General features: G+C 50.9%; 2 protein-coding genes across 2 annotated transcripts; both read right to left on the minus strand.

Annotated features, from left to right (window-relative positions):
- Positions 1 to 21,703: 21,703 nt before the first annotated feature.
- SRXN1 (sulfiredoxin 1) lies at positions 21,704 to 29,043 on the minus strand. The gene is made up of 2 exons (XM_025400495.1): positions 28,675 to 29,043; positions 21,704 to 23,992 (listed from the first exon to the last, which is right to left on the minus strand). The coding sequence occupies exons 1-2, from the start codon at positions 28,882 to 28,884 to the stop codon at positions 23,789 to 23,791; spliced, it is 414 nt and encodes a 137-aa protein (XP_025256280.1). The 5' UTR covers positions 28,885 to 29,043; the 3' UTR covers positions 21,704 to 23,788.
- An 11,776-nt stretch (positions 29,044 to 40,819) lies between these two features.
- Positions 40,820 to 52,657, minus strand: SCRT2 (scratch family transcriptional repressor 2). Its single transcript, XM_025400494.1, has 2 exons — positions 52,525 to 52,657; positions 40,820 to 41,610 (listed from the first exon to the last, which is right to left on the minus strand). Exons 1-2 carry the CDS (start codon positions 52,655 to 52,657, stop codon positions 40,820 to 40,822), a joined length of 924 nt encoding a protein of 307 aa, XP_025256279.1.
- Between the last annotated feature and the right edge of the window lie 11,139 nt (positions 52,658 to 63,796).

Genomic DNA, 63,796 nt, shown 5'->3' on the forward strand with positions numbered 1-63,796 from the left:
GTCAGGGTAGTAGCGATAGAGATGGTGAGAAGTGGTCAGATTCTGGATCTGTTGTGAGGAGATGGAACCCATGGTTTATCAAAGGGCTGGCAATATCTATCAAGGTTGCAAATGCACTTGCCTTTGATTTAGCGTATCTGCTTCAGGGATTTTGTCCTACATTTGTACTTGCACATGTGTGCAATGACCCATCTACAAGAATGTTTACTGCAGTGTGAAGGGGGAACTGAAGAGGCTGGACACAGCCAAGTATAGGTGAAGATGTGGAGACAGCGATGGGGGTGTGTCGACTGGAGCTGCCATCTGGAGAGCGATCTGTCCAGTTAAATCTGTATATTGGGTGCATAAATTATAGCCACCAATTATTTGACATTCCTCCCATCTAGATGTAGGTCTATGTATCTGCTCTCTGAATCTGGGCTGGCCTGTGACTGCTTTGACAAACAACTGTGGTGGAAGTGATGATGTGTCAGTTTCCAGGCCTAGGCTTTAAAAGATTGGCAGCTTCTACTTCCTCTTTCTTGGAACAATTACTTGAGGGGAAGCCAGCTGCCATGAAAGAACTCCAACCACCCCAAGACTGCCATTCTGTGAGGAAGTCCGGCCAACAATGGAAAGAAGTCCTCTAGGATGAGACACCATGTGATGGAGAGGGAGGCCAGGAACATCAAGACTGTAGACATGAGTGAAGATGCCATCTTGAAAGGGAACCTCCAGCCATAGCTGTTTTGGTTGATACCCACATGGTTCACAGAGGTGCCACCCAGCTGAGCCCTTTCTAAATTTCACCCTTTCACAAAGTAATGAATAAAATGAAGTGGTTGCTTTAAGCCTCTCAGTTGAGGGTAGTTTATTGTAGTGCAAAAGATAACCAGAATAGATATACCCTATGACCCAGCAATTATACGCCTGGCTGTATGTCCAGACAAAATTCTCATATCAGCCCATATAAGACATGGCCATATTGTTGTGGCAACAGAGAGTTAGAGGCCACCCAGGTGTCCATTACTGGGGTGGTAGAGAGGAATACATGGTAGGTGCAAAGAGCTCTAGACAGCAATCAGAAGTCACAGGTGAAGCCACACATACAAGTCTGTTATGTTCTACATGAAGACTTATACACCACAGAATGCACAAAGAACCCATCAGAATCTGTGGAGGTGCAGAAAATATGAAGAGTAAATGGGATAAACAGGAATAACGAGAGAGAGAAAACAAAACAAAGGAGGGCACACAGGGGTCAGTTATGATAATCTGCCATGAATTGAGGTTTTATTAAACTCGAGTCTCTACATTTAAAGTCTAAAAAGTAATAACAAAGACCAACAAAATAAATGTGTGTAAATAGGGGGTTGGTTAAACAAATTGTAGCACATCCGCATGATGGAGTACTAGAAAGCTATAAAAAAGAGTGGGGGAGCTTGCTATGTACTAACATGTAAGAGTCCCAAAGTATGTCAAAAAGGCTATAAAAAGGGTATTGAAGAGGATGTAGAATAGGCTTCCATTTGGGGGGAGATAACAGTGTATGTGGTTGTGGATATGTTTGTAGACAAATGGTATATCTGTGGAAGGATGCTCCTGGGGAAAAGAGCCAGATGTCAGGGGAGAGGAGTGGATGGCACTTCAGAAGAGCAGGCACCCAAGAGCTGTGTTCAGAGAAGGAATTGCCACTAACCCTGGGACCACCTCTCCAGGCCAGGATCATGCCAGGTGTGGGGACTCAGAGGGGGCAGAAAGCCTCTGCTGCTTCCAAAATGCCCAGGGTCCTGACTGTGTCCATGATGCAACCTCAGCCAACAAGTTCGTTGGGCACTGCCCACTGCTCTGCACTTGTCGGCTGCCATCCTCACCTTCATTGCCACTCACCATCACTGCTCTCCTTCATTCTGCCTGAAACACTCCTCCCCACTGCCCATCTCCCTCTGTTACTTAATACACAAATGAGTCCAGAGAATAGCAGAATAAAACCCCAGGTACTCACTGCTCAGTTTAAGGAATAAAACTTTTCTGTTTTTGTTTGTTTGTTTGTTTTGAGACAAAGTCTCGCTCTGTCACCCAGGCTGGAGTGGTACAATCTCAGCTCGCTGCAACCTCCGCCTCCCAGGTTCAAGTGATTCTTCTGCCTCAGCCTCCTGAGTAGCTGGGATTGCAGGCACTCATCACCATGCCCGGCTAATTTTTGTATTTTTAGTAGAGACGGGGTTTCCCCAAGTTGGCCAGGCTGGTCTCGAACTCCTGACCTTGTAATCCACTTGCCTCGGCCTCTCAAAGTGCTGAGATTACAGGCGTGAGCCACCGCACCCGGCCTAAAACTTTTCAAATAGAATTGAGAGTGAATGGTTTTAAATATGTCCACAAATTCTTGGACACTTCTCCCTTCAAAAAGTAGAGTTACATTCTCCTCACCTTTGAGTATGGGCTGAGCTTAGCATCTCATGTCTAATGAAGAGGATGTGGTGAATGAGGATGGGTCACAAAAGGGATACAACTTCTACTTAATTGTCTATCTGTCCGTCTGTCTCTCCATGCCCACTCTTGGAACCCAGCCACCATGTTGTGATAGAACCCAGGATGCATGGACGGGCCCACAAGGAGAGGAACTGAGGCCCTCTTCCCTCTTCCCAGTTCCTGATCAACAACCAGCACAAATTTGCTAACCACACAGATGAACCCCCTTTGGCTTGGCAGCAAATTCTCCAGCTCACCCTCCAACTCCCCAACCCGATAGGCCGTCAGATGACTGCAGCCCCAGCTGACAGCTGAATGTAACTTCCTGAGGACCAGAACCACTCAGCTAAACCACGCCCAGATTCCTGACCCTCAGAAACTGTGAGATATAAAAAATGACTGTTATTACTTTTAAAACATTATGTTTTGGGATGATTTCTAATGCAGGATCGATTGCTAATACAGAGGGTCTCTGGTATCCCTTCCCACCATCCCCATCCACCCTCTTTGAAGCCACAATCCTGATGTTTATTATTTCCATGAATGTTTTACCTTTTACTACATATAATAAATGCTTACCCAATACATAGGACTATATTTCATTCTTTAAAAAAAATTTTTTTTTTTTTGAGATGGAGTTTTCCTCTTGTTGCTCAGACTGGAGTGCAATGGCACAATCTCGGCTAACTGCAACCTCCACCTCCCAGGTTCAAGCATCATTCTCAAAAATGTATAGAAGTGCATATATATTGTATGGATTCTGTGTATCCTACCTCACGTGCTCTTTTCCTTCCACAGTGTGGATTGGAGTCCCATCTGCATTGAGGCAGGCAGCTGCCATTCATTGGCACTGCTGGGCAGTCTTCCCTTATATGAATATATCAATACCACGATATAGTATCTGAAGTCCATGTTGATGAACATTTGGGTGGTTTTTATTTTTTGCTATTACAAACAACAGTGCTGGTAACATCCACTTGCCCACTTGCGTTTCACAAGGCACCTTCTTGTTCTTGGAGGTCTCAGTTCTAACAATGTAACCCTACCAACCCCCCGCTCCAGCTAATGGGTTCCCTGTCCCCACATGTCCCCCCCAAGTTGACCTTTGACGGTGCTCCCTCTGTTTTTCCTGCCGGCATCTACTCTGTGTGGTCAACATTCAGTTATCTGTTACTGTCTGGAGCTAGAGGGTAAGCCCCACGAGGGCAGGCAGAGTAGTAGGTTTTTTTCCCATTCCCCTCCACCCCTGATGCTTAGCACAGGGCCTGGCACACAGCAGGTCTGCAGGAACAATTGTTGTATCAGGAATGGCTGAGAATTAGCTTCCTCTCTTTGTGCTTCAGTTTTCCCATCTGCACAGTGAAAACTTTAGATCAATTTCGTGGTGATTTTAGGTTTAGCTTCTGAGAGGTGTCTCAGTGGCCACCACAAAATGTCGGAAGACCCCAACTTTCAGCAGAGCTGGCATTCTTTCCCTTGTGTCTTGGATTGGTCTCTATGGCAGATTACGTTTAAAAAGAACAGCCACCATTTATTGAGTGCTCACTATGTGATAGGCATGCTGTCAGATGGCGGATGCACTTCCTCATTTTGGTCACTCATTAACCCACAAAAGTAGCACTGTTACTATGCTCTTTATAAAGGGGGTAAACTGAGGCAAAGAGAAGTTAAGTCACTTGTCAGAGGACTGGCAACAGAGGGAGCTGGGATTTGTAGCACAGAAGACTATCGGACCCATTCGACAACCCTGGTGCAGCCCTGCCCCATTGGTACCAAAGCTTTAAAGAAGGGGGATGGGAGGCAAAAGAGGAGGATGGTGAAGGACAAGGGTGAAGAGAAAGGTTTGGGTAAGTTTGGCAGCCACTCTTCTGAAGGGCTTTGCCAGCCACAGCATTCAGGTGTCGTTAGTCACGGGGGCTCCGTCACTTCCCCATCCCCGTTTCCCAGCGTTGATGGGTTTAGGATGTTCCACCTCCCCGCATTTGGCTCCCCTGCCCCAACCCCAGACCCCAGTGGGGTCCTGCTGTGTTCTAGCAGCCCATAGCCCTCTCCCCGTACGGAGGCATCTCCTTCCAGGTGTCCAGAGACTGAAGCCCAGAAGCTGAGGTCTGGGCTCAGCCCAGCTGCAGTGATGGGACAGAAGGGTCTTTCCAAACCACACCTTGCATTTTCCCAGAAACAGTGGAGGAGGAGAATATGATGAATTGAAGAGGACATCTGTCCCTCTGGGCTTCTGGGCCCTGGGACGGTGGGGAAGCTGGAGTATGCGATTATATCTTCTTAGCCTTGGGGGTTTAAGTCCAGGATAGGCAGGCCTCTGGGTGTGGAGGGCACCTGCTCCCTGGCAGGCAGCATTCACAGGGACTGGGAGGGGGATCCTTGGGATCTTGGGACTCCGGTGCTCTCATGGATGACTTCACAGGAAGAGGATTCCAGGACATGGGAATGGCAAGTGCAAAGGCCCTGGAGTGCGAGAGGTGCCTAGTGTGATGAAGGCACAGCCAAGAGGCAGGTGTTGCTGCAGGGGAGTAAATGAGGGGAATGCAGGAGGCAAGGAGCAGACCCTGTAGGTCTGGGGGTCATTGAAAGGAGCTGGGGTTTGTTCTGTTTTTCAATGGCACTTACTCACTGGGAGTTTAGGCAGAGGAGTGACACAATCAGATTCAGTCTTTGAGACAATCCCTCTGACTGCTGAGTAAAGAGAATGTTGAGGGGGCAGGAGTGGGAGCTGAAAGCAGAGGCCAGTAGAGCAGATGACACAGTAGGCCCGGTGGGAGATGAGCGAGGCTTGGATAGTGACGGTGGAAGTGGCTGGGTCCTGGATGTGTTTCGTAGGTAGATCCAGCATGACTTGCTGAAAGATCTAATGTTGGATATGAGAGGAGACGAGCTCAGAATGACCTCGAGGCATTTGGCCTGTTTGAATGGAGGGAAGCCTGATTAGGGAAGGCTGGCTTGGAGCAGGTTTTGGACAGGTGGCAGGTTAGGTCTGACAGCTGTTAAACGTTCTAGCAGAAGTGTCAAGGCAGCAGTTCAGGATGAGACCAAAACTGGAGATACACGTTGAGCATCATTGACATAAAACTAAAGCCATGGGATTGGATGAGAGTACTAGAAGGGAAGGAATTTAGATAGAAAGGAAGAGGCTGTGATGTAAGCACTTTCTACAAGGATAACAGTATATCCAAGTATGTAGTGGGTGACTTGTTTGAGGTTTGTTTATTTGTTTGTTTATTTATTTTACAGACAAGGTCTTGCTCTGTTGCCCAGGAGGCTGGAGTACAGTGGCGTGATCACAGCTCACTGCAGCCTGGAACTCCTGGGCTCAAGCTATCCTCCCCATCAACCTTCCTAGTAGCTGGGACTACAGGCACACACCACCATGCCCAGCTAAGTTTTACATTTTTATACAGAGACAGGGTCTCACTATGCTTCCCAGGCTGCTCTCAAACTCCTGGCCTAAAAGCGATCCTCCTGCCTTGGCCTCTCAAAGTGCTGGGATTAAGGTGTAAGCCACTGTGCCTGGCTGAGATTTATTTATCACATAGATACCTATACTATTCTAAATGTTTTTTAAGTGATAACTCATGTAATCTTCATAACTGTCCTGTGATGTAGATAGTATCAGTTTTATCGGTATTTTATGGAGATTAAGTAACAGAAGCACAGAAAGGTCAAGTAACTTACCCAGAGTCACACAGCTGGTATGATGTGGACCCAGCTTTGAATCCAGGCAGTCCAACTCCAGAATCCTTGTGCTTCACACCACCACTGTGATGCTGCCTTCACCATTACGTGTCAGTTCCACACAAGTGGATGCCCATGATGGTTGGGAGTAAGGGGAAAAGGAGTAGGGGTTGAGGAAAAAATAAAAGTGAAGTGTGTGATGACAATGAGCTATGACTTGAGAAATGGGATTAACTCAGCTGTCTGTACTTGATACAAAAGATGAAGGAGAAGGAGGAGAGGAAAGAAGAAGGAAATATTTAGCTGGACTCTCCGGGGCTTAATTATAACAACTGTCTGGCACCTAAGGTCCTTCCCTAGCTGGGCCTGCTGCTTCTCCAATCTCATTTCCCTGCCTTTCTCACAGTGCTCCAGTCTCTCCAGGCCACACCCCATCCCAGAAACCTACTTGTTCCTACTTTGAGCCTTTGCTTGTGCTGTTTCTTCCATTAAGGGTGCCTTTTCGCCAGGTGCAGTGGCTCATGCCGTAATCCCAGCGCTTCGGGAGGCCGAGGTGGGAGGATCACCTGAGGTCAGGAGTTTGAGACCAATCTGGCCAACATGGTGAAACCCTGTCTCTACTAAAAACACAGAAGTTATCCAGGTGTGGTGGCAGGTGCTTGTAATCCCAGCTACTTGGGAGGCTGAGGTGGGAGGATTGCTTGAACCTGGGAGGCAGAGGTTGCAGCGAGCCAGCCTGGGCAACAGAGCTAGACTCTGTCTCAAAAAAGAAAAAAAAGGAGTGCTCCTTTCACCATTTTAGGAACTCCTACACATCCATCAAAACCTGGCCTAAAGGCCCTCTCCTCAACGGAACCTTTTCCAGCCTTCCCCTTCTTGGGGTTCCCACAGCCCTTTACATGTCTCTATTCTGGTTGGCTCACCTGCTGCTCTCCCTTGATGGCCAGTGAGCTCCTGGAGGACAGGGATGGGTCTGGCTCATCTCTTTAACCACCATGCTGAACACAGAGCCTGGTAAATGGTGGGTGCTCTATAAGCTCATGCCCATTTATAGTCGCCTTTACTTGCCTTTATAGTTCCAGTGTCTGACTGACAGTGGGTGCTCAGTACACGTGTTTGGACAGATCAACGAGTGAATATTTGATGGAAGGGTGAATAATGACATCAAGGCTCCATTCCAATAACAGCACAATCCCAGTGCTGAGAAAACAATTCACAGCCCTGGATTCATATCATGGAATTCTGATTCCTAGGCCTCTTTGTTCCTAGAGCTATCCGATGATGCTGAAGAAGAGTCCCTGGGCATCACCTGTTCCAGCTGTGTGACCTTGGGCAAATTGTTTAACCACCTTGTGCCTCAAGATTCTCATCTGCACAAAGATGAGAAATAGCTACACCTTCCTCATGGGGTGGTTACAAGGATGAAATTTGATCCTTGATGTGCCAAGAACTTAACACAACACCTGAACATCACGGCATTAGCATGTCATTGACATTGGCATGTCAGCTATGCCAATGACTCTATTTATACCTGACTTTTCACTTTGAAATAATTTCAGACTTACAGAAAGTTTGCAATAATAGTACAAAGAATTCCCACATACCCGTCACCAAGATTCCCTAAATGTTAACATTTTGCAATCTTTCCTTTTTCATTCTCTCTGCATATATTTTTGCCCAGTGTCTGAATTGTTGGAAATAAGTTGCAGACATGTTGACTCTTTACCTCTAAGTTAACTATCCCGTGTATATTTCTAAAAACAAGAATATTCTCTTACAAAATCGCAGGATAGATACAAAAATCAGGACATTGATACAATGCTATCATCTCTCTTATAGACCTATTGAAATTTTGTCAGTTCTACTAATGTCCTTTGCAGCAAATAGATAAAAAGAATTCTACCCCCCCCCACCCACTCAGTAACCAGTCCAGGATACATGTTGTATTTAATGTTTACATCTCTTTAGTCTTCTTTTTAGTCTTATCTGGAGCAGTTTCTTTTTTTCGAGACAGAGTGTTGCTCTGTTGCCCAGGCTGGAGTGCAGTGGTGCCATCTCGGCTCACTGACAGTGATGCAACCTCTGTCTCCCAGGTTGAAGAGATTCTCCTGCCTCAATCTCCTGAGTAGCAGGGATTACAGGCACCTGCCACCACGCTCAGCTAATTTTTGTATTTTTTTAGTTTTACCACGTTGACCAGGTTGGTCTCGAATTCCTGACCTCAAGTGATCCACCCGCCTCGGCCTCCCAAAATGCTGGGATTACAGGCGTGAGCCACTGCACCTAGCCTGGAACAGTTTCTTTGGCTTTTATGACTGATTATTTGAAGAGTTTAGGCCAGTTTTTGTTTGTTTGTTTTGTGAAATGGAGTTTCACTCTTGTCACCCAGGCTGGAGTGCAATGGTGCAATCTCGGCTCACTGCAACCTCTGCCTCCCGGGTTCAAGTGATTCCCCTGCCTCAGCCTCCTGAGTAGCTGGGATTACAGGTGCCTGCCACCATGCCTGGCTAATTTTTTGTGTTTTTAGTAGAGACGGGGTTTCACCATGTTGGGCAGGCTGATCTCGAACTCCTGATCTCAGGTGATCCACCTGCCTCGGCCTCCCAAAGTGCTGGGATTACAGTTGTGAGCCACCGTGCCCGGCCTGGAACAGTTTCTTTGACTTTTATGATCGACATTATTGGAAGAGTTTAGGCCAGTGATTTTGCAGATTGTCCCTCTGTTTGGATTTTTGTGTTATTTCTTTATGCTTGGATTCAGATCAGGCACTTGTGGCAAGAACACCGTATCAGTGATGCTTTGTCCTTCAGGGTGCGTCCCATCAGGGGGCCCGTGATGCCAACTTGCCCCATTATTAGCAATGTTCACTGTGATCACTTGGTGAAGGTGGTGTCTGCCAGTTTTCCCCACTGTAAAGTTACCATTTTTCTCTTTGTAATTAACAAATACCTTATAGGAAGATACACTGATACTATGTAAATATTCTGTTTCTCTTTATATTTCCTGGCCATATATTTCCTAGCAGGATGATCTATTTTGCAATAGATGAAATTATAATTTGATAAAGGAATACACAAACATAGACCAATATTCCAACAGTATAAAAGAGTGTAAGGCAAGTCTCCCACCCACCCCAATCCTCTCCCCAAGCCATCCCTAATTTCACTGTTTCTTGTGTCCTTCCAGAAATGTTCTATGTATAGACAAGCGAATCCACTCATCTGTCTTCTTCTCGAGTTATGTGCATGCAGGAGGTAGCTAAATAGACACATGGTCTGCGTCTTGCTTTATTTCATTTAACATTTTGGAGACCACTTCACATTTGAACAAAAAGAGAGATCTCTTGCTGATTTTAGAAACTTATGTCCATCTGAGGTGCAATCCCAGGGCAGTCAATCTCTTTCAGGTTCACAAATAAGGAAGCTGAGGCTCAGAGTGGAGTAGGGACAGGTCCTAACGTCAGAGGCAAAACAGACTTGGAAACCAGCCTGGAACTCCTGAATAAGAGAGTTGACGGGTCTTACTATTGGGGAACCAGTCCTTCCAAGGGTCTTTCAAAAAAATGCCAGACCCAGGCTCATGCTCCCATTCTCAGCCTGGCTTCTTCTCACATCCTCCCCCTCCCCTGGGTCCCTTCTTAACTCTCGTTAGGGACTCCCCTCTAGCTCCCTGCTGGGCCAGGCCTTGGGAGCCCCATTGATCCTCTGACAGCCCAAGACAGATTGGTGGGGAGTGTGTATTCAGGTGCAGGCGCCAGCACATGGAGGCCAGATGAGAATGGGGTGGAGGGGGTCAGGGGCCTGCTGGGGTGGGGGGATTGAGGACTGAGGAAGGCCAGGATAGAGCATCCCACAGGCACCTGCCTCCCCTCTTTCTCCCCCACCAATTCCCGCCCTTCTTGGGGCTTCTGTTCCTCCCGCCTCCTCTTTCCAGGCGTGGGCAGGCCAGAGGGGGCTGGGGAAGGGCCTCGGAGGACTGGGGGTGTAGCAGGGATAAGTCGGGATGTGGAGTGAGCCTTGCTTGGTTTGATCTCAGCTCAGGCCCTCTTGTGAGACTCAGGCAGATGACATCTCTTGAGCTTCCGTCTCCTCAGGGCAATAAGAAGGAAATAAACTTCACACAGTGTCCAGCAGACAGTGAGGCATGCCAGTAAAGGTTTCCATGTCCCTTCATTGGCCTCTTAAGGCTCCCACCGCATGGTTCCTGTCTGATGATAGAAGTCCCCCAGCCAAGGCAGCCCCTCGGCTCTGCCTGCGGGGAAGTTTTCCCTTCACCTGCGCAGACCAGGCCGATGTGGCCTCCAGCATGGAAGAATGAGCCTAGATTGCCTGTGACGCCTCCAAAAGGCCTTAGGAGGCACAGCATTTCAAGTGCACACGCGAGTACGGTGTGATCTGCAAGGGGAACAGGGGCTGGGGGGAGACACAGGCTCTGAAGATGAGTCAGGCTGGAGCAGGGTGGAAGTGGGCTTGGAGAGATGGAGCGGGAGGGGTTGGTCAGGGAAGAGGGAGCTCAAGGGAGAAAATGTAAGCACAGAGAGTGAAATAGACAGGGACCCAGTGGCAAGTGGGCTCAGAGAGGGGCTGTGGTGCAGAGAGAACCAGACTCAGATGGGGGTTGTAGACTCAGAGAGAGGGATGGGGACAAAAGGGGAGTGGGGGCTCAGGCGAGGGGATGAAGGCAGAGATGGGAAAATTGGGAGGGAGGGGAGCATCCGTTTTGGGAGGGAAGTGTCAGTTTTGAGCACACACAGTCCTCTGCAGCTTGAGGAGGAGGAAGGCTGGGTCTGTGGAGGGTGGGGAGCGGGTGGCACCAGAACAAAGCCTGGGGGTAGCAGCCTGGGCCCTGCAGCTCCTTCGCAGCTGACAGACCCTGAGCTAATTACCATTAATGAGCAGCTGGGCCCAGTTTTTCGGGATTTGCATTCACTGTGCTAGTCAGCGCCACTGTGGATGGAAGCCAGCGCCAGCCTTCTGGGGTGGGGGTGACTCAGGGAGCCGAGGTAAGATCACTGCCTTCATGTGGGGCTGAAGAAGGTGTGGCTTTGCCTTTCCTGCAGATTAGGAGATGGCCGGGGCACAATCGTGCCTGGAGGCAGGGCACTGGCATCATCCACCTGTCCTCAGCCAGGGCTGGGGTAAGGGTCCTGGGGAAGGAACAGGTCTTATGGCCCTCACGAACCCTCAGACATTTGATTGCAAGGGCCCTTAGATTGTGCAGCAAGCTGTCCACTGTGGAGATGAGGGAATAGACCCCAGAGGGGCAATGTGCTGCTCAAACTCACACCAAGACAGCATCACTCGTTAAGTATGCCTGTGTCAGACGCGTCCAAAGCACTTTACCGAATCTTCACTACCAACTCCATGTGGTGGCTGCTATTATCAATCCCATTTTACAGATGAGTAAACTGAGGCACAAAGCGGTCACACAGCCAGGGACCAGCAGGGCTGGCATTTGAGCCCAGTACTCCTGACTGATCCCTGTTGGGCAATAGGGCTGAGGACCTCTCAGACCTGGGTTTTCCCTTGTGATGGGGGCTAACAGTGCCTCTCTCCCGCTAATTCCACTCTCTGCAGGGATGCCGGTATGTTTCGTGCCCCTGGCAGGGTTGGGAGGTGAGACTTAAGTATAAATAAATAAACAGGGAGCAGATGGTTGTGGGGGGAGTGGTGGTGCTGGGAGGGGTAGGGCCAGGGCCTCCCACTTCTCCTTGGGAAAACATTTCTGGGCTGGAGCAAATGGATTCCAGACTCAGGACCTGGGAGTCCCTTCCCCAGGCCTACCTTCCTGCCAACTGGCCTCAGACCTGGCCCAGCCCCTGGGAGAAATGGTGGGCTGGAGTCCTGAGTCTTGGGTTCTGCCCATCCCTCATTTTTCTCTCTTTTTCCTGTGTGGCTTTGAGCAAGTCACTTTACCTTTCTGAGCCTCTATTTCCCCATCTGTCAAATGAGTAGAAGGAGAATGAACTTTGTCAAGTTTCTGTTCAAGGGCCACCTCTTCTGATAAGCATTTCTTGATTGCTCCAGACAACTTTTGTTAGAGCAACAGCTTAGAGTATCAAGGAGAACATAGGTATTTGTGTTTTTCATTTCACAACAATCCATTCAACAGATACTTTCTCAGGGTCACCTATGTGCCTGGCACGATGCCACACTCCAGGCTGACTCATAGTTTTCCTCTGTAGCTCCAGTGCTGGCCCAGAGTAGCTACTAATAAACATGTGTCATGTGCGTGAATGATGAGCGGGTGACCGAAAGGGAACATGAGTAGCTGCCGTGTTTCCCAAACGTGGAACTTGCATCATGGGGGTGGGAGTGGGGACTGGATAAAAGATGATACAGGTGAACAGCAACAAGTTATTAAATAACAATAAATCAACAGTGAAAAAGTCGTTCCTTTTTCATTATCTCCCAGCCCTTCTCACAGGCCAAGGAGAAAGTCTCTGATGATGCCAGGAACGTGTTTCTAGCACCTGTGGATCTCTCTTTCTCTCTCTCTCTCCCCTAACTCCCCCAAAGCCCACCCCAAGAATGCTGGTCTTGAACTCAGAGCTTCTACAAACAACACTATCCATCTAGAATTTGAGAATGTTGTTTAGTTGCCATTTTATTCATTTTGGTCAGTTACCTTTTGTTTGTAACGGGGATTCCGATTTTTCCTTTATGTTTGGACATGGCCAGCGGGAGTTGGAAGCGTTTGGCACTTTCTGATGAAGTGATCAGAACCAGGGTGGGGAAGAGGGCTCGACTGAAAAGGAGCACGAGAGCACTTGTGGGGTGATGGAAACGTTTTGTGTTTTGCTTGTAGTGGTAGTTACATGGCTGTGTATATTTTTCAAAATGCATTGCACGGTAACACTTAAAATGGGTGCATTTTATTGTATGTAAATTGTACCTCTAAGTTGATTTAAAAACACAGATTGAGGGCTGGGCATGATGGCTTATGCCTGCAATCCCAGCACTTTGGGAGGCCAAGGTGGGTGGATCACCTGATGTCGGGAGTTTGAGAACAGCCTGGCCAACTTAGCAAAACCCTGTCTCTACTAAAAACACAAAAAAATTAGCCGGGCATGGTGGCGCATGCCTGTAACCCTAGCTACTCAGGAGGCTGAGGCATGAGAATTGCTTGAACCTGGGAGACGGAGGTTGCAGTGAGCTGAGATTACGCTGTTGCACTCCAGAGTGAGACTCTGTCTCAAAACCACCACCACCACCACCACCACCACCACCACCACATGTTGAGGATATTAAGTAAATAATAATACAGATGCCATGTAGGTGTGGCCAAAGTCATGAAGGTTGCCCACCACACAGTAAACTTTGTAGTCAGTGAATAAATGGATACATAGGAGTTAGAATGAATGAATGCACGAATGGGTAAATGAGCAAGCGAATGAATATCTATCTCATCCATTCTCTACAGCCCCAACACATTGGGAGGCTGTCCTAATTCAACTTGCATAGCTCCTAGAATGGGGGAACTCACTACCTTACGACATAGCCCTTTCCACATCTGAACCACTAGGTGTGTGTAAAAGACATTTTTTCATATTATCTTTCTGGAGACCCTGTGCTCTCTGGGGCCCACAGACACACCTGCTCCCCTGTCTGGGGACAGTCCAAACACTTGCCCTCCCCAGGCTGCCCTTCTCTGGGCCCTTCCGCCCAGATCCTTGGCTGTGTTGCCTACCAGGTCCTGCTTGCACAGAGCTTATATCCCAGTGGGCGGCAGGACAAAGCACAAGCACACAGGCACACAAACACAATCATTCCATGCTATGAAGGAAATGCAGAGTGAGACTGTTGGGAAGAGCATGGCAGGGTGTGGAGAGACAAGCGGAGTCTCTCTAGGAAGGTAATATATGAGCTGGGACCTGAAGCATGCAACAAAGCCAGAAGAACAAGAGAAAGCACATTCCAGATAGAGGCAAGAGCGAGTGCAAGAGCCCTGAGGTCACAAGGCAATCGGAAACTAGGAAGCCTGGCTGGATGGGGAAGAGCAGGGGCAGGGGAGGTCATTTTGGGTATTGACGGTGAAGAGCCTGGAATTGTTTTCTAAATTTGATCTCCAAACACTTTTAAGCAAGAGGTGATATGATATGATATATTTTAGTAGACCCTGAATATTTCCTAAATTAAAATTGAAGACCCTTCTAGTTCCAATAGTTCCATGCTTCCCAAAGTGATACTGAAACGACTTCAAGAGAGAACAGGCTGGGTGTGGTAGCTCACATCTGTAATCCCAATGCTTTGGGAGGCTGAGGCAGGAGGATTGCTTAAGGCCAGGAGTTCAAGACCAGCCTGGGCAACATAGTGAGACCCCCATCTCTCCAGAAAAAAAAAAAAAAAAAAAATTAAGGCCGGGCATGGTTGCTCAAGCCTGTAATCCCAGCACTTTAGAAGGCCGAGGTGGGTGGATCATGAGATCAGGAGTTCGAGACCAGCCTGGCCAACGTGGTGAAACCCCATCTCTACTAAAAATACCAAAAATTTAACCGAGCGTGTTGGTGCACGCCTGTAATCCCAGCTACTTAGGAGGCTGAGGCAGGAGAATCGCTTGAACCTGAAAGGTGGAGGTTGCAGCGAGCAGCAATCATGCCACTGCACTCCAGCCTGCGTGACAGAGTGAGACTCTGTCTCAAAAAAAAAAAAAAACAAAAAAAAACTGGACATGATGGCACGTACCTGTGGTCCTAGCTACTCAGGGGGCTGAGGCAGGAGGATCACATGAGCCCAGGAGGTCAAGGCTGCAGTGAGCTGTGATCATACCACTCCACCTCAGCCTAGGTGACACAGCCAGACTTTGCCTCAAAATTTTTTTTTATATTTTATTTATTATTATTTATTTTTATTTTTATTTTTACTTTTTTTTTTTTTAATTTTTTTGAGACAGTCTCGCTTTGTAGCCCAGGCTGGAGTGCAGTGGCGTGATCTCAGCTCACTGCAAGCTCCGCCTCCCGGGTTCACGCCTTTCTCCTGCCTCAGCCTCCTGAGTAGCTGGGACTACAGGTGCCTGCCACCACACCCGGCTTATTTTTTGTATTTTTAGTAGAGACAGGGTTTCACCCTGTTAGCCAGGATGGCCTCAATCTCCTGACCTTGTGATCCACCTGCCTCGGCCTCCCAAAGTGTTGGGATTACAGGCGTGAGCCACCATGCCCGGCCAGGAAACCTGTTTCTAAGCTCAGCTCTTCACTGTGTGTCTGTGCTTGGTTGAGTTTCCCAGGGCACCAGTGGCAGAGAGGGATTCATCCCAGCGACTCCAGGACTCTGTCTACACTCTGGCCTGCAGTGAAGGTTCCGAAAAGGGCTGGTGGACTCCCAAAGTTGGAGTCACTGGGATCTTCTCTCTCATCCCCCAGATCCAGTCCCATCCACTGGTAAATCCTGGAGCTCCTTCTTCAAGTTATGTCCCGATTTGGATCAATTCTTTCTACCCAGGTGCGATCCACCAAGCATCACCTGGGGCTCTGGTGACAGCAGCATCACCTTCTCCTTCCTTCTTTTCCTGCTCTACTTGGCAGCCAGAGCCAGACCATGTCCTTCCTCTGCTCAAAGCCTCACGTGGCTCCCAGCTCACTTGGAGAAAAAGCTAAAGCCCTCACCCTGATATGAGGCCCCTCCCAAGATGATGACCCTCACCTCTCCAGCCTCGTCACCTGCCCAGCCACGGCTCTTCTCCCACCCCCCACTGTCCCCACCACACTGGCCTCTTTGCTGCTTCTTGAACACTCTCTGCAGGCTCCCAGCTCAGGGCTTTTGCATATGCTGTTCCCTCTGCCTGGAACACATCCCTCTGACACCCACAGGGCATTTTTCCTCTCATTGTCCAGGTCAATGCCCCCTCTCAGAGAGGCCCATCCACCTTACCTAAATGAGTATGTCCTAGCTCATTCTTCCTCCCCTGCTTTTCCCTCAGAGCACATAGCACTACCAGATAGCACATTTTACCTTTGATTTTGTGTGTGTCATTGCCTATCTCCCAGACTGGACTTCAAGAGGACAGAAGTTTGTATCTGTTTTGTATTCTGATGGCTTCAGTGCCTGGAATAGTACTGATTTGCAGAATGAATGTCCAGGGGTGTGTGTGAAGGGTGGGGGCAGTCACTCCCAGCCCTGCCCAGCCTCGCTATGGCCCCTCAGTCCCCTCTCCGGATATAGCTTTTCTCTCTGCCTGCCCCACCCCCTGACCCTCAAGGGCAGGCCAGGGCAGCAAGCTCATCCCTTAGGAGAGAGGTTTCCAGCTGCAGGGCAGACCCTCCTCCTATACCTCCATCCCAGATAACCCCAACTGGAGCTGCCCTCTCATGGAGGGTACTCCAAGGATGAAGGGCCTTAGGGGAAGAGCCACCCTGAATATCTCTGGGCAGCCAGGAACCTGCTCACAGCCTCCGTGACCTCATCGGGAAAGAGGCAAGACTCATGAGAGTGAATGGTCCATGGGGAGTTACTATGCTTGTCCCCTTTTACAGATGAGAAAACTGAGGCTCAGAGAAGTGAATTTGTCTCTAGGACAGCTGGAGCCTCTGTCCCCTCCTCTGTAAAATGAGGAGAATAACTCCCCCCTCCTAAGGTTACCTTGAGGATTAAATGAGCTAAGTAAAGCCTTTAAACACAGAGCTCTGTGTGGCACATGGTAGATGCTCAATAAATGCTGGGTACGCTTGTTGTTCTGACAGGTGAACTAACTTCCCAAGGTCTCACAGTTAGTAACACAAACAAATTCAAACCTAGATCTGTCTGAATCTAAAGTGATTCCCAGAGGGGTGCAGTGGCTCACACCAGCACTAGGGGAGGCTGAGGCAGGAGGATTGCTTGTGCCCAGAGGTTCAAGACTAGCCTGGGCAACATAACGAGACATTGTTTGTCTCTACAAAAAACTTAAAAAATTAGCCAGGCACGGTGGTATGTGCTTGTGGTCCCAGCTGCTGGGGAGGCTGAGGTAGGAGGATCGTTTGAGCCCAGGAGTTGGAGACTGCAAAGAGCCGTGATCACACCACTGCACTCCAGCCTGGGCCACAGAGCAAGACCTTGTTTCAAAAAAAAGTTAAGCAAATAAATAAAGTGACTCGTGTTCACAGCCACAAAATAATAATAACAGCGACAATAATAACAACACCTCCAAGCAATAACAGCATTTTCCACTGCAGGTGGTGGCGCTGAGGGTAAAAAGATAAGGTCATCAGGCGACAGCCCCTGCTTGGCACCCAAACCCCGACATTGGACCCTGCCCTCACGCTGCTTCCGCAGGGACGGGGGCAACCAGCAGAGCCTCCCTCTGGGGATGCCCCCCAATCTGGTTGCCTGGGGGGCCCAGCAGGGGTAGAGCACCCTGGGCGGCGCCGGGGAGCCCCCCGGGGGAGGGATGGGCGACCCTCGTGCTCTGGAAGGGGCCGCGCGGCCTGGAAGACATTACACGGCTGTCGGACGGGGGGCGTCGCTCGGAGTTCCGGAGGGGGTCCCGGGGGCGGACGCGCGGGGTGAGGGGACCGCCCGGCCACAAAGCGCGCTTTGTTCTGCGCTCCCCCCAGGAGCTGGAACCAATGGATTGGCGGCAGCTGAGGTCATCTGTCAGGCAGAGCCGGGGGTCAGGTCCGGGGAAGGGGCGGCGAGGGAGGGCAGCGCGCATGGGCCGGCGGGGTGCGGGTCGGGGGCCGGTTAACGCACCCGCGCTCGCTGGCGGCTCTGCGGCAGGTCGCCGCGCTGCTTCGGTCCTCAGTTTACCAGTCTGTCCAACAGGAAAGATCATTTTATCCTGTTCACCTCTGGGGGCTACTGTGAGAATTAGAGTACGGGAGCTACAATGATGATGATGATGACGACGGAGGATGACAGCTTTCTCCTCATCGCAGTCTCTACTTCCCGCACCATGGAAGTGCTAAGGCAGGGGCTGGACGCAAATGTGCTTTGTAACCTATAGTGCATGCCTGCGTGGGAGGCGGAGATGGATGTTAAACCCCAGAGACTGATGTTTCACCCCAGAGACGGATGTTTCACTCTCTTTCAGCCCAGGAAAGTCAGTGGCTCCCCCTGATTCCCTGCCTTGACCCTGGGTGCCAGACTTGGTCTGCCTTCTCCAGGGCTGATAGGTGCAGCTGCCCAAGCCTGAGCCCAGAAACCCATTGGAGCCTGTCCTTGGTGCCTTCTGGTCCAGGGTGGGGCGGGACTGGAGTGACCCAGATAGGTGGGGTTTTTTTCTGACTGGAGGTAGGTCAGGGTCTGAAGGCTCTCCTCTGTCTGCTACAAAACGACAGCCCTTTCATTCATGAATTCACTCATTCATTCGTTCATTCACACTGCCACCTGCCTGTGCCTCAGAGTTCCCATCCAAAGGATAATTAGGCTTCTAAATATTTGATACAGGATCTCCTGGGGAAGGAGATCATCAAATACAGGGAGGCCCAGAAACTGCCCAAAATGTGTGTGTATATTTTTGGGGAAAGGACTCATGGCTTTCTTGTGTTCTCAACCACATTCATGATCCCAAACAAGGCTAAGAAGTACTGGTTGGAGTGCAGGGAAGGAACATAGGCTCCCAAATTCCACAGGAGAAGGTGGCACTTGGAACGACCACTTTGGAGAGCAATTTGCCAGGGTCTTAGAAGATGGAAACGGTCATATGCATCAGCCAGGCAGCTCCACTCCTGGGTATACAGTTGAAAGAGCAGGGTGATGGTGGGGGCTGTTCACAGCTGCAAATAACTGTAAGCCCCCACACGTCCACGATCATGATCATGACTAACAAACAGCTACATTCACACCCTGGAACACCACGCAGCAGTGAAAAAGAATGAGCTAGAGCCACCTGGAATTCATTCATTTGCCAGATATTGATTGAACACTATTATCTTTTAGGCACTGTTCTTAGCACTGAACCTACAGTGATAAACAAGACAGATTAAGTCCTGCCTTAAGAACACACATTTGGCCGGGCACAGTGGCTCACCTGTAATCCCAGCACTTTGGGAGGCTGATATGGGAGGATTGCTTGAGGCTGGGAGTTGAAAATCAGCCTGATCAACATTGTGAGACCCCATCTCTACAAAAAATAAAAATAAAAAATTAGCTGGGCCTGGTGACACACACCTGTAATCCCAGCTACTTAGGAGGCTAACTGGGAGGATTGCTTGAGCCCAGGAGTTGGAGGCTGCAGTGAGCCACGGTGGTGCCACTGGATACTCCGGTCTGGGTGATAGGAAAAAAAAAAAAAAAAGCAGACACAGAAGAAAATTTGGGAGAGTGTGACAAATGCCATGAAGAAAATAAAACTGGATAAAGGGACAGAATGATGGGGGAGGGGGCTGTTTTAGACACTATGGTTGGGAAGGCCCAGGAAGAAGTGACATTTGGGCACAGACCAGAATGAGGGAGATTGGGAGAAGAACACACACGAATGGGATGGTTGGCGGCGGCACAGTGCCAAGGGAGAAAAGCAACCTGCAAAACAACACAAAAAAGAAAACATTCTTTACTTAAACACACATTCATTACTATCAAATTAGATGAGTCTGGAAGGGTTGATGCCAAATTCATGAAGGTAACTGTCTCAAGAGTGCAAAGGAATAACTGGGACTAGGTCTTGTGGTGGGCTTCCGCTTGCCTCTAATATTTTCAGTTTCTAATATTTAATTATTTAACATTTTAATATTTTAATGTTTAAAAGGTAAATATGGCTGAATGCAGTGGCTCATGCCTGTAATACCAATACTTTGGGAGGCCAAGGCAGGAGGATCACTTGAGGCCAGGAGTTGGAGACCAACCACCCTAGGCAACAGAGCAAGACCTGGTCTGTATAAAACGTTTAAAAAAAAAAATTAGCCAGGTGTGGTGGTGCCTGTAGTCCTAGCTACTCGGGAGGCTGAGGCAGGAGGATGGCTTGAGGCCAGGAGTTTGAGGTTGCAGTGAGCTATAATGAGGACATTGCATGCCAGCTTTGGTAACAGAGCAAAACCCTGTCTCAAACAAACAAACACATTTTAAAAAGTAAATATACTTATATAAAACTTGTGAAATGGCTGGGCATGGTGGCTCATGCCTGTAATCCCAGTACTTCGGGAGGCTGAGGCGGGCAGATCACCTGAGGCCAAGAGTTTGAGACCAGCCTGGCCAACATGGTGAAACCCCGTCTCTACTAAAACAACAACGAAAAGCTTTGTGAAACGAAGAAAAAAAAAAGAAAAGAAAAGAAAAGAAAAGAAAAGAAAATTTAAATCTATCACGGTCAAATGGGTGGATTCCAGGGCAGGGAAGGCACATACTGCCTTTCACTGGAGCCAAGTTCCTGGGGGCAGAGGTTCGTTTGGGGAGGGCCACTGTAGGCTCATGGTAGCCCAGCTAGTAGGAGCCCAGAAGCTTCTTGGAGAAGGTACCTCCTTTGCTGAGCCTGAGATTCTCTGGCCCAGCACTCCCAGTATAGACAGGAGTGGGTAGACATGTATGCAAGGTCACAGAACAAGAGCAGGTAAGTAGAACCTGAACTCCAGACTCCCGGCTGAACCCGGATTAACTATTCTGCCTCTCTCAGCCGGGCGCGTGCATCCAGTCCCTTTCCACGGCGGTAGCTCTGCAAGCCCGAGGGCCAGCCCTGCAGTGGGGGCAGGAGAGCAGCGCCACCTGCTGCTATAAGAGGGAAACGCAACTCTCAGCGACCTGCAGTTTACAGCCTTTAAAACCCGGCTCCTCTTCCTTAAATGACCAACCAGTCCCCCTCTACTCCGAATCCGTTCTGCACCTCCTTCCCAGTGCCTGGCAGGGCCCTTAGCGCTGCCTGGTTGCGTCTTCTCTGCAAGAAGAAAAAGTTATTTCGGGAGGGGGCGACCATCTTCACTCTTATTCCAGCCCAGTGGGCACAGGAGGAGTTTACTCGCAGAAGACCGTGGCACCTCACCCTCGCTACAAACCTTAGGGGTACACAGTCCATCTGACAGCCTGGAAGAAGTCCCCAGGGAAGGGACAGAACTGCCCAAGGTAACACAGTTAATGAGTAGACAAGCTGGGGGGAATGAGTAGACTCATTCCACTGGGGATGGAAATGGGGAGGTCACTGTATTTGAAAATAACTGACGCAGTCTAAATGAGTGGCTCTTAGTGTGTGGTCCCTGAACAGCAGCATCAGCATCATCTGGGAACTTCTTAGAAAAGCAAATATATTATTGGGGCCTTGCCCCAATTCACCTGAATCAGAAACTCCGGGGGCCACGTCTGTAATCCCAGCACTTTGGGAGTCTGAGGCGGGAGAATCGCTTGTGCCAGGAGTTTAAGACCAGCCCAGAGAACATGGCAAAACCCTATCTCTACAAAAAAATGAGAAGGGCGCACCTGTAGTCCCAGCTACTCAGGAGGCTGAGGTGGGAAGATCGCTTAAGCCCGGGAGGTCAAGGCTGCAGCGATCCATGATCGTGCCACTGCACTCCAGCCTGGGTGACAGGGCATGACCCTGTCTCAAAACAAACAAACAAACAAACAAAAAAACAAAGTGGGGGTGGAGCCCAGCAATCTGGGATTTAGCAAACAAGCTTGAGACCCTGAACCGTTGGTCTAAAGGAATTGCACACCCCTTTTTTTTTAATTAAATAAACTTTTATTTTGGAATGATACTAGATTTACAGAAAAGTTGCAGAGATAGTATAAAGAGTTCCTGTATATCCTTCACCCAGCCTACCCCAAGGTCAACATCTTACATCACCATGGTACATTCGTCAAAACCAAGAGACTGAAATTGGTATATTAATTAAAATTCAGACTTTTTTCAGATTTACAGTTTTCCCACTAATGTCCTGTTTTTGTTCCAAGATCCAATCCAGGATACAACATTGCACTCAGGACACTCTCCCTTTTCAGGTCTATTATTGGTCACCTCAGTCATCTTTCCCTGGGAAAGAGAATGCGTGGGAAAAGTTGTTGTCCTTATTATTGAACTGGGGAAACTGAGGCTTAAAAGTGCCAAGTGACCAAGTTCCCTTAGAGGGCAGTGAGAACAAGGCCTGCCTTACTCTGTTCCCTTTCCCTGGGGACTCTTGATTTTCGGAAGCCCCTCTGGAATGTCCTACCTGGCCTAACCCCATACCACCAGTGCAGCAAGGAGGTGCCCCTACTACAGTGGGTCCAGTCCTTGGAGAGACTCACTTCCTGCCCCAACACCTCTTCCCCTAGACCCTGAGGGCCAAGACAATGTCTTAGTGCCTTCAGACTTGGCAGAGTGAGGCCCATGAAACAGAGAGAGAGAAAGGGGGAAGAGGGAAATACTTTTATTTGCCCATCCAAAATTATTTGTGATAGGTGAAAAATGGCCACAAGCTCTGCGTGGTTCCCCTCATCAAGACGTGTCGTCTGTTTCTCATCCCTTGAATCTGAGCAAAGCCTTGTGATTTGCTCTGACGGATAGAATTTAGCAGAAGTGACACTGTCCTAGTCCCAGTTCCAGGCCAAGAACCCAAGAAGTCTTTCAGCTTCTACTCTCACTCTCTTGGAACCCTGAAGCTATCATGTGAATAAGCCTCAGCTAGCCTGCTGGAGAGGCCACATGGAGGAGAACCAAGCAACTCCAGCCAACAGCCTGTCACCTTCCAGGCAAGTAAGTAAGGCTATCCTAGACCATCCAGGCCCAGCTGAGGTCAACAGCTGACCTTAACTCCATGAGGGATCCCAGGTGGGAGCAGCAGAACTGCCCTGTTGAGCCCAGCCCAAACTGCTAACCCACAGGATTGTGGGAAAATAGAGGGTTTGTTTCTAGCTGCCAAGTTTGGGGATGGTTTGTTACACAGCAAAACCTAACTGGTACACAATTCCGCCTTTCTCTCTTGGTAATGGGATCCCAGTTTTATTGCAGGAGGCAGTGTACCAGTCTCAGTAGATGGAACACGATTGGTCTACTCAACCATGACAATTCTGTTCCCTGCTGTCTTAGCTTTCTTTGCAGCTAGAGGTGCGATGGTAGCTGGCTCAGGCCAAGGGCATCTAAGTGAAAATATGCAGAGGGAGAGAGCAGGAAACAGACTTCTGACTAGGTTTTACTTTCTGATAGGTGACAGGTCCAGCTAGTTTGGCCCTTCCTCTTCCTCCACCCCTCCTTCCTTGAACGCAGACATGATTCTTGGGGATACAGCAGCCATCTTGGGACCATGAAGTAACAAGCACTGAGATCAAGGCAAAAGGATCCAAGATGTCACCCCTACCTTTGTGGAGTTGTTGAACCAATACCATTAGCCACCCATCTCCAGAATCCATGCTATGTGGAAAAACAATCTTCTGTTTGTTTAAACCACTGCAACCAAGGTTTTCCTATCCTTGCAGCTGAATGTAGTCTACATAAGAGGTTACATAGACAAAAATGCAGAGGGATCCTTGTCCTTGGGAATTTGGAGCCGGCAGCATGTGGCTCTCCAAGCGCATCTCTGTTCTCATTTCACCTTCTCAGTAATGCTTCAAGGGTAAGGCCATGATCCTATTGTCACAGAGGTGGGAACTGGGGCTCCCACACTGCACAGTGAGTCCAAGGCCTTGTAGCTGGCGAGAGGGGTGCCCAGAGTCAGACCTTCTCCCCAGGTGCAAAGAGAATGCACCCCTGCTATCCCTTCTGCATGGCCCAGCCTGCTGGAGGCCAGGTGTGTCTTTTGGGCTCCTGAAGGTGGCAGCAGGTGCCAAGGAGGCTGCTACTGCAAGTCTGGTGTGGATGCCCCCAGGTACACCCTTAGGTCTGAGAGAGTGGACTGGACAAGCTTGGCGGGGATGGTCTCTTGCTGCAGCTGCTGGTAGGCTGCGTAGCGGTGGCAGCCCCCGAAGGAGTAGAAGTAGTCACCTCCCTGGGCCCCTTTGATCCAGAGGACATCGATGGGGGGCACGCTGTCTGGGTCCTCCTGGGGAGAAGGGGCACAGAGTCAATGGATGGTACAAGGCTTGACAGTTTGTAAAGCAGACTTTGTCCACCTGTGCCACGCTCCTTATAAGGTGATCACACTGGACTACTGTGAGAGACAACTGCTAAATATCAGGAATTTTGTGAGCTGGTCGACATCACTTTGTAGCTTGAAAATCAGCCATGGGAGAGTATTTACACCAGAGAAATGGACAGATGTGGCCGGGCGCGGTGGCTCAAGCCTGTAATCCCAGCACTTTGGGAGGCCGAGACGGGCGGATCACGAGGTCAGGAGATCGAGACCATCCTGGCGAACACGGTGAAACCCCGTCTCTACTAAAAAATACAAAAAACTAGCCGGGCGAGGCGGCGGGCGCCTGTAGTCCCAGCTACTCGGGAGGCTGAGGCAGGAGAATGGCGTAAACCCGGGAGGCGGAGCTTGCAGTGAGCTGAGATCCGGCCACTGCACTCCAGCCCGGGCGACAGAGCCAGACTCCGTCTCAAAAAAAAAAAAAAAAAAAAAAAAAAAGAAATGGACAGATGCTACAAATCAGGGATTTCTCCCACACATGTATCAGTACACCACATGCACACTATCCATTGGGCCCTGTTGTAGACCCTGGGAATACAGTACAGCTGGAATGAGACTGAATAAGGCCCTGCCTTCAAGGGGCTCCAGTCTAGTGGGGCAGATGGAACAAGAAGTAAATATTAGAGTGACAAATGCTATAATGACAATAACACGGGTGAGAGGACAGAGATGGGGTCCACAAGGCCTCTCTGAGGTAAGAAGGAAGCAGAGTACTTGGAAAGATTCAGAAACGGGGCTGGGCATGGTTGCTCACACCTGTAATGAGAACTTTGGGAGGCCGAGGTGGGTGGATCACTTGAGGTCAGGAGTTTGAGGCCAGCCTGGCCAAAATGGCAAAACCCTCTCTCTACCACAAAAATTAGCTGGGCATGGTGGTGCATGCCTGTAATCACAGTTACTGAGGAGGCTGAGGCAGGAGAATCGCTTGAACCCGGGAGGCAGAGGTCGCAGTGAGCTGAGATCGCACCACTGCACTCTAGTATAGGCGACGGAGCGAGACTCCATCTCAAAAAAAATAAAAAAAAAAAAAAAAGAGAGAAGTGGAATAGTTTCAATTAAGAGCGTAGCTGCCTGGGTTCAAATCTAGCTCGCTGCTTAACAGCTATGTGATCTTCGGCAATTAATCTTTTTGTGCCTCAGTTGCCCCATCTATCAAATGGGATGGAGATAACCGATCCATCTCACAGAGCTTTTGGGTTAAATGAGTTAATATATGTAAAGCACTTTAAATCATGCTTGGCACATTGAAAGCGCTCAGTAATGTATGCTGTGTATGACCTGAGGGAAGAAGATTCCACGCAGAGGGAACAGCAAATGCAAAGGGCCTGAGGCCAGAGCACCTTCACCGTATAGGAGGCACAGCAAGGAGGCCAGTGTGACCAGAGTGGCCTCTAGGGCTCGAGGAACGGTCAGAAAGGCCAGCAGGAGCCAGATGGTGCAGATCCGTTTCTGAGAGAAGTTGGTGGGCCTGGAGTGTTCGCGATAGGGGAGAGTGATATGATCTGATGCACATTCTAGAATCCTGTCACGGGAGAACAGACTTGGCAGGGCGGACAAGGCAGGAAGGCAGAGGGGAGGCCTTTGCAGGCATTCAGCAGAAGATGCTGGTCTGGATGACGGTGTGGTGGGGACAGGGAGAGGTAGACGGGTTTGGGACACATTTAGGGGGCAGGTCCGAGGGGTCTGGCAGAAGGGGTGAATCCAAGGGCAAGAGAAAAGGGAGAATCTAAGTTGGCTTCCTGTTAGGGGCCCGCACAGCCAGGTGGAGAGTGGGTCATCCTCTAAGTAGCGAAAGCCTGGGGCAGGATGGGTGCAGCGTAGAGCACTCTGGGGAGACCCCATTAAGTGTGAGCGGCCTGAAATGCCTCCTGCTGCTGGCCCACGGGTCCTCGCTCATGATTCCACAAATGATTATTCAGCAGTAAGGCGCAGCAGTCACGAGCCTGTGCTCTGGAACTTGGCACACCTGACTTTGGATCTCGGCTCCTCTCCACAGCAGCTGGGGCACCCAGCCCTCTGAATAACATTCCTCACCTGTAAACTGGGAATAAGACATCCTAGAGGGCTGCTGCTGAAGAGTCAGTGAGCTGATGCCTACCGGGCATCCGTAGAGCACTACGGAGGGGCAGCCGTGCCAGGCAGGCCTTGTGCTGGGTACTGAAGGCACGATGGTGGATGGCCAGAATGATGGCTCCCAAAGATGTCCACGTCTGAACTCTTGTGAATACGTTACCTTACATGGGAAAAGGGACTTGGCGGACGGAATTAAGGTAAGGATCTTGAGATGCAGAAATTATCCAAGGTTATCTAGATGGGTCGAATGTCATTATCAGCGTCCTTAAAACTGGGAAGAGGGAGCAGAAGAAGAGGTCAGAGTGATGCGATGTGAGAAGGCCTTGGTCTAATGTTGCTGGTTAGAGGAAGAGGCCAGAAGCCAAGCAGTGTGGGTGGCGTCTGGAAGCTGGGAAAGGTGAGGAAATAGATTCTCCCCTAGAGCCTATAGAAAACAGTGCAGCCCTGCTTGATGTTAGCCCAGTAAGACCCATTTTGGACTTCTGACGATAAATAAAGCTGTGTTGTTTTAAGCCATCAACTTTGTGGTAACCTACAGTGGCCCCAGAAAACTAACATAGGTGTACGTAAGCAAAGGAAGAGCTGGTTCTGGCCCTTGGAGCCTACAGTTCTAGCATGGAAGGCAGGTGTCTAAACAGGACATTAAAAGCCAGTGAGCTGTAATCCCAGCACTTTGGGAGGTTGAGGCGGGCAGATCACTTGAGGTCTGGAGTTTGAGGCCAGCCTGGCCAATATGGTGAAACCCCATCTCTACTAAAATACAACAACCAGCCAGGCGTGGTGGTGGGTGCCTGTAATCCCAGCTACTCAGGATGCTGAGGCAGGAGAATAGCTTGAACCTGGGAGGCAGAAGTTGCAGTGAGCCGAGATCGCGCCACTGCACCCCAGCCTGGGCGACAGAGAGAGACAATGTCTTTAAAAAAAAAAAAAAAAAAAAGCCAGTAGATCAGAGCTATGCAGGTGGTCACACAGGTGGCTGCAGGCCCACAGAGCTAACCTGGTAGGGACGGTCAGGGAAGATGCTGACACTGAGACAGGAAGACTGAGGAAGAGTCAGAAACAACAAGGCAGAGACAGAAGAGGTTCTCAACAGGAGAAAAAGCCCAGTGGTGGGACAGGGCGTGTATGGCAGATCCCTTCCCATCTCAGCCAGGCACTGTGCTACTGTTGTGGCAACAGATAAGATGGGACAAGGTCCTCGCCCTTGTAGAGTTCACAAGAGGTCGGGAAGACAGAAAATAAAATGCAACACAAATAAATGTATGATATAATTTCTGGTGGACATAAGTGGTATCCTGAGAAACATCTCGGGCTAAGGGGAGAGCTAGAGACGCCAGGGACCCTGACCAAGGGTGATCAAGGAGGCAGAGAGCTGGACCAGGCAGGGGGGCAGGCCCTGTGGTTGTCGGGGGAAGTGGCTCCAGGCAGTGAGGACAGCAGTGTAAATACTAGGACTGAAAGTTAATCGGGGGTGGCTGTAGAGGTGCTGGGTGGGGCTTAGGGATCTCATGTGCTCACCTTCCAAGGGTCGGGGGGAGGGGACGCAATGTCGTGTAGGCCTAACCTGACACCTGTTCTTGCACCTGCCAGAATCACTCTGGCATTCTTTTTTTTTTTTTTTTTTTTTTTGAGGCGGAGTCTTCACTCTGTCCCCCAGGCTGGAGTGCAGTGGCACCATCTCGGCTCACTGCAAGCTCCGCCTCCCGGGTTCGCGCCATTCTCCTGCCTCAGCCTCCCGAGTAGCTGGGACTACAGGCGCCGCCACCGCGCCCGGCTAATTTTTTGTATTTTAGTAGAGACGGGGTTTCACCTTGTTAGCCAGGATGGTCTCGATCTCCTGACCTCGTGATCCGCCCGCCTCGGCCTCCCAAAGTGCAGGGATTACAGGCGTGAGCCACCGCGCCCGGCCCACTCTGGCATTCTTAACACCCTCCCTCAGTGGTGGAGCTGACCCTTGACCTCTTCCACTTCCCATTCAGACGAGGGCCTCCCAGCAGATACGACACACCCAGTCCCACTGTCACTGACTGTCACAGCCATGATAACCCACGGCTTATCTCCGGGTAGTGCAGTGGCCATGTGCTGGGCAGTGGGGGCCGGCTGCCTGGGTGTGAATCCTAGCCGTGCCACTTTTTAAGCGCCTGATCTTAGTCAAGCCGCTGAAATCTTCCCTGCCTCAGTTTCTCGTTTGCAAAAGAGACACTCTCTACCTCATAGGTACTCATTGGGTTGGCATTGGAAACTAAGGGACTTCCTGCAGTTCCTGGACCACTGCAAGCACTAGCGTTATAAGCATTATCATCACTACTTTAATTATCTCGTCCAATTCCCTCCTTGCTCAAGTGAGGAAACAGAGGCCCAGAAAGGCCCAGCCACTTGCTGAAGGTCACACAGCAGATGCTAAGCTCCGGCTGAGCCTGGAACCACTCTGTCTCGCCTCCATCGCGGCGACCTCCCTCCGACGACGACCTCCCCTCCAAAGCCCTCCCTCCGGCTGGCTGGACTCCTCGGGGCCTCACCCGGATAGTGTTCACGAGGCTCTGCACCTTGGCGGGGTCCAGCACGGACGGCAGCGGCCGGATAAGCACGTTCAGTGGCACGTTGTGTACCGCGGCGATGCAGCCCGAGTGGATGCTGCCGCCTTGCGCGCCACCGCTCGGCCCGGGCCCCTCGGGCGCCCCCCGATCCGCGCCGGCTCTGCCCAGCGCTCCACCAGCACGCAGCCCCATCGTCGCCGCCACCGTCGTCGCCGCCGCCGCCGCCGCGGGACTCGCCGCCTCCTCCGGCCTTAACTCTGGCCGGGCCGTACCATTCTGCGCGGTCGGGTGGGGGGGCCCGGGCCAGGGCGCGTTTCTCCCGCGGCCCCGCCGTGGTCCGGTCTCAACCCCGCGGTCCCCCCCGCGACTCAGGCTCCGCTCGCCAGGTGCGGCCGGACTCGCGCGGGGCTCCGGCTCTCCACCGGGGGGCGCCTCCCGCCTCCCCTCCGCCGCGCGGCGTCCGGGGAGTGGAAGCGCCCGGGCGGGCTGACTCAGGGTGAGTTTGCAGGTCGCGGGGCGGGAGGGGCGCGGGTGACGCACCGGCCGCGGTGACTTAGGCCGCGGGGGCGGGGGTGGAGAGCGAGGCGAACCTGCCCAGCCGAGATGAGTCGGCAAAGCCTGCAGTGCGCTGCTGCCCCGCTGCTAGGGCTCCTAGCCAGCGAGGTGATGATCCCCACCAACGGTTCCACTTCCAATCTGGTACTGGCTGTGTCTGGCGCCGTTCCAAACATTTTGCACGAATATTGACTTATCTAAACCTCAAAACAACCCTGCAAGGAAGGTATGATTGTTATTCCCATTTTACAGAAGAGGAGACTGAGACACAGAGGTTTAAGTGATTTACCCAAGATCATGGAGCTAGTAAGTGGCCGAATCCGCATTCAAATCCAGATAGTCTGGCTCCGGAGTCCGCTCTCTGCCCCACGGCTGGTTGCCTTGGTTCAGCAACAGTGACTGTCACACGGAGCCCTCAGGAATCGCGCTGACAATGTGTGGGCCCTGCCTTCGAGTTCCACACTGTTTGTATCATTACAACACTACTGGAAGTAGGTGCAGTTATAGACCCGCTTGTTCAAGATCAGCTGAAATGAAAGTCAGGTCATACAAGTCCATACTGTGGAGCCACCTAACCACCAACTCCAAGCAGGAAGGTGGACAATCCCAGACTCGGTTGAAGACAACCATGTCTGGTTTGTCTGTCTTCCTTCTCCACGTGGATGGTACAAACACGGAGGAATGCATACTTACCCTGCCAGCCCGAGAAAACTCCACATGGAGGAGGGGGCCAGGGGTTTCTACTTTGCCTTGAGCCAGTTGCTGACACTGTCTGAATCCTGTCTGTAAAATGAAGTAATGCTGCCCCTCACTCAAAGTTGTGTGAATTGAGAGAGTGCTCATAGTGCTCTGTGAATTGCGTAACATCCATTTTGCTGTTGAAGATCTTTTATTTTGGGTTCTTAGTCTCTCACAAAACCTTAGAACACTGAGACCAAGATTTGAGCCTTTCCCTTTCCAAACATAATTCCCGTGGACACGTAAATGATACTTTGTTTCCAGAAGTAGAACTGATACCCACACCTCAGCCCCAGAGCACTTTGGGAGGCCGAGACGGGCGGATCACGAGGTCAGGAGATCGAGACCATCCTGGCTAAAGCGGTGAAACCCCGTCTCTACTAAAAAAATACAAAAAACTAGCCGGGTGAGGTGGCGGGCGCCTGTGGTCCCAGCTACTCAGGAGGCTGAGGCAGGAGAATGGCGGGAACCTGGGAGGCGGAGCTTGCAGTGAGCCGAGATCCCACCACTGCACTCCAGCCTGGGCAACAAAGCGAGACTCCGTCTCAAAAAAAAAAAAAAAAAAAAAAAAAAGAGAATTTCATCAAGAAGGAAGTTATCCCTTCTAAAACATCTTCCTCATTATAAGAAGTAAGAATGGCAAGATAACAGTTTCTAGAGTGGAAAAGTGGAGCTCTGGCCTGATTCTTTCATCATGGTGTACTCAGGGGGACCTCATTTCCTGGTATCAAATTCTCTGTGTTAAGATATCTATGGCCCAATTCAAAATTGCTTAAGCAATAAGAAGGTTTGTTTTCTCACATAATAAGATGTGGTAGGCATGTCTAAGGTTGGTAAAGAGGCAGTTGAACAAAGACTCCAGTTCTGGCTGGGTGCGGTGGCTCACACCTGTAATCCCAGCACTTTAGAAGGCTGAGGCAAGCAAATCACTTGAGGCCAGGAGTTCGAGACCAGCCTAGCCAACATAGTGAAACCCTGTCTCTACCAAAAGTACCAAAATTAGCCAGGCATGGTGGTACGCGCTTGTAGTCCCAGTTACTCCAGAGGCTGAGACAGGAGAATCGCTTGAAACTGAGAGGCAGAGGTTGCAGTGAGCTGATATCATGCCACCGCATTCCAGCCTGGGTGACAGAGCAGGACTCTGTCTCAGAAAAAAAAAAAAAAAAAAAAAAAAAAAAGATTCTGGTTCTGTCTATCCTTTTGTGCCATCATCCTCAGTGTTCTATTATCCTGCAATGTGCCCTTCATGGTCCCAAGATGGCTGCTGTAGCTCAAAGCATCACATCACTACATGCGAATGTCCACAAGTGGAAGTTAGGACATCCTTTGCACCTCTTTTTAAGAGTGAATAAACCTTTCCTGGCTGGATGCAGTGACTCACACCTTCTGACCATCCACTCCTCGAGCCCTGGAGTCCACTCTAGTCACGCTGGTCTCCTTGCTGTGCCTCCTCCACAGCGAACGTGTCCTGGCCTCAGGCCCTTTACATTTGCTATTCCCTCTGCATGGAACGCTCTTCCCTCAGGTCATACACAGCATACATTACTGAGTGCTTTCCCTGTGCCCAGCATGGTTTGATGCGCTTTACATATATTAACTCTTGGAACCCAGCAGCTCTATGAGATGAGTCTGTTATCTCCATCCCCATTTGATAGATGGGGTATCCCTGTGGGAGCTCTGCCCATACGTTCCAGAGGTGCCAGGCCATTCACTAATGGGGGCAGGAGCTGGTGAGTAAATGCCAGTCTTCTACTGTCACAGGTGGATGATTCGGAGAGGTGTTCTAGACCATTCAGATCTCTCTGGAACCTTCTCAGAGACCAGAAGTACTTATCCCTATTACTACAACTGACTTCACTAACACCCTCTCTGTCCCATTCCTCTCACCCCTTACTTCTGCTTCCAGGGACCACCTTCCACATAAATGACTTACACTAAAGTCTCAGACTTGCTATCAGGGAGCCAAAACTAAAACAAAAGGGAAACTTGATACTGGGTCATCCCCTATAATTCTGTACCTTGCGTAGGTTAAAATTGCACTATTTTATTGCATGTGTGACCTCGGGCCAGTCACCTGCCCGTGCCTGTTTCCTAATCTGCAAAATGGACATGCGGTCACCTAATTCACAGGGATGTTGGAAGAATGAAGAGAGATGATGTTAGGTGAGGTCCCTAGAACAGTGCACAACACATTATAAGTGCTCAATAAATGTTTGCTGTTTGATTGCATTTTAAATTATAACAGAGCTTGAAGGTCTCTCCGTGTCTTCACTTTCAGACTAGTCTTGATGTATTAGTCAAGACTTTTGTTTGCAAGTGACAGAAAGCCAATGTGAATTAGCTTAATGAAAATGGGGATGCTTCGCTATTCCCTTGACTGAGGTGAAGCCGGGCCTCAGGGGAAAGTAAGTTGAGAGATTTCTTTTTTCTGCCCTCACTCAGCAGAGGGATTATCTCTACATGTCAGGAACATGACTGTCAACAGCAATGATATTTGGCTTTCACTAAGGGAAACCTGACAAGAGAGACTTAATACAACTTAAAGTGTTTCCTCTATTAAAAAAAAAAGTCTGGAGGTAGGAAGTCCATGGCTGGGATGGCTGCTCCATGGTCACTAGTGGCATAGGCCCTTTCTATCTTTCTGCTCCATCATTTTTGAGCAGAGTTTTCATTCCCAGGGTCACCTCCTATTCAAGATAGTTGCTGAAGTGCCAGCCATCTCATCCAAATTCCACCCTGAAAAGAGGTGGAGAAATGGAAAGGCAAAGGATATGACCCTTCCCCTTTTTAGGATGCTATCTCAGAAATTTTATATAACCTTTCCCCTTGCGTGTCATTGACTAGAAATTGGTCACATGGCCACCCCTGGCTGCAAGGGCAGCTGGATATGTTGTCTTCATTCATAGCGGTAATGTGCTCAGCTAAAATTGGAGTTCTCTTACTAAGGAAGAATAGAGATTGATAAGTAGCTAGCAATTGGAGCCACAGCTCTCAAGTTACAGGCCTTATGGCACAGAGAGAGGGAGAGAGAGAAAATTTCCAAGTTCTAGTCAGATGCCTACATATGAACAAACCAGCTATAGCATTGGGGGGCAGAGACTTTCTTAAAAGCATAAGCCATCATTATTTATTATAATGACTTAAAGGTATGGAGTTCATTTAAAGGTAATTACTGGTCAACTGCTATTGGCTGGGCTGGACCCAGGGGATTTAGTGATCAGCAAAAAGACACTACCAATCTCTGCATTATGAAGCTTACAGTGTAGTGGAGGATTCAGATAATGATCAAATAATCATACTGGTTAATGGAGAGTGTAAAGTATACGTTGATAGTAGGTGCTGCAAAAGAATGGCATGTGGTTCTGAGGAAGTGCCTTAGTCCTTTTGGCTGCCATAGCAATACCATAGACTGTGGCTTATAAACAACAGAAATTTATTTCTCACAGTTTCAGGGGCTGAGAAATCCAAGATCAAGGTGACTCTGTATCTCCCCAACATCCATATGTTGAAATCCCAGGTGCTGATGTTGGGAGGTGGGCCTTTGGGAAGTGATTATGTCGCGGGGTTCCTGGGGGCAGAGCCCTCGTGAGTGAGATTAGTGTCCTTTTTCTTTCTTTTGAGACAGGGTCTCACTTTTGTCACCCAGGCTGGAGTGCAGTGGAACTGTAAAGAAAACTTCAAATTTTAAAAATCAGGAACCTGATAATAACTAAGGAATCCTGAACAGAGTATTGGTAGAAATACAGATGAAAAAGGCCATTTGGATGAGGAAATGAGGAAGATATTGGACGATGGAAAAAAGACCATCTTGTTACAAAATGGCAAAGAACTTGGCTGAATTATGTCCATGTTCTAGTGCTTTATAGGAGGTAGAACTTGTGAGCAATGAAACGGGATATTTAACTGAAGCTATTTCTAAGCAAAGTGTTGAAGCTGTGGCTTGGCTCCTCCTGACTGCTTACAGTAAAATATAAGTAGAAATAAATGAGTTAAAGATGCGACTTTTAAGCAAATAGGAAGCAAAATGTAAAGATTTGAAAAATTTTCAGCCTATCCATATTGCAAAGAATCAGAAAGAATGTTTGGGAGAAAACATTAGTCTCCATAAGGAGACTGTAATGGTTATGAACTTAATCAGCCATCCCAGCTGGAAAACTGCCATCTTGAATTGAAGGGGAAGGAGATGGGGAGGGATGAAGGAAGGCTGTTTGACTTCTTGGGTTTTTCAGGACAAGACCAGAATGCAAACTATTGTTCAAGACAAGGGAAGAATGACCCTGACGGCAATTCAGAGGTCATCAAGGCTATCTCCTTGCTTTCAAAAGTCAGGGACATTGCCTTGCATTCAACAGGTTAGAGGGCCTCTGTCCAAAGCCATGGAGGAAGAGCTGCCCAGAGCTGTTGGGGTGGGGCTACCCAGAGCCCTGGGAACATGACCTCTGCTGGATAGAGCTGGAGGGACAGGACCACCACCCCAGAGGGTACAGAGGGTGGGACCAACACCATCGTGGATCTGGAAGGCTGCCTCAGTGGGCCTGGAAGCAGAGCATTTAATGAACCAAAGATGATTTTTCTTGAGCCTTAAGATCTCATGGAGTTTGCCTTGTAGTTTGGATGTAATTTGGATCTGCTATTCCTTTCTTCTTTCCTATTTTTCCCTTTTGGAATGGTCTATCTTATACCTGTCCCACCATTGTATTTTGGAAGCAAATAACTTGCTTGATTTAACAGGCTCACAGCTGGAGAACAATTTGCCCCAGGATGCATCACACCTTGAGTCTCAGCCATATTTGACTTAGATGACACTTAGGTAATAAAACTTTGGATTTTAGACTTCAGAGTTGATGCTGGAATGAGTTAAGACTTTTGGGGCTGTTGGGATGTAAGGAATGAATGTATTTTGCATGTGAGAAGGATGTGAATTTGGCAGGGGGTGGGGACAGAGGCAGAATGCTATAGACAGAATGTTTGTGTTCCTCCAAAATTCATGTTAAAATCCTAACCCCCAGTATGATGGTATTAGGAGGTGGGTTTTTGGGAGATAACTAGGTCATGAAGGCAGAGCCCTCATTAATGCAATTAGTGAGTTTATAAAAGAGATCCCAGAGAGCTCCCTCACCCCTTCTACCATGTGAGGACATGATGAGAAGATGGTAGAACCAGAAATCAGGTCCTTACCAGACATTGAATCTGCTGGCCCTTGGATCTAGGACTTCTCAGTCTCCAGAACTGTGTGAAATACATTTCTGTTGTTTCTAAACCACCTAGTCTACGGTAGTTTGTTATAGCAGCCTACGCAGACTAAGACAGCCATGATCTGATCTGCATTTCTGAAAGATCCCTGTGGCTGCTGTGGATGGAGGGAGGGAGGCCAGGGAGGCAGAATGGATCCAGGGAGACCAGGGAGAAGACTAGTACAGTTGTCTAGATAAGAGATGATGGTGGCTCTGGACCAAGGTGGAGACTGAGAAGATGGAGAGGAAAAATTGACAGGACCTGGTGGAGTGGGTGGCGGGATGGGGAGACAGACGTGAGAGAGATGACCTCTGGGTTTTGTGACTGCAGGACTGGATGGGTGCTGGTGTCATTCACAGAGGTGGGATGCCCCAGAGGAGAAGCAAATCACAGCTTCAGACCTGGGCTGGTCTCTGGTGCTTTTGGGATATCAAAGTGGAGGTGGCCTGCAGGCAGATACAGATTTGCAGCTCAGAGAGGGGGCTGGAATGGAAAATGTTAGTGTATGGGCCATCTCATGTAGGTAGAAATTGAACCCATGGGTGTAATTAGATTGCTTTAGGAGAGTACACAGAGCAGAAAGTGGGTTCCTTCCTTGGGTATCGGGTAGGTGAGTCTGCAAAGCTGCTAGGTGGAGCAGCCAGACAAGTAAGAGGAGAACCAGATAGTCATGTCATGTCATGTCATGGAGGTCTCAAAGCTCTTTGAGAACGTCGTAAAAAGGAGACTGGATCCATGTGCCAGTTGAGGTACTCTGGACTGCAGGTAACAGGAACCTGATTCAACTGACTGAAACAGTAAACTCATGTCTTCAGGTATGTTCAAGTAAACAGAAGTCCACAGGCAGCAAGCACCATGAGTGGGATTCAGGGTGGTGTTTTCATTGGCTCCGTGATGTCATAAAGGACCCAGGCTTTTTCCGTGCCCCTGCATTGCCATATGTGGTGTAGGCTTCATGCTAAGGCCAGTTCATTTCATGGTCACAAGATGACATGCTTCTCTGTTCACATTTGAGGGGAAGAGGAACTGGACTTCCTTTCCTTTTAAGAAAAAGGAAGCAGCAAGTTTTCTATACCCTTCCGGCAACCCTCTCCTTAAGTCTCATTGGCCAGAATTAGGTTATGTGCCCATTTCTGAACCGTGGGAGATGTTAGTATTCTTACACCAGTAAAGACTACCTCTTAAGCTGATGTTCAATCCCCAGATTGCATGGTTGCTAATCCAGGAGAGAGGGGTGGGGTGGAATGGTTATTGGACCTGTATAACTGGGCTGGATATGGCTGATATCCAGCATTCTTTCCCACCTTCCTCTAGGGTGCCTTCTAGATTGCATAGTTGGAGAGTTGAAAACTATATTTCTCAGATCTCTTTGCCGCAAAGATACTGACAGGGAATTAAGTTCTACCAGTTAGATGTACTTCCACGAGATATGGATGGCAGACGTGGGCTGGGGCCATCTCCCGACTGGTTTGACTCTTGCTACTGTCAAGATCGTCTTGGAGGTGTTAAGATTTTCTGTAGCAGTGTTCCAGCATTGTGCCACCAGCACAGTGGGAGACAGGAGACAGTTATAGAGGCAGTGGCAAGGGCCTGCTGATCCCTCGGTTGCACCTATGATGTGGTGTTCTTCAACTCAGTAGTTCCAGTGCACCCTATTGACCACCACCAACTCCCACTCCACACCCTCCCCCACCACTGACTGTGGAACAGGCAGGTGCTGTCTCGGTGGCAGCAGTTCTGCAGTGGAGTTCTGGACTCCAGCAGATGGCTCACTTCTTCAGCCCTTCCACAAATTTTGTCAGCAGCCAATTATTGAAGTATTAAATCCTTTCTCTTCAAAGGGATTTAATACATGTTTATAAAATCCTGATCTAGAGTGGTTTCTGTTCCTGGCACCTAAAACAAACATAGTGGATCCAATAGCCAGTCATGGGCAGTGTATGTGGGTGGTTAAGGGATACAGCAGGTGCCTGAGTTTCTCAAAACCCCACTGGCGAGGCAGGCAGATCACTTGAGGCAAGGAGTTCGAGACCAGCCTGGCCAACATGGTGAAACCCCGTCTCTATTAAAAATACAAAAATTGGCCGCATGCGAGGGCTTATGCCTGTAATCCCAGCACTTGGAGAGGCTGAGGTGGGCGGATCACAAGGTCAAGAGATTGAGACAATCCTGGCCAATATGGTGAAACCCTGTCTCTACTAAAAATACAAAAATTAGCTGGGCATGGTGGCATGCGCCTGTAGTCCCAGCTACTCAGGAGGCTGAGGCAGGAGAATTGCCTGAACCTGGGAGGCAGAGGTTGTAGTGAGCCAAGATCATGCCACTGCAGCCTGGCAACAGAGCGAGACTCCATCTCAAAAAAAAAAAAAACAAAAAACAAAAAAAAAAAAAAAAATTGGCCAGGCATGGTGGTGCATGCCTGTAATCCCAGCTACTTGGGAGGCTGAGGCAGGAGAACTGCTTGAACCCAGAAGGCAGAAGTTGCAGTGAGCTGAGATTGCGTCACTGCACTCCAGCCTGGGCAACAGAGCCAGACTCTGTCTCAAAGAAAACAAACAAGAAACCATTGGAGATTTTGCAGAGTTAGGGGAAGGTTCCCACAACTGCTATTGTTGTTGAAAACAGCTAGCACATTGCTCAGGATGCAGCTGCTTGTCCAGAGGTGTGTGGAGGGAAGGCGGACAGGCACCAGGTAGACAGTCTGCAAACTGAGTGCACTGCTTACACAGGAGGAAACCGACAAAGAGGCCCCAGAGGAGGCAGGTTCTAGCCTGCAGCTTCCCCATCCCATTACATGGCATCCATCCCTCAAAACATGCAGGTTATGCTTCTTGGTAAGTCTGAGTTGAGGGTAGGTGGCAGGGGTTGGTGGTCCCCACTGAAGTTTTCAGTAAGGTGAGACAGATTTGTATTTTGAAGGATCACTAAGGCAGCTATTGAGGATGATGTATTGGTTGACTTGAACACTTTTGGTGACAGGTAGCTCAGAAGCTCTATGGGCAACTCACTGTTTTTGGACAACTTTGCCAGCTGAGCCAAAGTCAACATTTTTGCCTGCTTCCACTCACTGAATATGTGACCATATATGACTGGGCAGAGCAGTAGGGGATGAACTGGGGAAGAATATTGGGGTTGTAAACTGGCTGTCCACAGACACATGTGGACCACAGTTGTAATTGTTTGGTAGGTGTAATTTGAATCGTATTTCTCTAAGGTGAGACACACTCCAATTAGTCACAGGCTTCACCTTCCCTAACGTCTTAAGGCAACTGGCTTCACTCACATGTTATTAATCAGGTTTTTAAACCCTTATTTGAGGAATATTAAGGATTGAGGATGCCTGAGACCCTGTAAATGCCAAGGGACCCTTGGGGCTATGTGACCCTTGGTGGCAGCTACAGGCTGCTCAGGCTATAGAGAGGAAAACGGAGTGGAAAAATACTGTCTCTCGGATGCCCTCCCCTTCTTCTCATTCCCCCCTTCGCCCCCGCACCCTGCTCCAATCAGAATGTCTGGAGGCGATGGTGAGTGGCCAAAGTCCCTTTAATATCCCTGAATTGCGTTACAAGTAATACTGCTGGAGGTGGGGAAGGGATGGGGGTTTGGGGGTGAGTTGGGATAGGACGGAGGAGGAGCGCCAAGCGCTCATACAAAATATGGCCAAAAGGCTTAGCATGCATGGAAAATTATTGCTGTCAGAAGTTCCTATTTACAGGGTCAACACCCTCCATAATTGCTTCTGCTACCCCTCTCCCTCCCACCATCCCTGCAGCCTCCCTTCCCGCTGGGCCTGGAGCTGAGCAAAGGCCCATTCACCCCTCTGGAGCCCTGGGGAAGTGCCCCTGCTACAGGGGTGCCTCCAGTCTCCCCCTTCTTTTGTGGCTAAGAGGAGGGGAGAGGAGGATCTGAGAGTCCAGGACTCCTGCCCGTAAGCTGGGTGCAGAGCAATGGGGCAGAGGCGTGTGCTTAAAGCGGAGGGGGCCGGGGCCCGTGCGTGTGGAGGTGTGTGCTTCGGTCCTCGCCCGGGCATGCAAAAGCGCAGCGGAGGAGGTAGTGGCGGCCAACGGGCGGGTGGCTGGCAGCCCGGCCCCTCTGTCCGGGAGAGTTGCATAGACGTGGCCGGGAGAGAGCGCCCCTCCCGGGGAGCAGGCCAGAGGCCCCAGCGGGTCCGGGGCTCAGTCGGTCCCTGGAACCTGGGGTCCCTCGGGAAGAGGAATAAATAAGAAACAAATCGAGGAGGCTCCTCTCTCCGGGCTGCCTGGAGTGGCAGGGTAAGGTTCAGGAGGGCGGGGACCTGCCCCACGCCTGGACCTCCTGATGCTCCCTCACCCCACAAGTTGAGGGTCAGCAAGCTGCCCCCCAATTCTCGAGTCCCCTTCCTTAGTGAGTGCGGGCTCTGGTGAGGATGGATTTCTCCCGAGACGCGGGGGTGTGTGTGGTGGGGGCAGCCTTCTGTGGCCTATGCTGTCCCTCTCCTTGCCTGGCTTCCTGACCTCCCAGTCCAGCTGGGGAAGCCAGACTGTCCCTGGGTGAGGCCAAGAGATTAAATAGAATAATAAATAGATAAATAAATAAATACACAAATAAATAACTGGAAGGACCCAGCCGGACGGGGGAAGGGCATTGGTGAGGTGCTCCAGACCTCCCCTCAACAAGTAAGGAAGGGGATCTGTGGCCCTGGGGATGGGGGAAAGTGCTCAGAGAGTCTGGGGGTAGGGCAGCTCCAGATTGCGGAAGCCCAGGTTGTGCCGGGGAGAGAGGGGTTACAATAGGGGGCAGGGCCCTGAAGTGCCCCTCAAGCCCCCTCCAGGTTAGGTAAACTCAGAGGGGTGACAGTTGCTAGAGAGGTGAGGGCATCTGGAGCTGGGGCTGGGAGTGGGTGATGAGATCCCCATGGACTGAAGAGAGTAGGAAATGTGTGTGGGAGTGTGTGTGTGTGTGTGTGTGTGTGTATGTATGGCCGGGCCTAAGGCCTGAGCATGGATGGGATCAGGGACAGATTGGAGACTTCAAGAAGGGTGAAGATTAGATCCCCAGATGGGCACACTCTGGGAGACTCAGCAGAGGCCAGAGGGATGGTCTGGGGTTGGATTGTGGTCTCAGGGCGGCAGGGCCTGCGTCCAGGTATGGATGGGGAAACTGAGGCAGGCATGGGCGTCAAGGGTATAGATATGCGGCTTTCATTGGGGGCTCCAACAGAGGAATGGTCAGAGAGATTCAGCTGAGAAGCGACAGAAAAGATCTAGAAGTTAGAAGAGCAGCGCGGGGTCTGGGCGGGAGAAATTTCCGGCTCTTGGGCGCGGGAGAGGTGCGGACCTGGTGCCTGAGTTGGGAGCCTTGAAGGCGCGGACAGGGGGTCAAGGTCCGAGGGGTGGCCGGAAAGGACGCAGTGGGTAGGGGGACGCTGGGGAAGACGGTGCTGGAAGTGAGTCGTGGGCTTGGGGGCTGGAGAGAAAAGTTCAGGGCTGGTCAGGGGTCCTCACGAGAGGGGCATGGGCAGGGAAACGCAGCGGGGTGTGGGCGAGGGCGCTGCGGGCGCAGGTAGCGGACCCGGGGCGCGTGGAGAACGAGTTCCAGGCGCGCGGGCGAGGCGGAAGGCTCAGCTGGCTGGGCCAGCAGGGGTCGGCGGGGGCGGCTCGGCCCCCTTGACGCAGGCTGCCTCGCAGTGCTTGTGGAGGTAGGACTTGAGCGCGAAGCTCTTGTCGCACTGGCGGCAGCGGTAGTGCTTGAAGGCCGAGTGCGTCTGCATGTGCGCGCGCAGGTTGGAGCGGTCGGCGAAGGCCTTGCCGCAGTGCGCGCAGCCGAACGGCTTCTCGCCAGTGTGCGAGCGCATGTGGCCCTGCAGCAGCCAGGGCCGCGAGAAGGCCTTGCCACACACGCCGCACTTGTGGCGCAGGTTGTGCGTGAGCACGTGCATGGCGAGCGCGGGCATGGACACGTAGGCCTTGCCGCACGTCGGGCACTTACGCGCCAGCTGGCTGTCCAGGCTGCGGTGCGTCTGCTTGTGGCGGCTCAGGTTCGACGACGTGGCGTAGGTCTTGCCACACTCGGCGCACGCATGCCGGTGCCCACTGCCCGCCTGCGCCCCTGCTCGCCCCGCGCGTCCCCCGGCGCCCCCCGCGTCCCCCGAGCCCCCCGCGTCCCCGCCGCCTCCGCCCCGCCGCCGCCGCGAGCGCCCGTCCGAGATGAAGAAGGCGTCCATGGAGTAGCTGTCGGTCACGGCCGCCTCCCCTCGGAAGTAGCGCGCGGACAGGCTCGACTGCGGGCTCTCGGGGTCGCTGTACTCCTCCGGCGCCGCCGGCGGGTACGCGGGCTCGGCCGGGGCCAGCTCCAGGCCCGGCTTCTGGTCCGCATCGTAGCTGCTCGGGGGCAGGCAGTGCGGAGCGTACCCTGGAGGGGCGAGAAGTGGAGGGGCGGTGAGAGGAGGCGCCGAAGAGGGTTTCCGGCTTTGAGCAGGTCATCCTATGTGCCCTGTAGCTCAGCGCCCCTGTGGCAGCCCCGACAGTGGCGGTCTCCGACCTGCACCTCAGCTCTTCGTGTCAGACAGCCTGGGTTCAATTCCTTCCTCTGTCGACTGCAGTGCAAACAGCCGCCACCCCATCCCACGGAGCGTGGGGCCGGCACGGTTCTACAGAGCGTACCTTCACTATCAAGTGCTCACAACCACGGAGTGATGGTCTTATTATAATACCCACTCTACAGGTAGAGAAACTGAGGCACAGAGAGATGCAGCAGTCAGTCTAACCTTAGAGTCAGTAAGTGATGGAGCCCTTGCCAGTGTGACCCTGAAGCCCATGCTGCCTCTATTCCAACAACATTCTGCCATTGCGGTCCTGTGACTTCTCTGGATCTCAATTTTCTCATCTGCAAAATGCAGCTTGTGATTGGACACCTCCTTCCGGGGTCGTTGGAAGGACTGAGTAAAGTGACGATAATAAACGTGTATTAAGCTCTTACTGTTTGCCAGACTCTGCCTCGGTGCTTTACACATGTTAACTCTAATTGTCACAGACCCAAGGAAGTCGACACTATTGTAATCCCCATTTTATGTGTAAGGAAATTAACAAAGGGGGGAACATACAGTAATTGCTATATAAATGTTAGCTATTATAATTATGCTTTTTACTTGCTTGGAGATAGTCTCCTCCCCCACCACACTGTGAGCTCCCCAGGGTTGGATCTGTATGCTCAACACATGCCTGGCTCAAAGTAGATGTGCGATGAATAGATGTTGCACGAAGGAATCACAATCCAGTTAGACCCACCTGCCAGGGTTGCTGGAGCATTTAAGAGGGGTCAAGTGTGTGGCATGTAATAGGTGCTACAGAAAGGGGACTTCCTCATACCTGCTCCCAAGCCTGCTTTGCTCTGTGCTCCTCTAGAAGTCGTTGGGAGTCCCCAGTGAGAATTCACCTTCCCCTCCTCCTCCCACTTAACTGGAGTTAGACCAGGAATCCTGTCTGCCAAGGGTTTGAGTGATTGGTGGGTGGGCAGGCTGGGGTCTCCCAGGGGATTCCATAGGGGGTTCTTATAGGCAGGGGCCATTCTGATTTGCCTGTGCCTCCCATGGCCTAGGCTGGTCCTAGCACCTTCCCTGGGACCCTGGGGGCTGGGCTCCCTGTCGAGTTTCTGGCAGACAAACTTTTCATCCTGGCACTTGATGAGCAACTGATTCCATTTTTCTGTGATTCCACAGAACAATGAAGGTTAAGTCCCTTTCAGAGGTTTCCCAGCTGGGGAGTGGGATTTGACCTTCTCCTGGTGACCCCTGAAACCGATAACCACTGCTCCTTCCCTTCTCCCCGTAGCCTCCTTAGCTGAAGTGAGCAGGTGGAAGAGGGTTTTGTAAGGGGAAACAGGATTCCAAGATGTTCAGACTTTTCGCTGGGTATTCTGGTCAGGTTTGGTTCCCTACACAGCCTGATTCAGCCTCCAGGCCTTTGCCTCTCATCTGGCATTTGGGATGGACACAGGGTGAAGTCTGTGTGCCCCTGAAAGCAAGGGTATGCCCTCGTTTTTATCTCTGTCCCTTCAGCAGCCAGCACAGGGGCCTCTGCACATAGAAGTGATTGTGGATTGAGGAAGTGGATGACCTAGTAGGGAGGGGCTCTGTGCTTGGATGTAAAGGGGGATAGTGATAGTGGCAATTTTTTAATCTGGGGAGAGGAGATGCCCAGCCTCTCCGAACCCTATGTCTTCCATCCCATCTGCCTCTGGTCTGGAGATCCCCCTGCTTCCCACTCCAGGAACCAGGCGTGGTACTCAAGTCCCAGAACGTTCAGGAGTGTTGTTTCAGACTGAGTTAAATACCTGTCAGGCACTCCCAGACCCCCCTCCTTCTCCTTCTGTATTTCCTCACGTTGTAATTCCTGGTGATGATAATAATAGCTAATATTCATTGAGCACTTACTGTGTGCGTCAGGCTCTGTGCTAAGTGCTTCGCTCCCATCATCTCACTGAATCATCACAAAACTGCTCTTATCACAGATAAGGAAACTGAGGAACAGTGTGGTGATGGCCCTTGCTCCAGGGATGGAGCAAGGATTGGAATCTACTGCCCCCTTGGTTTCCCACATAGTGAGAGGTCCTCCAGGAAGGGGCTGTGGCTGAGCTGTTCACCTCCCATTCTTAGGGCCCTAGCTAGTAGGCACTTAATAAGTATTTGTGGAATGAGTGATGACGATTTGCGAGGCCAGCCTCACTCCCCAGCCTAGCAGGGCCTGGTAGACAGTCCTGTCCACCTGGTCTCAGGGCAGGTCTGCACCTCATGTGGCTGGGGCCATGGAAGGGGAAGGGTGATTTGGTTCTCCAACACAGATTCCATCTGGGTGCCTTTGGGCAGGTTGTGCCTCGGGTCCTTTTTGTTTAATGGGATTTATTTGGAGGGGTGACTGATCATGTAACCAGTGCCTTGCATGTTCTATTATTAAAGAAGGATGACATGTTGGATAAGAGTACAGCTTTGGTGCCAGACAGCCTGGATTGTTTTGGCTCTGCTATTCCCAGCGGTGTGACCTTGGACAAACGATTTGGCCTCTATGTGCCTCTACCATTTCAGTAAGGGGTCGTCAGTAAACAGACAATGTATAAACAAATAATAACCAACACTCCCAGAGCACTCCTGTGTCAGGCACTCTTACAGGGGCTTTCCACACATGAATGCACTCTACCCTCATGACGCACAAGCTGGTACCATTTTACAAAAGAGGAAACCAAGGCACAAGGAAATTAAGTAACAAGCCTAAGATTGTGCAGCTAATAAGTTAGAGTCAGGATTCCAGCCCAGTGGCTGGCACATTTTAAATCCACCATGCATGTTGGCTGTTACCATGAACAACAATAACAATCTCCCCAGATGGGTTTCTGTGCTGCAGCTTTCTTGGCGTCTGCCCCAACACATTTTACTGCTCCTCTCTGGGCCTCTGTTTCCTCACCCAGGATGTGTAATTTCTATTTCACATTCTGATGGGAAAATTTCTGGTGCATAGTAGGAGCTCCATCAGTGAACCAGAGCGTTCTCAATGAGGTGCTCTGCCCATGGCGCCCTCTGCTGGTGGCCTTCAGCACTGTTGCCTTTACTCCTGTTGCAAGGGGCTCTTTATAAAGTAGGGGCGCCTTTAACAAAGGCTGCTCATTTGCCTAGGGAGGGATGCAGAATTGTCTTCAGGATAGTAATTGTGAGCCCAGACCAGACACCCTGTCAGTGGATTTTGGAATGGGTTGAGAGCATCCTATGAGAGTTTGTGTGGTCATGTTAGGGGGAAGTGGTTCTAACTTGCTTTGTGACTGTGGCCAGGTTGCTTAACCTTCCTGGGCGGAATCTATACATGAGAAAGATTAACTGGAATGGTCTAAAGACCCTTTCTGCATCATGGCTGAATCAGTCCCTCCATGATGCTCTTTGTCCCCTCCACTCCTCGCTCCTCCAATTCCACCCCGTTTTCCTCAGATTCACAGACATCTCCCTATGCAACCTTGGGCAAGTTACTTAACCTCTTTCTGCCACACCTGTATAAGGGAGCTCATAATAAGGTTGAATAAATGAATGCATGTAAAGTGCTTAGTACAATGCCTGACACATAATAGTTGCCCTCTCGACCTGTTATTATTATTGTCGTTGGTAGTATTCCTACATTTCCTGGTGATATCCTTCTAATCTGCCAGAGAGATACACATGGGTGTCTTATGCTGCTGTGTGACCTTGAGCAAACCACCTCACCTCTCTGAGCCTCAACCCTGGAGACTTCTTTAGGAGACTAAAAGCCATACTTTAACCTGATGCATGGAACCCAGACACGTATCCTCCTCTGTCCTAAGGGTGACTATAGAAGGCTGAGATACCTATCCTGCAACTGACAGGGTGAGACAGGACTCTTGTTTGGGTTCCCACAGAGATAGGGATGGTCTGGGATTCAGAGAAAAGAGAATCTCAGATGAGATCTCTCATCCTGGCCCTTGAATTCAGACCCTAGCTGTGTGACCTTGGGTAAGTTGCATAACTTCTCTGGGCTCAAATCCTCCATTTGAGGAATGAGGACCAGAGCCACCCACGTCACGTAGGGATATGGGGAGGGACCAGAAATACTTTGGAGATGTGCACATGTTTCCTGGGAATGACTTGGGTTTTCCCTGCCCAAGAGTCTTGAGATTTTAGGCTGAAGGTCCAGAATCTATCTTTTTAAAAATTTGTACTCACAGGAGTCGTGAAAGGTAAATTTATGAGAATTAAGGTGCTGGGCCCTCTGCAGACACTGTCTCATTTAGCTACCTGACCCCCTGGGGGGATGGAGGGGCATGTGTAACAAATACTACTACTGTTACTGCTGGTGCTTCCAACTGACACCAGCCTCCCTGTAAGCCAGACATCGCCCTGTGCCCAGAGGCCCAGAAAGGGGAGAGGATTTGCCCAAGGTCACTGGAGAGGGAGGTGGCAGGTCTGAAACCTTCCAAGGCCCGTGTTTTTTCCAAAACACCAGAGAGGGCATGGAGACTTGCTGGGGAAGAGATCTTCAATTGGTGGGGGGAGGGGTGGTGGGGAGAGCGGTGGTGGGGTGCTGCGCAAACACTCCCATCTAGTTAGGCTGTGGTGGGGTGGGGGGGGCATGGGGTAGTAGGGGCATGGAGAAGCTGTTGTGGAAAATGCTTCAGGCCCTTGTAAATATTTGTAAATCATACTTAATAACAGTAATGTCTATCACTTATTGAGCACTTACTTCGTGCAAGGCACCCTGCTAAATACTTTGTGCACATTAGCTCACGTCTAAGGTCACTTCCCTCCATGCCCTTGTTCTGCAGAAGCTGAAGCCCAGACAAGGGCCTTGACCCACCTCAGGTCACAAAACAAGTTCTCATCAGAGCTGGGTTGGCCTCCTTTTCTTTTCTTTTCTTTTTTTCAGTCCAGGACTCCTTTCCCCAGTCTCTCCCAGACTCCCAAGGTGCCAAACTTTCTCCAGGGAATTCCTAGCCTCAGCCTCACCTCTCTGTCCCAAAATGGGCAGAAAAAGACAGGGGCCTGGTGGTGGGCCAGCTTCCCAGGCGGCCCACTTTCCTGAGGAGGGCTGGGCCCTGCTGGGTGGTGGGGGCTGGAGGGGCTGCTGTATGGGTATATTTAGACCTGCTTCTTGCTGTGCCAGGGCCTCGGGCCTCGAGAATCAGCTCCAGCCAGCTGAGCAGAAAGCCAGGTCTGTCAGCAGCAAAGCGGGATAAAAATAGTTTCTCCTGTCTGCTCACAGAGCTGGGCAAAGGGGCTGGGTACCTCCCCCTCCCCTTATTATAGCATCTTTGTTAGCGGTTCCCTGGGCACTGGACCAGAAATGACACCCACCTCCTCCAAAGGCCTGGCAGCTGGTACATCTGCCCACGGGGAGGAGGTCCCTGAGTCCAAATGAGCAGTGGACAGAGTGAGGTCTGGCCCAACATGACCAACGCTGCACGGCTTGGGGCTGATGCCCACTGACCCAGGTCCAAGGAACTTCGAGATAATTCCAAGGCTCTTCCCCACCACCCCCACCTCTTGGAATTCCCCGTATTCTGGTCTTTCCTGACTGTGACCCAATTCCTGTGGCCTACAGGGAGGTCCAGAGCTCTGCAGGAATCAACAGGAAAGATTTTTCAGGGGGGTGTGGAGATTACAGTGAGTGGCTCAGGGTCTTCAGTTGCCCATCCTGGTTGGTGGAGCTGCCTCCCGCTCCCTCGGGGGGATCTCCAGTGGGCCCTTTCTGGGCTTCCTTCTGGAGACAGGGTGTGTTGCGCAGTGCTCCACCTCCTCTCCCGGCCTCCTACTTTCTGCTGTGCCCCCCCTCTCTCTAGAAGGCCCATTCCAAACCCCTCCCTACCCAAAGGCTGGCAGTAGACACTTCACTGCAGGGGAGTCCACAGCTGGGAAGGAGACCAAGAGGCCTGAGGGACCCCATCTCTCCTGGCAGAGGGCCTCCAGGCTGTGGGGGCCCCTAGAACCTGTGGATGTAGCACCCACCAGGGAGGTGTGACAGGGCACACCATTTATGCTCTTGTGACTTCGGGCAAGTCATGGCCCCTCTGTGACCTCAGTTTTGCCTCTGTAGGTTGGAGTGAATCCTCCCCTGCCCCCCCTGCCCTTTGCCCACTGTGGATTTGTGTGGCCAGAGAGTGCCTTTGGGATGTGTAGACTGCTGCATTGACATAAGGGACTTGGTGTACTCTCCCGCCCTCCTTCAGCAATCAAAGACTGAGACTCTCTAAAGTGTGGAAGCTTAGCTCGGGACCCTCATGACCCTCTCGTAACCCCAGGCTTTAGAGGAAATCAGGGGTTCCCAGATTCCGTATCTCACATGGGTCTCATCATTCCACACTTCCACTGAGCCCTGTTAATTCACAGGAAAATTAGATTTCTGGGTCCCTAGAAGGTCAAAGCTGAAAGAGATCATATTCAACTATTTGATATCATGAAAGGGAAACGGAGGCTGGGAGGAGAGGAGAGACTAGGCCAGGACCACCCGGAAGGCTAATGGTGAATCTAAGACTTGAACTCAGGCCAGCCTTGAGAATAGATCTGGACATGACCTTGGACTGGAAACTGGGCCTGAATCTTGATTCTGGACTCAGCGCTTTGCCCTGGACCTGTTCATAGATATTGAAATTTGAAATTGGACATGGATTTGTTCTGGATAGCAGACCTGGACCTATAACCTCAGACACTGACCTTGTACCTAGTCCTTGGGCCTTGTCCTATACCTGAAGTTTGACCTAGGCATTGGACTTGGACCTCAGATCTGTACTTGGATGATTGGACTGAATGTTAGACCTCGACCTAGACTTTGAACCTGGGCCTCTGACTTGTCTTTAACGCAGACCTTGGACCTGGACCAAGGCCAAGTTACCAGGGAAATGGGTGGTTAGAGAAGACTCAGATGGGCCTGCTGTGTGTCCATGGGCACCTCCCCAGACTTCTCTGTGCTCACTCTTCCAAAAGATTGGGGAAGCCCTTTTGCATCACTGCTCCCCAGAGGAACTTTCTGAGGAATGGATGTGTGGCAGCTGGGGACATGGGGCCGGGCTCCCAGGCCTGGCCTGGAGCGACTACCCGGCGCCATCAGAGGGAGTGAGAGGAAGTGGGCGCTGGTTTAATGTGGTCAACTAGATAAGCCCATGGGTAGAAGTAGGAGAGTTTCCTCAGCTTGCTGGGGGAGGCTTAATGTAGCTGCAGAGGGCAGACAACTGCGTTATTGGATTGGCATTGATCCCTCATCTGCCTGGGTTGGATGCACTCTGAGAGGGCATGAGGGCAGGACAGGGTGGGGATGCAGAGGAAGGGGGGCCTAGCTCCCAGCTGGGGTTCAGCGTTAAGGTAGAGGGGAGGCAGACACTCCAAAAGATGTTCTTGGCAGGGGCCCACAGAGACCACTGACATGCATATGGGTGGGCCACCTTCTCTGGGGTGGCTGAGAGTCCCAGCATCCTTCAGGATGGGGGCTCTGGTCTGGGGAAGGCCTGGTGGAGTTGGAGGGTGAGGTTAGTGGAGGGTTAGGATGATGTGAGTTGGCATCTCCCAGAAAGATTGAGTCTGTGCTCAGAATCACCCAGGGGAGACAAGGGGAAGGGAAAGCAGTGGAGGAGCAAGAGAGGGATCTTACTGGAGGGGACAATGAAATTAGATCGATTCCCACTTATCAGGGAGCTCTGCAGAGAGACCTGGTGCTTTCTCCATTTTGGGGGCTCCCCTTTCCTATTTAGGGGTTCTGTGGGCTTGGGGGGACCCTGGAGCACAGACGCACTTGCTGCACCCTCTGCTCTGCCTGGTGGTAGAGCTGAAAGGGAGTAGGAAGGCAGAGAAGAACATTGCTCGTGTGTATGTGTATGTGTGTGTGTGTGTGTGTGTGTGTGTGGAGGAGGAGGAGGAGTCCTCCAGGAATTCTCCAGCATTCTCAGGCATTCCCAGAGCTGGGGTATACCTCTTTAATTTGGGGTTCTGCATCTTTATCAGCTAGGAGCATGTGGGTTCTCTGACCTCCACATTCACAAGCTCCCCCAACCCCTGCTCCCCCCACCCAGGTTTCCCTCCCTCCAGCCTCCTCCTGACCCTGCAGCCCGAGCTGCAGGAATGGCTTGTAAGAAGATCTTTCTAATAACTGGAACTATCTCCAGCCCCAGGCCTCCCCCTCTCTCCCTCCCTCCCTCCCTTCCTTGCTTCTCCTCCCTCCCTCTCCTCATCTTCCCCCCTCCTCTCTTTCTCCTTGTTTACCCAGCACACTTACACACGCTGAGAGAGAAAAACGTCGGCTCAGCAATTTTTCACACTTCCCTCAAATGCTCAGCAAGGTTATTTCCGGCAGAGCGGAGACAACGGGCCACCAGGAGCCGGCAGGCTTTCAGCAGACCCCCAGCACCCTCCACCCACCCAGGGAATAAGGGATCCCTCACTGCCCAGTCTGGCCACACCCCAGGGAGGGAAGAGGCCCCCGAAAACAGGACAAGGCAGACTTTGTATTTCCAAGTCATACCTTGGCTTGGTCTCTGGCACTGACTTTCCACTGCAGACACTGCCAAGGTGGCCAGGCCAGGGTGCCTGTCCTCAACATGGGGTAGCCTACTGAGACCAAAGCCAAGAAAAATGCCTGATCCCAGAAATGCCGCTACCCTCAGCCAGGTGGCGTATGTTCAGTGGAGCCCTAAGGAAAACCTGACAATGGCCTCCCAGCCTCCTGTTAGACCCCTGTGCAGGCATCTCCAGTGCTTCACACTCCATACTTGACCTTCACAGAAGCTGAGCTTGTCAAAGTTGGAAGGATGCTTAGTTTATGCCATCAAAACTCTTTCACTGCTGGGGAGGCTGAGGACGAGAGAAGGGAAGGCACTTGCCCAAGGTCACACAGCAAGTGAGAGATATAGAGCCCCGGCCTCCAAGTTTCAGGCCAGGTTTCTGGCTATCAGGACAGCCTCAGGATTCCTGAGAGGTGAGGGAGTTGGTCTGGAGCCCCGTGGGGAAAGGGACAAAGACGGAGGTGGTTCTAGGGTGTTAAACCCGGTGGAACCTCTGCAGAAACACCCTGCTGGTGGCTCTGCACCCGCCCTGCTTCCCACTATTCACTCAGGGGCTCCTTTCAAAGCTTTTTTGGACTGAATTCAAGGCAAGGCATTCTCTTGCCTCCCTCCTGAGGAACAGCCTGCAGTTTTGGCTGTGAATGGGAAATTCTCTGGGCTTCTCTGGGTTTCCTCAGCTGGCCTGGGGACAGGACCAACGGGGCTTCAGGGGCTGGAATCCCAGAGCTTTGTGTCAGTCCCTTAAGGGATCCATATCCCAAGCTTGCAGATATTTCAGTTTCCACCAGCTTTGAGCACACACTCTCCAGCTTTGGCATGGCCCCAGGTCCACCCTCTGTCCTGCCAGCCCTCAGCCCAGCTCAGCCATGTCCCTGGGCTTCTGTCCTCCACCTCAAGAGGCCCTACGATCACGAAAAGAGGACAGTAGAATAAAGGATATGTGGACAGAGGAGAAGGGGTTTCTGTTAATGATCTGGGGGAGGCTAGGGGATGAGGGGCTGTAGCTGTATCCCTGATCACTCTGTAACTTCTTTGACCTTGATGAGGTCACAAAGCCCTTTGCCCAGCACTCTCTCTCTCTACCTGGTGTGGCAGAGTGATGGAATGTGGGTGAAGTGCTTGGAAATCCCAGAGGTGGAAGCCCCCACCCTCCCAGACTCCTGTCTTTGCCATCTCAGTTCCCCCCTCATTCTCGGCCCTTTCTCTTCTCCTCTCTCAATCTCTCTCTCCCCACCCCCATTTCCCCCCCACACACACACCCCAAAGCTGCCACATGTGATGTCAGATCTCTCACTACCAAAGGGACACCTCCTCTCCAGACACCTGCCCTGGTGGGGGCCATCAGGGGAGAACCCCTTTATGATCCCCTTGGTGGAGGATGGGATCCACAGAAGCAGTCTCCACTTTTCCCTGCCCTCCAGAGATCACCCCCTTCTGCACCTGAATGACCTCTCTTGTTCCTCAAACCCTTGTCCCTGCAGGAACTTATTCTGAGAAGAGATGGGAGAGTGTGTGTGTGTGTATATGTGTGTGTGTGTGTGTGTGTGTGTATGTAGTAGGGAGGGGGCTCACGAGGAGCACCAGGGTTGGTTCTGGAGGGGGTTTGAGAAGCTGGGGATGGGGAAGAAGTGCAATCCAGGGGACCAGGAGCCACTTTGGGGGAACCGCTCCCAGAAATCCCCTCTTTCTTGCAGTCCCCAGGACAGGCCCAGCCTTTGGCAGGCATGTGGCTGAGGGTAACAAAAGAGTTATTGAGAGAGGGGGTCTGAGAGCACTTGAGTGACATCGGCAGGGGAGCAGGTTTGAAGGGAGGGAGGGCGCCCCCAGCCACCCCCAGAGAACCAACCCTGTCTCTCCAGGGACTGAACATCCAGGGCTCTTTACCTTCCCCCTCCCCAGGCAGCCAGCTTCTCTTCCTCAGCTGGGGAGAGGGAACCCTCAAACTGCCTTGTGCTTTAGTCCCCAGCACTGGCCCTTCATGAACAGACCTCTCTCTGTGTTCTCTCGCCACCCCCTCACTTTAGCCCTATTTGAGGGCCACAACTTTCAAAGTCCCGACTGGCGCGTGGCTGCGGGATGGGCCGACCCCGCGACTTTCCCTTTGTACGACCTAGCCCCTGCCCCGCCCGCACGCACGGCCCTTGGAAAGCCCGGGAGGCGCCCACGGCCAGAGATATCTCCTCCCGGGGTTTCCTGTCGCACGCGCCCCTCCTCGTGGCCCAAGTTGGGGAGGGCCCCAGCTCCCCTCGTCTCTCCTCCCAACCCCCCACGCCGGGTCCCACTCACCGTTGTCCCCAGGAGGCCCCCGGGCGCCAGGCAGCACGTAGGCTGTCTCCAAGGGGTGGTAGGTGGGGGCCGGCACCCCGCTGCACTGGAAGCCGTCCCCTTTGATCTTCTTTACCAGGAAGGAGCGCGGCATGGTGCGACTGGCGGGGGGCTCGGCGGGGGCAGTTGCGTGGGGCCCCGGTGGGGGGAGGCGGCCAGCCGGGCGCGATTGACTGTCCGCGCCGGTTTTCAGCACTGGACAGCTCCCAGCGGGCGGGCGGGCGGGAGGCCGCTCGGAGCCGGCACCGGTGGCGGCGGCCTCAGCTCGGGCTCCGGCTCGGGCTCGGGCTCCCACTCGGGCTTGGCGGCGGCGTCGCGCAGACAGGGGATCGCAGGAGCTGTGCTCAGCACTCCGGCTGCCGGCTTTATATGGGACGCAGGCTGGAGGAGATCAGGTGGTCCCCTAGCAATGGAACTGTTCAGCGCTCTAATCCATCAAATGTCCCCCAGGACAATCGCTCCGCACACGTTCCCCTGAACCGGCAGCGGTGGGGGCAGGCCAGGCGCAGGGAGCAGCGAGCAGGCAGGAGGGGAGAAAGTGAGGGTGAGAAAGGCGCAGAGACAGAGAGAGACGGAGAAAGGGGAGTGAGGGGGGCGGGGAAAAGAAGAGAGACTCGGAGAAAGACAGAAAGAGACATACAGGGAAAGGGAGACGCACACGCTGAAAGAGGTAGAAATAGAAGCAGAGAGACCAAGATAAGGACAAAAAGACACAAGAGAGAAACACAGAGAGAAGAAAGACAGAGATGGAGAGAAGTAGCAACACACACACACCCACAGGAGGAAAAGAGAAATCCAGGCACACAAAAAGGAAGCCCCCCCAGGAATGCAAAGAAAGGGAAAGAAAAGTGCAAAATAGGGGCAGAAGACGAGGGGAACGGAGGGAGAGCGGTCCCGAGCAGGCGGGGTTCAGGCACATGGGGCCACAGGGAATGGGATGCAAAGAACAGAGTGTGCACTGGCCAGCAGCGACCCTCCCGCCTCCAGTCCTCTCCCTCTCCCCCAGTTCTGAAGTGGCCAGGGTGGACACTCAGCTTTAACTAGAGTAAGTCTCCCCTCCCCCCTGCTCGGGCTCCCACTGGAGCCCCCTATTGGGTTTGGGGTTCAACTTTCTTCTTCCAGAACTGGTTGGAGGGGGAGCAAGTCCCCCACGTCGATGGCTGGCCGCGCTCAGTTGGTCCTGTTCCGGTGCCTAGCTCAGGCGGGCGCTGCAAGAGGAAGTGAAAATCGTCCAGTAATTAATTTTCCTCCTGCCGGGGGGTGGTGGTTTTGACACATCCGAGGCTGTGTCTTTCCCTGAAGCGGGGAGCAGACAATAGAGACACGTGGACTGGGAAGGGAGAGGGGGGAAGGGAGGGGGAGCGGGGCTCCTGCTGGAACTCTTTGCAGGTCAGCTCCTTTGTCTCTAAAAGGATCTGAGCAGACCCTCCACCCCCAGTCGGACCCAAACCTAGGGGAGCCCCCATATCTTGGCAGGACCAAGGAGCAGGAGAACTCAGTCCCCTGCCCAGAGACTGCTGGGCAAAGCCCCATGGTGGTAGACCAGCTTCAGCAAGTGTGGGATGGCCAGTGCACAAGAGTCCCAGAATCAGACTCTAGGAATGCCAGGCTCTCACTGTCAATGGAATTCTGTTTATGAGATGCAAGGCTGGTGGAATGGGGATGTCCTTTTGGGACTGGGTCATCCAATGCCAGTTTGCAGGCTAAGACCTAGAGAGGGCTTGGAGGTGCTTGAGGTCATGCAGTGAGCCAGCAGCAATTGCCAGAGACCTCAGTGGCCTCTGGGCACCGCTGAATCAGGGCCTATCATGGTCCTCGAGGTGTAGCCCAGAAGTCTCAGAATAAAACTGGGGCCCCTCGTGGTGGCTCAAGCCTGTAATCCCAGCATTTTGGGAGGCTGAGGCAGGGGGATCACTTGAGGCTAGGAGTTTGAGACCAGCCTTGGCAACATAGTGAGACCTCATCTCTACAAATAGTTAAAAATAAATTAGCCAAGTGTGGTGGTGCACACATGTGGCCTTAGCTACTTGGGAGGATGTGGTGGTAGGATCACTTGGGCCTGGGAGTTTGAGGCTGCAGTGAGCTGTAATGGCATCATTGCAATTCAGCCTGGATGAAAGAGCGAGACCCTATCTCCAAAATACTACTACTATTAATAATGATAATAATAATAAATTAGAGTTTCCAGTGCAGGATCTCTTGGCCTTGAATATTTTCAAAAGACGTAAAGATGCAAGGATGTGTAAACTGAAGGTTTACCGTTGAATTTACCCTGTATGGTTTTAGATTGTTTTCCCTGACCCAAATAAGGAATTAAGGCAGTTTACTCCCTATATATAAACATTGAAAAACATATTGCAAGTCCAAAAAAAAGTGGGGGCCCCTGATTTTGTCAAGGCCCTGCATGATCTAGAAGTCCCCCACCATCTTTCCTGTTGCATTGCCTCATATCTTGCCCATGTGATTTTTTTTTTTTTTTTTTTTTTGAGATGGAGTTTCACTCTTGTGTCCAGGCAGGAGTGCAATGGCATGATCTCGGCTCACTGCAACCGCCGCCTCCCAGGTTCAAGCGATTCTCCTATCTCAGCCTCCTAAGTAGCTGGGATTACAGGTGTGCACCACCACACCTGGCCAATTTTTTGTCTTTTTAGCAGAGATGGGGTTTCACCATGTTGCCCATGGGACTTTTTTAAACCTCTGTCACTGAGAGTTGAGGTGACCACACCCTTGACTCAGGGCACGCCCATACATTCTCTGCTCCAGCCACAGGTGCCTACTGGTTCTTTGGGCTTGCCGTTCTCTTGACCTGCATACCGTTTCCAATGCCCAGAGTCCTTCCTTGCACTTCACCCTAGGAAACCCCTACTTGTCCTCAAGACTCAGCCGAGGTGTCACTTCCTCCAGGAGGTGTCCCTGACTTCCATCATTGTAGGCTGGGCCAACTCACCCACTGGTCCCTGAGCTTCATGAGGACAAAGACTGTGTCCTATGTATGGCTCAACACACTCTTAACAGTGTGCACTAGGGTCTTCCAGCTCCCCTACTTACTAGCCATAGGTCCTTGGACAAGTTACTCAACTGCTCTGTGCCTCAGTTTCCCCACTTATAAAATGGGAATAATAATTGTCACTACCTAAGGGTTGTTGGGAGCTTTAGAAGAGTTGCAACATATAAATGGCTTGGAATGGTGACTGGCATATGGTAGGAGCTCAATGCGTGAGGGTTCTATACATGCAGTTTTGCCTGTAGCATGCGGCACTCATTTGTTACATGTTAGTGGGATTCTGTTTAATGAGTGGTGAACTAGGCATCTCTGGTCCCTGCTTTCTTGCAGCTAATCTTGCAGCTGTCCATCCATTGAGTGGATGGACACCAAGCAAGAAAATCCTTAAATCAATGATATATTTTCAGATAGTTGTCCAGGGCTGTGAGGAACATAAAGCAGGGTGAGATGATGGAGAGTCATGGTGCCTTTAGACAGGGTGACCAGCAAGGGTCTCCTGGGAGAGGTGGCATGTGAGCCTAGACTTGAGCCAGCCATAGAAGGAGCCCAGGAAAGACTGCTCCAGGCAGAGGCTTCACAAGTTCAAAGGCTCGAGGCAGGAATGAGCTTGGGCAGCTGAGGACAGCAAGAAGGGAAGGAAGATGAGTTCAACACATCAGCAGGGCCAGACCCAGAGATTACTCCATAAATCCCAAATGAATGAGTGAATGAAAGAACGAATGAGTATACGGGTGAGATTCAGCGTATAATTATAGCTTATAACTGTGACTAAGTAGACCTATTGGTTGGAGAATAACTTTTCACTGTTTGCATAGAGGAAGTTGCTTATTTGTTCAGTCATTGACAATTGTTTGTGGTGTAGCCATATTTTTGAGTCTGTGCTGAGTACTGGGATCTCTGTCCTCTAGGGGTGCCTAGTTCACTGTGGGTAAATAAGGCAAGTGGGTGTCATCTAGCTCACCTCCACCTGCCTGATGGTTCTACCTCTCCAACCTCACACTTAAGAGATGGCAAAATGGAGCCCAGAGTCCTTAACAAGGAATTTAGGTCACAGCAACTTGGGACAGAGCTGGGACTGGACTGTTCTCACTGGGCAAGATAGTGATCCACCCCCTAACTGATTAAAGGAAGCCCCACAGAAATTATGTATTGATAGGTGCTGTAGCCCACTAATGTCAGGTTGAGGATAAAACCGCAGGTCTCTGACCACAAGCTGGAAGGTGGTGTGGGTGCATTTAGCAGATAAGAAGAAACTTTTAGCCCAGGAGATGAGGTTCCAAAATACTTTCAGCGGGGAGGAGGCCTTAAGCATGGATGAAATACACAATGGCCAGCAGAATTTCATCACTAGGACACCAGGAAGGGCCTTCAGTCTCCCAAGCCTCCCCCACCCCAGCTTACTGGTTTCAGAAAGTTCACTGTTGGGAATTAATTTCTCTAAGTCACATGAAATAACGAAATAACTTTTATTCCCAAGGAAGTTCGCTGCAGCATCAGAGACGGGAATGAAAACCCTGGATTGGAGAAAGCAAGGAGAGGGTTGTGAAGAAGACATTCACTCCATGTAGTATTCTGCAGCCATTAAACATTCTCATATGGGGAGATAAGCTCATAGAATATGTTAAGTGAGGGGTGCAGAATGCAGAAATCTTACAGCACGTTCACAACCTTGAACCAAAACAAAAATAAACTCACACAAAAGAGTGAAATAAGGGTCTGGAACTATGGGGTTTCCTCCTCCCTTCTTTTTGCATTTTCCAAAAAGATCATAAAATATTTCAGTTCAGCTGGGTGCTGTGGCTCACGCCTGTAATCCCAGCACTTTGGGAGGCCGAGGCAGGCGGATCATGAGGTCAAGAGATCGAGACTATCCTGGCCAACATTGTGAAACCCCATCTCTACTAAAAATATAAAAATTAGCTGGGCATGGTGGTGCGCGACTGTAGTGTCAGCTACTCGGGAGGCTGAGGCAGGAGAATCTCTTGAACCTGGCATGTGGAGGTTGCAGTGAGCTGAGATCGCACCACTGCACTCCAGCCTTGTGACAGAGCGAGACTCCATCTCAGAAAAAAGAAAAAAAAGTCAGTTCAACAAATATTTATCTTGAGCACTTGCTAACTGTCACTTACTTCCAAATAGAAGGAATGATGAAGTTTAGTAAACCATGTCAGGATGTTCACTATTCATTCTGACTTTTGGGAAGATGGCATTGTGAATTTTCTCAATGGCGATAATAATTATTAGTACATCGCCAGCAACATTACAGAGTCACCCCACATACCTGGCACTATGCTAAGCACTTTCCCTTTGGAGAAGTTGACCTTGCCTGGGGCTTTAGATTGAGGGGGATTTGGAGTCAGGCTATTTTCAGTTTAAATTCCTGCTCTGCCATTTCCCAACTGTGTAATTCTCTGTGCCTCCGTTTTCTCATCTGTAAAATGGATGTATAAATTGGGCCTGTCTCACAAGGTTGCAGTGAGGATTAAATGATAATATATGCATAAAGTGCTTAGAGCAGTGCCTGCCACACAATAACGTGATAAATGTTGACTGTTGTTATTTATATATCCTCACGCATCTAAGCCTTACCATGGCCTCATGGGAGAAGGTGCTGTTATTGAAATGACTGGTTCATGGCTACATGGTCACTGTGCAGAGGAGCTAGAGAGTGTCCCATGTCTTCATGGCCTACTGCCTTCCTGCCCAGGAGCCCCAGGTCTTGGCATAATAGGTCTAGCTGGCTGCAGGCTTGGCCTTCTCTGGCCTACCTAGTCTGCTCTGGCATCTTCCATATTTTAACTGTGCCCTGCCCATCAGGAAGGAGGGCAGCTACCAGGGTCTAGGTGTGAGTCTCAGGGCTGTGTGACCCTAGGTGGCTGGCAGAGCCACCCTGGGCCTCACCCTGCACATCCATAAACAGGGGTTGGGGCATCCTGTGATTCACTGGCTTAACTCTATGGGGTCAGGAAGGAGCACTGACTGACCTGCGAGTCAGGAGCCCAGTTCCAGCCCTGGTTCTGCTCCCTCTGCCCTTCCCTTTGGGCCCTAGCTTTCTTGTCTGTCAAATGGGAATGGGACAAGATGGTCCCTGAGCTGCTGTCCAGACACGGTAATGGAATTCTGTATGAATTCCAAGGAGGAAAGTAGCCACAAATGCATCCGCTCCACGCTGATGGAGCTCTTTCTCTGGTAAGCTTCACTTACTCTGCCATTTCTCCAGTGTATTTTATCAGACCCACCTCCTCTGAGCCAAAGAAAAGAGGGTAGGAGAAGGATGAAACAAACTCACAGCTCTGTTCACTCAGGCTCATCACAGAGATGACTTGCCCAAGGGCTTGTGGCAGGTCCTCTGAAATTTGAGGAAGGCTGTGTTCTCTTTTGTGTCATTTTGGTCCTCCGGGAAGCAGATGTGAAAATGGAGGTGTAAGTGTAAGAGATTTATTGAAAAAACCCCGTGAGAAATGGAGGCGAGCCTTCAAAACAGGATGCAGGTCTGATACTGTGAAAGCAGAGGTGGAATAAAGAAAGATTGGGGAAGAGGAAGCTCAGGCCATGGTGCAGGTCTAAGGAAGTCCTGGCCAACCCAACAGGGAGCTCCTGTGCAAAGATTTCCTGTAGAGGAGTCCCATACTCGACAGAAGGGCAGGCGCTAGTTTTCTACCATGCTCAGTCATCAGCCGGGCTGTCTTGGAAGAGTGGCTGCGCTGGGACACTGTGGCAGATTGCGAAGGTGTTGCAGCTGGAGGCTCTCAGTGACTGTAGTCCAGAGAAGATCTGAGTGGCACCTCCCTAAGGCTGCCACATGTTTTTCTTTATTCATTTAATAGACACTTACAGAACTCTGGGCCATGTGCCAGTTACTGATCTATGCACTTTACAAATATTAGTCAATCCTTACCCTCGCCTTTTGAGGCAGATGGTATTTTTAGCCCCATTTTATAGAGGGAGAAACTGAGCACAGAGAGGTTAAGTAAGTTGCCCAAGGTTTCACAGCCAGTAGGTGATAAGCCACAAATCCAACCCAGGCAAGCTGCTTGGAGGCTGTGCTCTGACCACTCCACCACACTGCCCCCTCTCCAGCTGCAAATGCCTTAGTGGCAATTTCTGGGAATATTTCCATTTTCATTTCTCATTGGCTCAGGACCTCACAGCCTTAACAGACTTTAGGAAGGGGCCTACTGTGGTGGTTGGGGGCATAGCAGGGTCCCAGCAAGCCCTGAAGCTACTACCTTGCTCCCTCAAAGACTTCCACCTCAATGCGTTTGCATATACTGTTCCCACTGCTCAGAGCGCTCTTCCATCCCCTCCTTGCCTAGGCAACCCCTCCTCCCATCGCTCCCTTGCCTGACCCCAGGATCTAGCCCAGGATAGGGGTGATATGTGGTGGAAAGGAGCCAGTCGACATTTATTGAGCACTTATTATGTGCTAGGAGTCAAGTCCAGCTCTTTACGTAGATTGCCTCACTTAACCATCATAACAACCTGTGAGTGTGGCCCATGGCTATCCCCATTTTACAGATGAGGAAACCAAGGCTCACAGAGGCAAGATGACTTGCCCAAGGAGACCCAGCTAGGAATCAGTGGTATCAGTATTTAAAACAGGCTGCCTGGCTACAAAGCCCTGATCTTAAACCTTCCCTCTAAGAGGGCAAAAGGTACCAATGCTGGGGTGGGTAGACGAGGGCCCTCCAAGGAATGTCTCTCCCCTCCCCGCTGCCAGGGCTGACAGGTCCTTGAGTGGGATTCCATATCTGCTCCATTCATTGCCGCACCTCCATCATCTACCCAGTGCTGGGTAAATAGTAAGTGCTCAGTAAATACATCAATTGAATGGATGAATAAACTGGTGAGTGAGAAACCTTTTTGTGACCTGCAGTCGCCTTGGTCCCCTTTGACCAGAACTAGGTTGATGTGTCAACCCTCAAGATTTCTCTCTATTTTGGGTGATAATTAGATTTCTGTCCTGACTGTTACAGACACTGATATTCCTCCATTAAAATGTCTTTCTTTCAGACTGGGTCACGTTGCTCATGCCTGTAATCCCAACATTTCGGGAGGCCGAGGCGGGCGGATCACCTGAGTTCAGGGGTTCGAGACCAGCCTGGCCAACATGGTGAAACCCTGTCTCTACTAAAAATACAAAAATTAGCTGGGCATGATGGCGCATGCCTGTGATCCCAGCTACTTGGGAGGCTAAGGCAGGAGAATCGCTTGAATCTGGGAGGTGGAGGTTGCAGTGAGCCAAGACTGCGCCACTCCACTCCAGCCTAGGTGATGGAGTGAGACTCTGTCTTTAAAAAAAAGAAGGAAAGAAAAAAAGTCTTTCTTTCAAAGTTGGAGACATCCCTAAACATTCTAACTCTTGTCCCCAACAAGGTCCCATCTTAAGCAGGTCTCTGAAACCTCTGGAAGAAGGAATTGGCTGTCAGGAGTCTGATCATCAGGCTCCCTGCAGGGTCAGGGGATTTGGGGTAGGCCTCTGGCATGGTTTAGGGGTGGGCTAGCTAAAAGCCCCTAGACAAGAGCCCACCATTCAAGCAAGTGGGATAACTCAGCGTTTGGGCCTGGGTCACCCTGAGCCAAGTTTTATTTTTTATTTTGTAGAGACAGGGTCTTGCTCTCATCCAGGCTGTTGTGCAGTGGTGTGATCATGGCTTATTGCGGCCTTGAACTCCTAGGGTCAAGTGGTCCTCCTCCCTCAGCCTCCTGAGCAACTGGGACTACAGGTGCATGCCACCATGACCTGGCTAATTTTTAAACTTTTTGTAGAGATGGGATTTTGCTATGTTTCCAAGGCTGGTCTCAAACTCTTGGCCTCAAGTGATCCTCACACCTCAGCCTCCTAAAGTGCTGGGATTATAGATGTGAGCCACTGTACCTGACTGAGCCAAATTTTAATCCCGGCTCTGCCTCTTCAAGCCGGTTGGCCCTGGGCAAGTTACTTTGCCTCTTTGCAGCTCTATGTCATCTCTGTAAACAGAGGCCAGTGGGAGCACCTGCTAAGTAGGGCTATAGGAGACTTCATGTATAGTTAGCCCTTGGTAAATGGGAGCTCTACTTGAAGGGCCTTTGAGATATCAGCATTGTCTCCACCCCACCCCCACTTGACAGTTGTGGAACCTGAGGCATGGGACAGGGAAATGCTTTCCTGGAACATTCAGGCTCCCTGCCAAGTCAGGACGGGCTTCCTCACTCCAAGGTGGCCTCTCTTGCCTCCCTCTCTTCCCCACCAGCCGAGCTCAGAACCATGCCTGGCAGATGCTGAGGCGGCATTGGAGCTGCAGAGTTGGCATTTCCGGGCTCCCAGGACTCCTGGCACAGAGGAATCAACCCCTCTCAGCACCTCCGGCTCTGCCTCCTGCTCCCTGCCTCTGCTCATACACCAGCTGGGACTCATCAGCTTCTAGAGAAAGCCAGGAGGTGGCCCAGGTGCATGGAGGCAGGGGGCTGTCAATATTGACCTGCGCTTGACCCCAGACTTTGCGGGTGGACAGGTTGCTAAGGAGTCAGAATGTCCACATGCCCCTAGTGCTCATCTTCCTAGCCTCTCATCTCACCTGGCTGCAGAGGGAGAGGGGGAGCACAGGAGTTGAAAGCGTGGATGATCTGGGTTCACTTCGGCTACTTACCAACAAGTTATCCAGCCGGGGGAAGTTTCCCATCCTCTTTGTATCTCAGTTTCTTCAACTGTTAGATGAGGAGCCGATACTAATGGCTTATCTTGAAGTGCGGATGGGAGATGAGTGGTGTTTGCACACAGCCAGTGCTCAAGCACATTGGCCATTGTTAATTCCGAGGCTATCCTCTTACAGTGACCTCCTGGGCCTTTCGGCCCCAAGGAGTCTCTCCTCTCTCTGACTCCTGTGGCTCTAATTGTCAAGATCCTGCAATGAAATTCTGCTGGAATCCAATCCAGACTGTGACCTCTTCAAGGGCGGGGACCCCATACAGGTGCCTCATATAGGCCTGGTACACAATAGGTGCTCATGAAAAGGCCTGCTTGGCTGTGATACTACATGAACTCACAGAACCCTCACAACTACTTTTGGAGGCATATGATATGATCATCCCCTTTTATAAAAAGGGGGACAGTGGGTAACATCGAGGGGAGTGGGCAGGTAACCCTCCTATTGGCCATCTAGCACCCTCCAACATCCTTGCTTCTGAGACCTCACCTCCCACTCATGGTGCCATTCTGGCACGAGTGTGGTGGTTGCTACATTGAGTGTCCAGAGGTAGCAGGGACTAAAGTCCCGGTGCCTAGAGAAATTGCCCAAGCAGTTGGGCATGATGGCTCACGCCTATAGTCCCAACACTTTGGGAGGCTGAGGTGGGTGGATCACTTGAGGCCAGGAGTTCAAGACCAGCCTGGCCAACAAGGTGAAACTCCATCTCTGCTAAAAATACAAATACAAATAATAATAATAATAATAATAATAATAATAATAATAGCCAGGCATTGTGGCATGCACCTGTAATCCCAGCTGCTGAGGCTGAGGCATGAGAATCATTTGAACCCGGAGGCAGAAGTTAGAGGGCGCCAAGATCGGGCCACTGCATTCCATCCTGGGTGACAGAGTAAGACTATGTCTCAAAAAAAAAAAAAAAAAAACAACAAACAACAACGAAAACAAAAACAAAGAAAAAGAAAGAAAAGAAATTGCCCGAGGGCTCACAGCTGTAAATCTGCAGATATTTACCGCGACCTGCTATGTGCCAGACACTGTGCTAAGGGCTGGAGACACAGCAATGAACAAGACAAAGACCTGCTCTCATGTGGCTTACATCCTGCTGAGCCAACAGTAGGTAGATACGCCAACGTCCTGTCATAGAAAGCAACAGGCAGGGAAGTGGGCAAAGATAGAGAGAGGTGGAGGCCGGGTGCGGTGGCTCACACCTGTAATCCTAGGACTTTGGGAGGCCGAGGCAGGCGGATCACAAGGTCAGGAGATCGAGACCATCCTGGCTAACACGATGAAACCGCAACTCTACTAAAAATACAAAAAATTAGCCGGGTGTGGTGGTGGGCACCTGTAGTCCCAGCTACTCATGAGGCTGAGGCAGGAGAATGACGTGAACCCGGGAGGCGGAGCTTGCAATGAGCCGAGATTGTGCCACTGCACTCTAGCCTGGGGAACACAGCGAGACTCCATCTCAAAAAAAAAAAAAAAAAAAAAAAAAAAAAGAGAGAGGGGACGGGAGAGCCATTTTAGATAGGGGAGTAAAGGA

Source organism: Theropithecus gelada, chromosome 10 (assembly GCF_003255815.1).
Source record: "Theropithecus gelada isolate Dixy chromosome 10, Tgel_1.0, whole genome shotgun sequence".
Classification (NCBI taxonomy): Eukaryota; Metazoa; Chordata; class Mammalia; order Primates; family Cercopithecidae; genus Theropithecus; species Theropithecus gelada.

Coding starts and splice junctions, on each gene's coding strand:
- SRXN1 (XM_025400495.1), bottom strand. CDS start 28,884: ATGGGGCTGCGTGCTGGTGGAGCGCTGGGCAGAGCCGGCGCGGATCGG. Junction 23,993..28,674: donor GCCTCGTGAACACTATCCGG/GTGAGGCCCCGA, acceptor CCTTCTCCCCAG/GAGGACCCAGACAGCGTGCC.
- SCRT2 (XM_025400494.1), bottom strand. CDS start 52,657: ATGCCGCGCTCCTTCCTGGTAAAGAAGATCAAAGGGGACGGCTTCCAG. Junction 41,611..52,524: donor GGGGCCTCCTGGGGACAACG/GTGAGTGGGACC, acceptor TCGCCCCTCCAG/GGTACGCTCCGCACTGCCTG.